This window comes from Chanos chanos, chromosome 6, assembly GCF_902362185.1.
Source record: "Chanos chanos chromosome 6, fChaCha1.1, whole genome shotgun sequence".
NCBI classification, from domain to species: Eukaryota; Metazoa; Chordata; class Actinopteri; order Gonorynchiformes; family Chanidae; genus Chanos; species Chanos chanos.
The window spans coordinates 32,584,310-32,655,688 of record NC_044500.1 but is presented as its reverse complement, the minus strand read 5'-3'; the positions used below and the strand labels follow the sequence as shown (position 1 = coordinate 32,655,688).

General features: G+C 40.1%; 4 protein-coding genes across 4 annotated transcripts; all 4 read left to right on the top strand.

The window, feature by feature from the left end:
• The first annotated feature begins 541 nt into the window (after window positions 1-541).
• Window positions 542-3,653, top strand: asb14a (ankyrin repeat and SOCS box containing 14a). The gene is made up of 9 exons (XM_030777833.1): window positions 542-669; window positions 774-823; window positions 916-1,047; window positions 1,440-1,598; window positions 1,759-2,004; window positions 2,198-2,369; window positions 2,531-3,074; window positions 3,177-3,330; window positions 3,475-3,653. The coding sequence occupies exons 1-9, from the start codon at window positions 542-544 to the stop codon at window positions 3,651-3,653; spliced, it is 1,764 nt and encodes a 587-aa protein (XP_030633693.1).
• Window positions 3,654-4,444: 791 nt separating this feature from the next.
• appl1 (adaptor protein, phosphotyrosine interaction, PH domain and leucine zipper containing 1) lies at window positions 4,445-15,551 on the top strand. Its single transcript, XM_030776982.1, has 22 exons — window positions 4,445-4,594; window positions 6,333-6,431; window positions 6,704-6,763; window positions 6,972-7,043; window positions 7,169-7,256; window positions 7,374-7,415; window positions 7,574-7,632; window positions 8,256-8,402; window positions 8,564-8,646; window positions 9,090-9,248; window positions 9,630-9,818; window positions 10,247-10,289; window positions 10,589-10,645; window positions 11,278-11,369; window positions 11,628-11,807; window positions 12,205-12,251; window positions 12,393-12,567; window positions 12,783-12,819; window positions 13,098-13,244; window positions 13,884-13,934; window positions 14,093-14,182; window positions 14,517-15,551. Exons 1-22 carry the CDS (start codon window positions 4,541-4,543, stop codon window positions 14,664-14,666), a joined length of 2,121 nt encoding a protein of 706 aa, XP_030632842.1. The 5' UTR covers window positions 4,445-4,540; the 3' UTR covers window positions 14,667-15,551.
• Window positions 15,552-17,518: 1,967 nt separating this feature from the next.
• On the top strand, window positions 17,519-18,715 carry hesx1 (HESX homeobox 1). Its single transcript, XM_030778681.1, has 4 exons — window positions 17,519-17,654; window positions 17,794-17,969; window positions 18,106-18,207; window positions 18,608-18,715. Exons 1-4 carry the CDS (start codon window positions 17,519-17,521, stop codon window positions 18,713-18,715), a joined length of 522 nt encoding a protein of 173 aa, XP_030634541.1.
• Window positions 18,716-28,980: 10,265 nt separating this feature from the next.
• il17rd (interleukin 17 receptor D) lies at window positions 28,981-42,596 on the top strand. The gene is given in 14 exon segments (XM_030778277.1): window positions 28,981-28,993; window positions 30,574-30,629; window positions 34,557-34,617; window positions 35,262-35,387; window positions 37,181-37,299; window positions 37,493-37,613; window positions 37,805-37,849; window positions 37,996-38,147; window positions 39,396-39,461; window positions 39,572-39,626; window positions 39,838-39,948; window positions 40,548-40,732; window positions 41,348-42,323; window positions 42,478-42,596. Coding segments are annotated over 14 exon segments (2,205 nt in total).
• Window positions 42,597-71,379: the final 28,783 nt, after the last annotated feature.

The following is a 71,379-nucleotide window of genomic DNA, read 5'->3' as shown; positions in this document are numbered from 1 at the left end:
GAGGGGGGAGGGGTGTTGTTTACAATCTAAAATTGAGATGGCTTGGGGGGGGGGGGGGGGGGACTACTGGTTGCATTAATTTTTTAAATTTTCCTTGTCTTTAAGAAGAACTTTAACCTATTTTAACATAAGATATTTGACATATTCTCTTTATGCATTTAATATTCATTCTTACACTATCTTTTGAATTAAATGCATTGGGAAATGCAGTAATCATCCAATGATATCCAGAGATGCTGGTTTACTACTTTTCATTTAAAGAGAAGGGAATTCAATTTGTTCATTTCAAGAAATCATTTCTACATCTTTAATAAATAAAAACATTCCCCTTTAATTTGGTTCTCAAGAATATCTGGTCTTACCATTATCTGAGGAATCCTTGTCAGGAGTGACGTTAATGTAGCTTAGTTGGCATGAGTGTTACACTCGGTCTTGTGGGGGTCTTTGTGTTACAGTGTTGACAGGAGTAGAGAGGTGGTTTGACTCAGGCTTTGGAGCACACAGACTGATAAGTATTTGGGTGACATCCAAACCATTGGATATGGATTTTGAAACACCAGGAGCTCTTATTGATGAGGATATTGCCAATCAGTTCATGATTGAACAGAGTCTTCTGCAATGTAACAAGCAAATAGAATTCAAGGACTCCTTTTCTGGAGATGGCTGCAGGTACAAAATGAGTTTTTTTTCTTCAAGTCACTGTGTTTGCGCAGCTTCCATTTTTGGATGACAAAATTGTATTCATTTTGTAAATGCTTTTTTTTTTTTAACAGAAACCTTCAAAACACTGAGAGAGAGAAAATATCCAAGGCTATAAAACTGGGTGAGAACTTCTGAGTGGTTTTTGACAATAGTGATGCATATGGTAAGGTGAGTGTCTTACTGACTGGTATCATTTTGCCGACGGGGTGTCAGGTGACGAAGCGGCCCTTCGTAAGCTGGCAGTCCACCGTCATGCTTTCTCTGAGGAGGACAATGCAGGTTACATTCCTTTGCATGAAGCAGCCATTCAGAGCAACCAGAATATCCTGGAGATCACTTTCACAGGTTTGTGGAGATAAAAGAGTACTTCTAACTTTTGGTATTAATTTACCTCAAGACTCATTTATATCATAACTACTCTTATGCACACAACTGTGATGAAAAATCATTTCTGAATAATTTGTATTGATGTATTGCCCACAGTATGTTACTGCTTAATCTTTCTACACAGCTTCAATCCACTGCCCAACGCAGTCATGTTGACTGCACAACGGCACAACTGCATGAATGCTTCATACTAAACAACACCTGTTTGCTGTGAACAGACTCCGATGCAGAGTGCAACTTAATATTCCATAGATGATATATTCAATATATGTGCTTCATGATTTGCTTTCTAGCAGTGGGAGAGTTATGGTAAGAGCTGAGCTGCAGCTTAACCTTGTCTATTGTTGCAGCTTCGCCATCAGATGCTCAGCAAAAGAGGACTCTGCGGGGTAAAACAGCCCTCTCCTCGGCAGTAGAGAGGGGTCTTCTGGACAATGCCATGTTTCTTTTGAATAAAGGCAGCAGTCCAGACAGCCGTGATGAGGAGGATTATGCACCTCTGGTCACAGGTTTCACAGTAGATTCTTTATCTCCAATCACCAGTTACATGCATGTAAATTTTGTCCTTAAAAAGTGACCTGTTTTTACTCAAGTATTTAAATATCAGTGTTAAAGTATTAAATATTAAATGTCAGTGGTATTCTTGACTTTCTCATTTTCTCACCATAGCCATAAGGAATAGCCACTACGACATGGCAAAACTTCTCATCTGCTTCAAAGCGAATGTGAATCAGGAGGGGGCGCATCGAAGAACAGCCCTGCATGAGGCTGCCCGATTGGGTCTGAACGACTTTGTGGATCTGCTGCTGAAAAGTGGGGCTCACCCTGACCCTAGGAGTGCTTATGGCCTCAGCCCACTGGCCCTGGCCGCACAAGCTGGCCACCTAGAGATAGTCAAAGCACTTCTGCGCAGAGGTTATACAATTTATGTTACCAATAACGTAATACAAACGTAATATAAATAAATGCTAATTAATGACAGTCCCAATGCAATGAGTGGCATTGAAATAGTCATTCACTTCTATTAGAATATAAATTGTATAACTTATAACTTACTTGTCAACATACAGGCCAAAATCCACTATATGGGTGTGCTTGTGTCCTACAGGAGCTGATGTGGAATCTCAGGCCCAGGACAGCGCCACCATCCTCTATGAGGCCTCTGCCTCTGGGAACCCTGACATTATCTCCCTATTGCTGGAATATGGTGCAGATGCTAATGTGCCCAAACACACTGGCCATTTGCCCATCCACAGAGTGGCACACCGTGGCCATGTCCAGTACGTGTACTAATCTATATCTATTTATTTCTTAAGATGTGCAATCTTATTAGTAGGGAAAGTGTGCAACAATGTGGGAATCATGTACTCATGAAGAAAATCAGTTGAATTGCATGTTCATATGTTCGTATTAAGAATTTGTATTGTGTGTGTTTTCTCAGGGCTCTGGCCCTTCTCATTCCCGTGACAACCTGGGAGGCTGTGGATGAAAGTGGTATGAGTCCTGTACACTCTGCAGCAGCTGGTGGACAAACAGAGTGTTTAGAAATGCTGCTCAATGCTGGCTATGATCCCAATTTCATGCTTTATTCCTGGGTGAGGCGTAACTACGACGACCAACGCAGATCCGCCCTGTACTTTGCGGTATCTAATGAGGACATCAAATCTACCAAGATTCTTCTGGAAGCTGGGGCTATGCCCAATCAGGACCCTGTTAAATGTCTGCAGGTGGCGCTACGGCTGGGCAACTATGAGCTTATAAACACCTTGCTGAGATATGGTGCCAATGTCAACTACTTCTGCAAAGTGAACACCACCCACTTTCCTTCAGCCTTACAGTATGCTTTAAAAGACGAGGTTGTCTTACGGATGCTGTGCAGCTATGGCTATGACGTTGAGCGTTGCTTTGATTGCCCATATGGAGAAGACTCTCATGTCCCTGATAATTATGAGGGATGGAGTGATACCGTCATCAAAGACACCAGGGTAATTATCGAGTGGACTGCTCAGTCCTCGTATGTTCTTTTCTCCAGACATTGACGATGCACTTTATGTTGGTTTGTCTGTAATGGCCTCTCCTTTCTGCAGTTCTGTGAGGTCATATCAGTTTTCTGGCTGAAGAGTCTCTCAGGAAAAGTGGTGCGGATCATGTTGGATTACGTAGATCACATAAAATTTTGCTCCAAGCTGAAAGCAGTCCTGATGGAACAGAAACAGTGGCCAGATATTTGCCATATTCAAGGTGAGTGGGATAGCAAATAACACACATAAACACAAATAATAGATTATCTTCATATTGCCACAATATGTTTTAAGCTATAAGCTTTTATCAAAGTATCAACACCTGAGTCACAGCTGGGTTCTGCCGTTGGCTCTGATTCTACAGAGAATACACGTTGCTTGCAGCACCTCTGCCGATTAAAGATTAGGAGCTGCCTCGGACGACTACGCCTTAGAGCTCCAGTCTTCATGAGCTTCCTGCCTTTACCGGACCGCCTCAAGGACTACATTTTATATCGCGAATATGACCTATGCAGTAAGACGAACCATACTGGAGAAAAGTGACATAGACATCAAACTCATGGCAAAGTCTCTGTATTTTGTAGATGGGGAGCAGAGGAGCTTTTTGCAGTGTGGTTTAAACTGAGATGTGTTGAGACATGTAAAACCATGTACAGGTGTCTACATGTGTTATGCTTTAGTGTTCTGGAGGAGGACAGTGGTTTCCATTTTTTTATATTATGATATAGAATTTATTTTATATATTCTATATTTTGAATGAAAAAACATTCTCAAAGACTTAATAATTAGTAGATGAACCAAGAACTTCAAGTGTTTGACACGGTATGGGAAATTACTCTTCCCAAATAGATCCTTGTAGGTCTACATCTAACAGGTGATGTGGGTGATATAGATTTCTTTTTTCTCTCCTTGCTGCTATATTTTTGCATTTTGCATATTGTCATTAATAAAATTATTATTTTCACCAGTGATCTGTCTGTGTTCTGATCTGTATTCAACGTGTCTGCTTACCATTTCTACAGCATTAACATTTTATAGAAATTCAGTTTTGCTTTTTAATCAAGTTCTCTGGTAGAGTAAAATGGTTTGACACTATGAGACAGAACACTATTTGCTGTAATATAAGAATTCTTCAAAGGAGCTGCCATGTTGGCTCGAAAGGGTTATTTGAGTTCGATGCGTTTCTGCTCCCTCGTGAGCCAAAATGGATTCTATTTCATTGACTCACTGGCTTCATCGTCAGTATAACGAGACAGGTTTTCCTCCAATCAGTGACATGCTGAAGGCGGAATATCCGCACTTGTGGGAGGATTCAAGCTGGGTGTAGATTTGTCCTGAATATAGCAGTCTTTGAGCATTTACCAAGAAGATTGTCGGTTATTTGCAAACAAATTCTCACACCTAGTTTCGAGTTAAATCCCAATACAACCATGCCAGGGATTGATAAACTTCCCATAGAGGAAGCACTGGAGGACAGTCCGCAGGTAATTGGTCATCTTGTTCTGAATTGTTCCCGACTGGTCAGCAACCTAGCTTACTAGATAGCTTTTCTATACATTATCTTTGTGCTCTCTGGTTGCTTGTAACATGCAGGAGGTGTTAGCTGTTTATAAAGCTCTCATGAACGTGGAGGTTGGGATTTCAATAAATAGAAAACGTCGAACGTCAGTGTCCATAGAGCGGTGACATTGGTGCCACAAATCATGTTACACACCCTCATTGTTTACTAACAAATACGTAGCCATCCAGCAAGTTTGCTCTCCCAAGTAGTAGTTAGCGCTTGCTGTATCTTAGCACCCACCTGACAGTAGAATTAATGGTTAGGATTCTGTAAACGTTTTCGGACGAATTCATTGCTCGATAGACGGAACAATTGATAGTATCTTCGAAAAACATTAGACTACCGTAGGCTGTAAAGTGCTGCTTGTGTATTCCTGGGTTTCACAGCTATAATATGCAACGACATCAGTGTATGGTTCATTCTACCGTACCTGCCGTAAAAGTAACGACCAAACAAGAAACAGCTGAAATGGAAATGTTCTATTCAGTTGTCTTGTCAAATAATTTTGCTAATGCCCGGGAGATTCCAGAAGCCTCACTAGGCCTCTTCTCAGTGACAGAGAGCATACATGCTGTTCAGAATGACACTAGTTTGGGTTGTCTTCTTGGGTCTTCAATCTTTGTTGGCTGTTGAAGAGCCAAGAAAAATAAAATATATATTTTCCTCAGAAAGGCATAGGCAGACCTACTGTAACTGAAGCCACCTCCTAAGTATGGAAGAAACACTGTTTTTTTGTTATGTTTGAAACCTGAATCCCTCTCTAATATGTTTTGTACTAAATACATATTTTTACTATTTGTAAATGTTTGCACAAAGTAAAATAAGTGCTAGGGTTGCTTGCTTTTCTTTTTTGCTGCATACAAACGTGTCAAAACAGACTTCTTAAATCCCGAGTGAAGGTTGTCATCATTTTGAGATCATGCGCCCACACATAAAATAAGGAATAAGCTGTTTTTGCCTGTCAGTTTGTGTGAGTCAGGGCGTTTGCTCTCCACACAAAACTGAATTGAGCACCACTTAAGTGTGAAACTAATTTTAGCTTGTTACATATCAGTCTTGCACTCTCACAGCTCTGGTCTGACCGAAAGGGTGTAAAGACTGGAAAACAAATTTCATGCTCCTGAGTTCCCTCCTCACTTTTTTCACGGCCTTTCCATGAATCAAGAGCCCCCGTTTCATCAACCTTTTGGAGTTTTCTTGGCTTTTTTTTCTAGACGAGTAGTAATCTCAAACTGACTGGACAGCTGACTGCCACCTGGCTTTCGGTGATCTTTCTGTTTTGCCACATTGCAGTAAAACGGGTAAAGGAGAAATAATAGCACTTGACATTGTTTCTTTGTGCTGGTTTATAGTGCTATATTGAGTTTCCTTGTCTGTGTTGTCACTTTGGCACACTTCCTCTCTGCTTTTTCGACGTTGGCAAATCACTCAGGAAGCTGTGTGAAAGCATTGTGGTAAAGCTGTGGAAGATATGGTCCTATTTATACCTGCATAGGTTTCGGTTTAAAATGTTTTCAGTGACACTATCAGCATTGCATTTTAATGAAGTGGGGTTTTAATGCTGTAAAGATAGGGGAGTTTGATTTGCTTATATGCCATTTTTTTTTAGTGAATATCTCTTCTCTCTTTCACATGTTAATTCTCTCATCCTGCTGTCTCAGACCCGCTCCCTGCTTGGTGTGTTTGAGGAGGATGCAGCTGCCATTTCCAGCTATTCCCATCAGCTCTTTCAGGCCATGCAGAGAATCTATGACGCTCAGGTAAGAACTCACCTAGCTCTAGTACTTCTGTGAAAACATTATACGCCATCAAATGTATAATTTGATAAATGCTAATCTTTTACAAATATCATACAAATCCTACAATTATGTTTGTTGGATTTTTTTAATGGCATATTTTCCTGATTTGCCCACCCATATTACTATTCTGATCCATATTATTATTATGATAATATATCAGAACTTACTCTGGCTCAATATGATGTCCAGAAATGTGGTATTGATTACTAAAAATGTGCTTTTTATTTCCCCAGAATGAACTTAGCGCTGCAACTCACCTAACCTCCAAACTATTAAAGGAATATGAGAAACAGGTATGATATTTTAGGCTAAAGGTATCCCATTTTCTCTGCTCATTTGAAATATGAATTCATTTTTGAAGACTTCTTGTACATTAGGCTTTTAAGGTGTCTCAGCCACAGCATTTGTATTGACATGAGATCATGTGTAATACTGCTGTTAAGGATTTCCTGTAATGGCTCCAGCTGTAGAGGTGTGTCTGACTCTTTACCCTTTCTGTAGCGTTTCCCTCTCGGGGGTGATGATGAGGTCATGAGTTCTACTCTGCTCCAGTTTGCCAAAGTCATCGATGAGGTCAGAGCAAAGTTTATCTGCAGACGTTATCACTTCCTGTGGCTCTGCCATTTGTATGGTCACATGCTTGACTGAGCTTTCTCTGGCTCAGGACTCACTTGGCATCTGTCTGTCTTTTCCCTCAGCTTAGTTCCTGCCACGCTGTCTTGTCTACTCAGCTAGCAGATGCAATGATGTTTCCCATAACGCAGTTTAAAGAGCGAGATTTGAAGGGTAGGAGACCTCAGTGTCTGGCGTGCACGATGTCTGATCTGACAAAAATGACATATTTTGTGTCTCTTTTCTGCAAACATGTGATCATGCCTTTTTTTTTCTCTTTGTCTTCTGTAGAGATCCTTACACTGAAGGAAGTATTTCAGATTGCCAGTGATGGTGAGTGATAGAATGTATTTGTAATCTACACATGTGTATTGTAATCTACATTTAAAAACAGTTTCCCCTTGAGTTTGGTTTTGCAATGGTATTCTGTCATTGTCTCCTTTTGTTTTATTGTTGTTGTTGACTGTTTTCATTTGTTAATGTGACTCCAGATCACGACGTGGCCATCAACAGATACAGCCGGCTGTCAAAAAAGAGGGAAAATGAAAAGGTGAGGCATTCCAAAGCCTCTCACAGCAATAGGTTGAGCGTCTAGTTGGAGACATGAGATTTAAGTCTACAAGCATACCAAATTCTTGGTCTCTGTCAGGGAAATTTTATCGGACCTAATTTTATAAGTCTTTAAGTGCTTAGACCAGGACTTGGTCATGATTCTTTTCATTTAATGAAGGTCATGCTGAGACATGAATTAAGCACTGAGGGAGACCATCTGTCATTCAGGGCGTCTTTGCTGTCCATGAGAGAGGCAGGAAATTAGACTTCGTAAATGTGTAAAGCAGAAGAGTCAACAATATAAACAGACACTCTTTTACTACTAAGGTGTAACTGATAGGTTACTCCTTACTGAAATGTTTGTGAAATTTAAGATGTAAATTAGAGCTGAAAGTTGTGATGTAATTTGTTTGAAGCTCTTTGCCTAGTGGTTTCCTGTTGTCAATGCATTCGTGCTTTCTTTCATGTTACTTTCGCTGGTATAAACATGACACGGTGACATTGTGTTTGCAGTTTTTTTTCCCCCTAAGAAACCAGCAAAAGGCTTTTAAACATCCTCATGAAATTAATGGATGTTTAAAAACCATACCAAAGTAACTGAGACAAATGTATCCATTAAAGGTGAAACATGAGGTGATGGAGGATGTCTACACCTCCAGGAAGAAGCAGCACCAGACCATGATGCACTATTTCTCTGCCCTCAACACACTGCAGTACAAGAAGAAGATTGCTCTGTTGGAGCCGTTATTAGGGTACATGCAGGCTCAGGTACCCATCACTCCATCAGTGTACTCCTCTGTCTTAGCTTTTCTGATCTCCTTATTGCACTTCTCCTTTTCGGTTTGATGCTCTTGTGATTCACATTTGATTTTGACCGCACCCAAGCTTAGGCCTGAATCACTGCTTGTGTTCCTCTTTTCTTTTGACAGATTAGTTTCTTTAAACTTGGCTCAGAGAACCTCACTCAGCAATGGGAGGACTTCCTTACGACCATTGCAACTAGTGTACAGAAGTGAGTGTGTTGATTTTCCTGTATTTGTTTATGTACAATGACACAGTATTGTATTATCACCGCATCACTGATATAAGCATCAGTGGATGTGCAGACTGTAAAGTTCTGTTCAATCATTTGCTTTGTAATTACCAGTGACTCAGTACTGTTTGAGCTTTCTGCAGCTAAATGGTCCTTAATGGTCAGTCTGACCTTAGTGAGGTCACCAAGTCTCAGGTTTAATATGTAACTAATACCTTCGTAACTATGTTGCATGTTGATAAGTGGTGCTGCATGCATGTGTTTTGGTGTGTGTGTGTGTGTGCATGTGTGTGTGTGTGGGTACAGTTTATTTGTATTTGTATATGTGTCTTTAAAGGGAGTAATATTGCTAGTGTGTGTCGGTATCTCACTGTGTGTGTGTGTGTGTGTGTGTGTGTGTGTGTGTGTGTGTGTGTGTGCAGTGTTCGCAGGGAGATGGACAGTGAGGTGGATGGGATGCAGCAGACCATTCAGGATCTGGAAGAGGCCAGTGATCTGGTCTACATGCCAGACCCAGACCCCAGCAAAATCCCCATCAACCGCAACCTGACCCGCAAGGCTGGCTACCTCAACACACGCAAGTAAGAACTCTGTGGAAATGCAGTCTTCTTCGGCTAGTCATGCATATTAACATATATGCATAGGCGTAAAATATTGTCAGTTGTTCACCTATGTACAAATATTAATAATGTCTCCCTATTGCATAGCAATGCACAAGCACAACTGTGTAATAACAATTTTACTTCACTTTGCCTTCAATATCATGCAATAAATCGTTGTTTATACTATGATAATTTTCCATTTGCATGTCCTATTGTCCTAGTGGCAGGTTTATCAAAGGTCGTTCGTGTTCTGGTAATGCCTTTGAGCTGTGTGCTCTTGCTGTGGAACGATTTGCTTGCTTAAACAGTAGAACTGGCTGTCATCCAGATGGCTCAGCCTTTTATATATCTGTTCTCCAGTAAAACAGGCTTAGTGTCGTCCTCCTGGGACCGGCAGTACTTCTTCACCCAGGGAGGGAACCTCATGAGCCAATCACGTGGTGACGTGGCCGGAGGTCTGGTCATGGATATCGATAACTGCTCTGTCATGGCAGTGGACTGTGAGGATCGGCGCTTCTGCTTTCAGATCACAGCCTTCGATGGCAAAAAGTACGATTACTAACATCAACATACATCCTAGCAATTTGGATTAAACGAGTTTTCGCACTTAAGAATGTTTTTTTTTTTTTTAAGAACGTAAGAGTTTTATTTCACTCATATATGATTTCAAACATATATCACACGCACATATGTGACACACACATAAGCGGTCATGTGAGAATGAAAGCAAAGGAGGAAAGGGTGAATTGGCTGATGGCAAACTGTAAACTCGCAGCAAATATATCGTTATATTTAGAGTTTACAGTAGTGGGCTACTGAAATGTCACTGAAGATTTCTTTCCAACACTGGGCTTTGTTTGTGAGACAGAGAAACAATAGATATATCCTCTTACAACAAGTGCCAAACTTTGAATCATTTTTTGAGTCATCACTAACTCTTACAAGAGCTTCATTGAATGTGCTGTTCTGTATTACAGGGTGGTCATTTTGCAGGCAGACAGTCGAAAGGACTGTGAGGAGGTAAGAGAATCTTTGTTCCAGATTCATTTGTGGACTTTCTGTCAAAACCAGTGGGTTCTAAAGTGACTTGGGCCTCCATTTTTAGTCTGGGAACAAAATGCTAAGGTTTACTGCCAATAACAAAAATATCATTTGGAATAACAGGTTATACAATCATACAATATGCTGTGGGTTATGTCATGCGTATCATGAAAATGTAGCACCAAAAGTCAAATAGAGTAGGTGTACTTTGATGGTGATAATCATGGTATCAGTAAAAAACATAATTGTCTACACCTATAATCCTTTGTTTTTTTCAGTGGATTGCAACGATAAACAACATTTCCAGGAGGATATACCTCAGTGAGAATGCAGAGGTGGGTGAGAGATTGAAGTGTTTTGGTTATACTACCGCAAACTGAAAACCTCTTGCACTGTCTGTGAAAACCTTATTTCACCTTTTGTACTCATGTAATCTATGAAGAGTTACTTTCCTTAACAGGGTTAACGCCTCCAGAATAGCTCAAAGTGATGAGGGTCCATATATAGAACCCTCCAAAAAGACATTAGAAATCCATTAAAACAACCATCAGTTATGAGATGCGTAGCATCTGGTTCAGCCCAGTATGGGTCTTATGTTGCCAGATGAAGTGAGTTCAGTGCAGTGAGTTCAAATAGTCTGTATCTGTATTTAGCATAATGGATATTTTCTGGTATTTTTGCAAGCTACAGTCTCACAAGTTCCCTCATCTCCTTCATTGATTCTCTTAACGGGCCAACATGACGATTCCAGGTAGTCTTTGTTATTAAGTTGATGAAATAAGGTTTTTTTCTTACAGACATGGGTGTGACTAAACAATGAACCTCGGTGTCATTCAGCATGTGTTTAAAAATGATACATCACTGTCAAGCCACAGCAGGAAGCGATAGCATAAAGATTCTAAATGAAAATGCTGATGTGTTGCCAAGCGGAATGTAGTTATGTTCAAAGTCTTCCCTCACTTGGCAGGAAATTGCTGCCAGAGTCAACCAGTCAGCTCTGGAGGCTGTGACGCCATCTCCCTCCTTCCAGCAGAGGCATGAGAGTTTGCGACCGAGCATGTGAGCGCCTGAATGCAAATTCACACTTACGCATACAGTCTGTCATCTAGTACTGACAAAGCTCTCTGTTCCCTCCTGAAAGTGCCAGAGTGTTCACGATTCAGAGATAACATATAACAAAAAATGCTTTCTAAAGAATATTATTCTACCATTTTACATGGCAGTGAGCATAGACACACAGAGATAGGGAGAGCTCTCTCTGCTTCTCCATAGATGAGTCTTTGTCTTCATAATCTTGATTTCCTTTATGCTTTATAGGCAAAATAGACCCAAATCAGCTCGCACCAGTAGTCAGAGTTCGGCTGGTTCGGAGTCACCAGCCCTCTCCACTCTGTCTCTGGATTCGCTAGTGGCCCCAGACACACCCATTCAGTTTGACATCATCTCACCTGTCAGTGAGGAATATACTGGCCAGGCCAAGAGTGCCAGCCAGGGCAGGTCTGTGACATCTCTTCCTCCATCTTACACTGAGTTTTCCATAGTCCAGTAAATCACTTTATCTGATCATTTACAACCTTACAGTCAATAGCCCTGCATATCATCTAGCATCAAGCCCTACAGTGTTCTCTAGACAGCTCTGTGTTTTCTGAAACTCACATCATTGTATATACTTAAAAAAACAGCTTTGTATTAATGTGATGGAGTTACAGGTTATTCTGGGTCACTTGTTTTACTCTCTTTTGAATCTTTGAAGGGATAAGCGGCTTAGAAAATGAATGAATGAAAATCTTTGGAATGAGTTATTATTTTGATGTTTAGTCTATTAAATCTACATGAGTCAGAATGGAATGATATTGTTGAATTATGGATTGTTTCTCTCTGCCTCTGTTGAAAGAAGGACCAACCCATTTGGAGAGTCTGGAGAATCAGAAGAAGGTCAAGGTACAGTGAAGACTACTGTTTTTATGTAAACACTGAACACACCCAAACATTTAGTCACAGTGTACTGTTCATTAACTCTAACAATAATTGTCAGAGAAACAGAAGAGTGATGTGTTGTCTTGCTTTGCCATCTGTCTTCAGATTCCATTCTTCACCAACTCTTCATTGTGCGGTTCCTGGGCTCCATGGAAGTGAAGGCCACGGAAAACGCTGATGTCATTTATGAAACCATGCGGCAGATCCTAGCTGCCCGTGCCATACACAACATCTTCAGAATGACAGAATCCCATCTGCTTGTCACCTGTGAATGCCTGAAGTAAGACAGTGCACATTTGTGTGTGTCAGTATGTGGGCACTATGTGATCAAGAGACAGCCCCAGTGTAAACGATTCTTTGTCTGTAGCTTTGGAGATCTGCTCCTTATGAGCATAGAACAGTTCTCTACAGAGTTTAAAAACATCCTGCTACTGACTTTGGCTTGTGTGTCTTACCATGTTCTGTGTCTTTATTTATTTATTTTTTTTCTTCCAGGCTGATCGACCCTCAGACGCAGGTTACGAGACTGAGGGTAGGTTCCCTCAGCAAACACTAAACTGGACATTTGTCTTCCACAAATGAATATAAATATCACTCAGTTTCACTCGTATATGTTTTTTTTTCAACTTCATTTTTTCAGTGATATCAGTTGTACTCTAATGGAATAGCTTTGTAGCACAGCTTACATCTATCTGTGATTGACAGCTAGTGAGACAGAGGAACTGTATGAATCGCTTTCTGCTGCCTCTTCATACTGTAAACCCTTGTTAGAGCCCCTGTCTGATTATCTTTCCTTTTTTCTCTCTCCAGTTCCCTCTGTCCAGCGTGGTGCTGTGTGCATCTCACCAGGAGAACAAGCGTCTGTTTGGCTTTGTACTGCAAACGGCAGGAGGCAGGGTGGATGGTCGACCTGTTACCGTCTGCTACATCTTTGAGTCAAACAATGATGGCGAGAAGGTACAATTTACACGGCTTTACAATCAGCGTTCCCTCGTTTTTTTTTCTTTGTATTTAAGTTGTATGTGGGTCAAAATAGACAGACTAATGTATCCTAATTAGAATAATATGGACTCCTTGTGATTTGGCAGTTTTTACATGATCGCACACTCTGTTGCAAAGCAATAGTGAAGTCATGAGGGCAGATGTGAAAATAAAATTTCTGTGGTCAGCACTAAACTCAGACTGCAACTAATTATTAATATACACTGAATGAACTGGATTGGAGTCTTGACACACTAACAAAATGGCCCAGTCAACTGCTCATGTCACTAATGAATTAAGGTGGAGAGGAGCGTGATACTGTTAGCACTGTGCTAAAGAAGATCCTTCCAAAGACATGTGCTCTTGAGCAAGGCACTTAACCTTAAGGATGCTTGAAAGATCTGCAATTTGTGACAGAAAAAAATGGAAAAAATTCTTTAAAGTTTATTTTACTCATAACTATATATGTCCCATGACATTTAGAAGTATGTTTTGTGTTTGGATGTTACCTGGGTTGCACCTGAAAACACATCCGTTATTGAGGCAGAATTATAAGCATGTGTGACAAACTCTTCAGTTTGGATACTACTGATGTGTCATATCCTCCTGTTTCAGATCTGTGACAGTGTGGGACTGGCCAAACAGATAGCCCTTCACTCAGAGATGGTAAGACACTTCTCAGCAGCAATAAAACTCACTTTTGTTTGTGTGTACAATAGGAGAGTACTTGGATAGAGCACAGAGAAGACTATTTCATTGCAGTGTGAAATGTCATAGACAATCAGTGAGACAGACTCTGGTGAGCCTGCTGTCTGTGTGTACAGGATCGCAGGGCTACGGAAAAGCAGAAGGAGTTGGACAAGGCTAAGGAGAAGCAACAGGAGGAGCTGACCAAACAAAAGCAGATTGAAAAGGTAGACAGTGATTTTTGTAACTGTGTCTCATGACTAAATCTCTAGATATTTTTTAATCTCTGTACAGAGCAACAAAAAGGGCTATTCCTAAAGCTTCTGAGCTTTCAGCTTCAGTGAAATTTACATCTTTCATCATGAATTTTTTTTTTTTGAAGAAACATCTACAGCTTTCCAGTCTCAATATTACAAATTAAACATAATAATATAAAAAGATCCCCATTCATCTGTTTTTTTTTTCAACATTTGTCACAGCCCTTCAGAAATCATATTTTTGACCCGTTATGTTACTGTTTCATAGTTGAATCATTTGCAATGGACTGTGATACTCTTGCAGGACCTTGAAGAACAAAGCCGTTTAATAGCTGCATCAAGCAGACCCAACCCGCCGGCCGGTGATGGACAGTTTTTAGTCCTCAGCAATAGCCAATCAGAGGACAGTGACGCTGGGGAGGAGGGACGGAAAAAGGGCGAATCAGAAGCTTGAAGCTTGGTGATAATGAGAAGAAAGAAGAGAGCTGGCATGTACCTGTGTTCATCTTTGCTCTATCTTACTACCTTTCTCTCAAGGTTTTCTTTATTTGCCTTTGGAATATTGATACTGAGGGAATAAAAACCTTGGACAATGTGTGGACGCTCAAGTAGACCTTCCAAGGATTTTTGTTTTGTTTTATTTGTATGAATTCTGTATTTTATACTATCTTGGTTATTGAAAAGATATATGAATATGCTTACAGATGTGGTTTTTTTTTTTTACTTGTGTAATCCACTGCACTACAACAGCATACTAAAATCTTAAGAGATGAACAATATTGTTCTTTTTGAAAGAAATTGCACGTGTGAATAACAGATTTATAACGGACTTGTATTAATACTTTATATTTGACTTGTTCATGTTCGCTCTAACACAGATGCATGTGCTTTTGATCATACCATTGTTATGAATCATGATTCCAAATTTGCATCAAAAGGTGACTGACTCATATTGTCAAATTCTGGCAAACGATGCCTTTCCAGTGATGAAACCATGATGCTTGGGTGTTCAAACATACTGTATAGTTTTCAACAAATTAGTCAACTGAACAGTTGTTGAACAATAACTTGGGCTACCAAGACTTGATACAACTGTGCTAGAACAATTATTTGAATTTGGCCTGTGGACATTTTTAGCCCATAGACTCACACTGCCCTTAGACTTTTGTTTTTACATTGAACCTTTACCTTATTCCGTTTTTGAGATATCTTATAATAATACCAGTTGAGTTTTGAGTGGTCATTTTCATTCTATTCAACAAAACTATTCCAGTATATCACCAATGTATCGGTTTATAATGTTGTCAATACATTTTATTTCCTGTCACAGAAAAGTTCTTGTTGTCTTTAATTACAAGCAGTCCATGTTTATGTGTGAAGCCTGTGTTCTTTGTTCAGTAGTCGTAACGAATAACCCCTTATGAAACCACATGAGGTACACTTAAAATTCATCTCCATGAATTTCAGATAACAAACTCAACAGTAAACTTCAGACGGGTATAAGTGAGATCCATGTAGAGTGACTGTTAATATATTATTGTGAGCCTTTGAGGGGAATGTGATGTTTCAGTATGGATTTATGTCATTTTTTTTTCCTTTGGCTTGTGTTCTCTTTTTCCGTTACTTCCTTTAATGAAAAATGTGATTTTGTGGATTGTGAAGCTGGCACATATGAATGAAAACCCTTATCGGGTGGATAAGCTTATTCTATGTCAATTAGAAACTTAAAACCAAACCACAGCTATGATTAAACACTGAATGAATAGTGTACTGACTTTCTTTGTGTTTGAAAAAGCACAATGTAAACATGTAGAATACAAATACTGACCTAGTCAAAAAAGTGACATCCATTAAAGATCATTTTCACATTGAGAAATTTTCATTTTTAACTCCACCATTTCCCACACTGAAGTGTTTTTTTCCCCTAATTTTTTTAAATGTTATTTTTTTTAACTCCAGAACCAAACAATTTCATGTTTCAAATTCCAGGTGAAGTTTATAAGATACTGCATACTAAAGCATAAATTTGAATGCTAAAATTCCAGTATAATTTATTACCATATGATGTGGTGCTTCTTTTGGTGTAGAGGAGCATGGGGGGATTTTGGCTCCGGTCAGATTTTTTTTTTTTTTTTTGGTAGTCAGTGTATGGGTATCGTTGACTGTATTGAAGTATCAGTTACTGTGCCAGGTATTTGGGGTCCTTAATGATGTTACGTCAATAAACGTCCACTAATATAAAAACTGGCCATATTTTTGTTTTATTTACTATGATGAACTTCTAATGAAAATGGTCTCTCAACCATTTTTTTTAAAATACGTGTTGCTATTTTAAGAGATGCAGATTTAGATGAGTGCACTGTGGCTTTAGGAGTACAAAGCTATTGTATTATTTCATGAGGTTAAAGCACACGCACACAATGACCTGGTGGTTTTGGAATTTCACACTGTGGAATCGAAATTTGTCATTTTTGTCGTAAAGTAGGCTAATTTGCATCTAACGAGTTACAATTAGTCAAACTTCATTACAAAACAAAGGGGCAAAGAACCAGCTCTCGTGCTCAGGAGAATGTCCTACTGGTGCCCAAATCCTGAGGTAAATAAACAAGTTCGTTATTTATTTAAAGCGTCAGTGGTTGAATGGGAAAGAGGCTGTGGCGATTAATCCGCCATTGAATTGCACAATTATTACACCTGAGAATTTGTCAACCTTCCACAGTGCTATCAATCAATATCTTTTGTTCTGGACTGAACCGCATCCACCACCCAATGCATGACAAGGGAAAAGGAGGGAATATTCATTAGGATTACCTTAATAGTATTAACGGTTCATTATTATTTTAAATGTCCACGGTGGAAAATCTCCTAAATGAGATTACGCAATAGCTGACTGATTTCTCATAATGCTGACGACTGAGCTGAAGGAAAAAGAGGGATTCTCGTTGGAGCCGTAAACGCGGTAATAGGAAGGGGGTTAATTTTCTACCTGATGGCTCAAAATAATAAGGTGTTTGTGCTGTTTTGTCTGTGGTAATACACGGTTTTAGAGATTCTGTGTCCCTAAAGATAACACCTTGCCGGATTTGGTTGTAACGCCCAATTTAGACGTTGAATTACCTGCAAATCGACGAACCACATGGTGAGAGTCAACTATTCAAATGTAAAACACTGAGACCCCTGATTTTACGGTGACGTAAAATCTCCTGGTTGGGTTTTAAAAGACGGTAAGACAGCCGACCAATGCACTGCGAAACACAGGCCTTCAGGGGTAGGAGTAAGGATTGTTGCCTACGCACCTTCAATGCGATGGCTTCCCTCTGTGTTGGTGGACATGAGAACAGACCAGTAGTTTTGAGGTCAGTGTTTACAATTGACAGAATATTAGGACTTGATGGGCCGGACCAGCGTACAGTATTTTCAAAACTCTTTCGTCCGTGGACAGGTAAATGTACCTTTTGGATACAGTGTGTCATGTTTATTTTATTTCTTGTTTTTTGTTTGTTCCAGTATCAACACTAACAACATTATGTGTGTACACATTTAATTTGATTTGCTTTTTAATGATTTCTTATTCATTCCAGACTCAGATTCAGCACAGAATCAAAATCGGTTTATGAGTGCCAGCAATGATAACACAGGAGAAAAGAAAGTCAGCCAAGAAAATCAAAAATACAGCAAACCCCCAAGTGAGACCTACAGGAGGGCCTTGAACTGGTACATAGGACGCAGGCCACGGACAGCTTTCTCCAGTGTACAGGTAAGAAACCTACTCTTCTCTCACACCTGCTGTACTTCCTACAGGGTGTCAGCAGACACAAATATTTTTCTCTAAACCTGACAGAGATTTTAAATCTTGATCATACTAAGGTCACTGCATCACCGTGTATTTCTAGATAGAAATACTTGAGAACGTCTTCCAGATTAACTGCTACCCAGGGATAGATGTCAGAGAACAGCTTGCTCAGCGACTACACATTGACGAGGACAGAATCCAGGTAGGCTAGGACATTACATTCATGTGGAGCAGCCAAAATGTTGTGGTTGAATTGCAGATGTGTTTTATGGACATGAACTGATGGTAGTGTCCACTGTGTGGTTGATGAAAATCTGTAGTGAATGGATATAGAACATTCAAACTTAAAAGTAACTTTTTACCAAAGGTGAAAGTTAAAAATACCGATTAAGCATTAATTATTGATATGCACTAAAAATACATTTTAGTAAATGGGAATGAAACAACAGGAGAAGCTCACCTAATGTTACAACATTACCACATAATAATCATCAGATTATCCAATCTTCAAATGGATTTTTTTTTCCCTTTGGGAACAACCTTTTTTTCCCAGCAAGGACTTGTAATGATGAATTCTGTAATGTCTGACATTCTTCTGTCAGATATGGTTCCAGAACCGAAGAGCAAAGCAGAAGAGGTCACATCGAGAGTCCCAGTTTCTCCTGGTGAAAAAAGTCTTCACTGACCTGCAGGAAAGAAAAGAACAATAAGTGTTAACACACCACTCTTCTCTCATAATACTGTAATATATTACACTCTGACTTTTATACTAATAGTAAAAGTTGTAAATACAGAATAGCAATTTTGTAATATAATTAAAATGCTAATGATAAAATGATGTCTGATTGTGTTTTAAGTTTTCAGTTGGAAACAATGATAAAATATGTAAACAGACTTTAAGCATAATATTCCATTCTTGTGATTATGACAACTGCATGAAGCGTGCCCTTTTGTCTTAGCCACTCTGTTTTGTGTTATATCAGGTTTCTAATTGACTTCCACTGTCCTACATCCTACTGGGTTAAGTCAAGCTAATCACTGTTGCTTATTGCTCGACAAACACCCCCACTGACACGCAATTTGTCTGCCTTAGTTGCCGCTGAATAAAGGTATTGAGTGAAGCTGAGGGAGTAGCAAGGAAGTGGAGGTTTTACCTATGTGGTACCTGCAGAAATAATATAAAAAAACAACTAAAGTCTAATAATGACGATTATTCATTGATTATCGTAAACTGCATTTATTTTTTGGTAAACCCAGACCCGCATCAGTAGGTCACTGTTCCCTGAAAGATCTCAATTCCATTTTTACCAAAGCAGGCATTAGGACACTTAGCATTGGGTTTTATACTACAATCAAACCATGTCCCAGCAGAGGGCACTCTTCATTCAAAGAGTAATCAATGTAGGGTGCTGAGGTAATTTTGTTGTTTCACTGGCTCACTTGTTAATGAGTCCAAGTATTGTTTATCATATTTAGCCTGGACAATTTAGATCTAAATACATAGACAACAGATTAACCAACAAGTCTTTTTGTTAAATTCATTTCAGCCAAATAAAGAATGGATATTTTCATCCTGTCAACATTTATTCTGCAACATACTTTATTGTGTTTTTTTTTGTGGTAATCAAGTCTTCTCTTTAATATTCATGTCAAAATTTCTCATACCTCCCAGGGGAACCTTCTGCATTTACACCATACAAGAACAATCCTTTCTAAAAATGTTTTTCGCTTGAGAAAAGCAAAAGGATCCTAACAGTAACAGTAAGATAACAGTAGGACTGCACCAGTAAACAAGTGTAAAGGGATTATGGTACAGAGCTCATATAAATTTCTACTCTGAATATCCTACCTGGTCTCAAAGATCAGTGTGTGTGTGTGTGTGTGTGTGGATGGGGGAGAGGGAATTGGATTGCCTTCACAAACACAGCGTTGTTTGAAACTCACTGAACTCAATGTCTAGACATACAGTGTCTGAGAAAGACCATAGCTCAACTCCAAGATTTTGACTGTGATTTTTCCATGATAAAAATCACTTAAAAGTACAGAGAAAGACTTTGCAGAAATGTCTTTTTATATATTCATCCTTAATAGCAAATTATGGTAGTACACATATGCATACACACCGATTATGATCAGAATGTAAAAACAAACTGTCATCTGCTTTTTTCAACTATTTATTATAAATCAGCTCAGACCATAATTGATGTTTATGCCTATATGGGAGAGACTGTTTGGGCTACCCTTTCTCTTACAAAGTATGATATGGTTAGCTTTCAAGTACGATACAAAAAAGAAGAAAAGAAACCTTTTCATGTTGACTTCAATGGTAACAAAAGATCACCTGAAAGAGGAGCTGGGTGTTACTGTACAGACAGTTGTCTCAGATGTGTGACTTCCCATAAATCTCTGAGTCAGTTTGCTCTTTGATCTTTTCATCAGGTTATTTAGGATGCAAACTCTGTGAGTGACTACACACCAACACAACGACTCGACCTGATCTGTGTTTTCAGACGCCTTGGTTATGTGATGGTGAAAGATATATCATTCAATAATGGCTTACTGAAGAAGCAATTTTTGAGAAAATATTTATTTGGCTTGTAGAGCTCATTTAAACAAGAAACAGCCTCTTAACTTACCAACTTCCATAAATATTTGCAAAGCACATTAATATTTGCAAACACTACTCCACGTAAACGTAGGGAATACACTGTGAACGCTTGTTTTGTAACCTGTTTGGCATAGGTCTGTCGTCAAATTGTTACAAGTTTGCCTCAGGGCTATGGGAAACAGGGCGTTTCCGAACTCAGCTACCTTTGAGGCTTTTAGATAGTAGACTTATCCTAAGTTAGGACTGTTGTAGAATCAGAGATATTTTCAAGCACGACGAGTTAAAAATAAGTTAGTAAAAGTGCACTGACCCGGACAACCACCTAGTCATTTTACAACTAGCGTACGCGGTCCTTAAAGAGGTATACACCCACAGCTCCATCTAGTGGGGACCAGTGAAGTCTCTCAGATAACCATAGACGTTGACAGACATCAGCGTTCACTTCGAATCAGTGGGACTTCATGGACAAGGCAAGCCAGGATGGCTGCGCGAGCGAGATTTGTACACTTAATCGCAACTTTTACCTTGTTGCTTTATCCGAGCACGGGCTCACCCGTGGCTGGCACGAGGAAGGGAAACGCGGACAAATGCACTTTTAAGGTAAATACAAAATGACTGCGATTTAAGGGCAAAATCTTGGCATCCAGAGCGCTGTTTGAAATGTAGCCGCTGTTCCATATCTGGATAGTTTTACCTGCATAAGTCTGAGCACTGTGCTTGGTTACAACTTGGCTGATGACAGTTTTGCGTTATCAGTGCTGATACGATAGGCTATATGATTTTAAAACATACGAGCTTGCTGACGAATGGGATGAAACTACATTTTCAAGTACTGCATAGTTCAGGTGTCGTGGGACACCTGTATAGTTTAAATGCTTCGATAATTTATCGACACTCGGTACATTCAAGTCATTTCCGATTTTCGTTTTATGAACTTTTAATAAAGACTGACACTTGTTTCTACGTTTGCGCAGTAGGCCTACTTTGTATCTACTAAAGCATGAAAGATTTGATGCGTAAAAAAGAATACCTTTTTTGGTCGTTTTGTTTAGCGAACATTTTTTCAAACTATTTGTTGGAGGGTTCAAGCAGATTAGGGATGTGGGATTTAAAGAGGTTAGACGTGTGAGGGAGTCAATCAGCAGGGTCCATTGTTCCCGACGATTTGCTTGACCTGACCCGTCTTGTTGAATTCCGCTGTGGATTCACATGTCTTTTGTGATTGTAATTGAATGATGGTAAACTGGGGATCAGTGGAGGAAGCGGAGGAAATAAAAGACTGGGTTGTACAGACGAAAAAAGAAAACACAACGCAATTTGAAACGTTTCGTATCGGTCTGAGTTTCATATGATCAATTAAACAAGTTATGTTCATAAGCCTATTGTATGAAGAAGTTGAGTGGATTGAATACAGTTGCATTTACAATATACTGTCTTTCCAAAATAATGATAATTTTGAGAAAAATCGTAGTAGTAATAATAATACTCTCTCTCCCATCCTGGTGCTGTAGGCTAGTTATGTGTGTGTGTATGTTGTTGGGTTTTTTTTTTCCTTTTCTTGACGCACGGTGGTCTTTGCCATTGAGCGACTGATTGCCCTTAATGCATTGTCCTCTCGGGGACAAGGCTGCCTTTGATGTGATTTCCCATAGGAAGTAAGGGGACTGTTTGCTCTGTAAAATCCTTGTGGCATTTCCTCACTTGAACCACAGGCCACCTCCTTCCACTGCCACTTCAAAAGCATTGATGATTTTACTCCTCAAGTGGGTAAACTGCTGAAGGAAACACTTCAACAAATCTACTTTACAGGTGTTAAATGGTATTGTGTGCCACACTGAAGCCTAAAAGAACATTTTTATCACATCTGTTCTAAGTAAATTTGACAATATAGATTGGACTTCTCGCATAACTTTCCATTGCTGTACCATTCGGTCAAATTTATAATGGCACTTTGAAGTGCAAAAAAAAAAAATGCAATAAACTCTGTGTAGCAAGTAATACTGCTGGAGGGTAATGCAGTTTGCAAGTCTGTTATGAGAAAAGCGAAGGTACTTATTTAAATTGGCTTATACTCCTGTGAAACCATATTTGGCTCCTGCTGAGGGGGCAGGAGACTTCATGGAGGACTCCAATTCAGACTCGCTGGCTCTGGATTAAAGAGCTTGTTTTCCCAGGCTTTTCACGTCAAAAGCATCCTGTCTTTGGTTCTCCGACAGACTCCCTGTGAAATACACCTGCCAAAGTATTGTCTAGGTTTTTAAAATGAGTTAGCCTTTCCATTCCTCTCAGAATATTCCGTATCTCTGCGAGCTAAAGAACTCATGCCAGTCGGAATTTGAATTCATTTTTTTGGACGGATATTACCGACTGTGTAATCTGTGTAGCAAAACCCCCACTTCTCTCCATCTGGTAAAGTTATGATTTCAGTGTGTGGAGGATGATGTCAGCCAAATCCCAAAACATCAGTCAGAGTTTCAGGCATTGTTTCCAAGTTGAACAACTGTTTAGGCCTGCGACATAGCAGATCTGTGGAATCAGAGGATATCTAGACTAATATGGTCATTTTTTTTGAAGACTCTGAAGGAATTCTACAGAGCAGATGAGGCCAACAGTGTTCATCGTCTTCAGCTCTTACAACCACATTAAAGTCCACGCCACCTGGGACACTGTTTCTTCCTCTCTTAAATTTTCAAATCCTTTCAAGTTCAGTGTGTGCTCAGATATATGCTAATGTCAGTTTTGTGAATGTTCTCAAAAAGTCTTAAGTGCTGGTGTTATGAGGATGTTTAATGTTCCTACTGTAATATGCTTTATAATATTAGAATACTGCTTTTTCCCAACTGAATATAAGAATTACTTTCTCTCATCCAGCACCAAAGTAAAGTACTGCTTTAGATTTCACTCTCTATATCACTCTCTCAATGCTATTTTCTTGAGAATTGAGGCTATGATATCTATAACGTTGTGAGCTTAACACATTTGATTCATAATGTGTGTGTATATGTATGTACAACCTATGAAGAGGCAGTCCTTGTCCTTCTGAACAAACAGATTCTTCAGTATTTAGTGAAAAGAAAATATGGTTAAAACTCGGAATGTGTTATTTGAATTCATAAGCCTTGCAGCATTTTTTGCCGTTAAAAATATAAGTAAATCAGTTTGTCCAAAACAAAGCTATAGCTCGTTTTCTCAACTGATCTTCCAAAAGGCCAAATAGAATCATAAGCTGGAACTAAAGTGTTAAGCGGAGGTTCGTTCTTTGTTCTTGTTTTGTATGAGTAGTTTGTGTTCTCTTGCGGGTCGTATCATTGAATCAGAGTAATATAAATCTCATTAGAGGAACCCAGTGGAAAGTAGACACTTCCGAGCCATAAAACCACAATGTTGGCTTGTTTTTATAAAGATCTGGGTACTAAGTAATTATGTTTTAAATGTGAGCATTATGAGTACAGGCAGCACATTCCCAGTTTTGACAGTGTTTACAGAGATCGATCTTATCTTTTGTCTAAAGAAAAAACACAAACTATTGGATGATGTTGTTAGATTTGAGGTCTTTCAAAAAAAAAAAAAAGTTAATAACTTTTATAACTTTCACCCGATTGTGTCCAAAAGCAGAAAATGGCCAGGATATTAGTTTTTTGTTTGAACTAAGAGTGAATGCATTTTTAGATTTAGATTCTTTTGGGTAATGAACTGGTTTTGTATTGGTTACTCTTGAGTCAGACTCCCAGTCAGACTTTGGCATCTCGTGTCTATATAATAAAAGTCTACAAAATGTTTTACAGTGTCCCCTGATGTACACAAACAGAATGCTGGCCAAATCCATTATTGAAGTGATTCCAAGGTCTTCTGCAAGCCATGACTTGACTGCACATATGGGACACCTTCCTCCATTTGTCTGCTTTTTTAATCACGCATTCAAAAGAACCCTCACATTTTTCGTTTCTTATTCTCGTAACATCTGGCTGGAGATGAATGATTGTGGGGAGGTGCATTTCATAGCGCTCATGGTGTGGAAAGAGGATGAGAAAAAAAAAGAACGAGTGTTCTGGGGGGCAGTGAGGGCTAAGTTATTTCTGCACCAACTTAAGGAAGCATTGAAAACCACCCAACCAGCTCGTAACCTTGGAAGCTTTGCCTTGTGTTGCGGTGGGAAAATCCCTGGTTGGCTACCTCTGAATCGGGCTAGTTAGCAGCACCTCTCTATTGAATGTGGGGACCACTGCTTTCAGTGGTACCACTTCCTTTGACAGGCTGAGATTCCCGCTGCTCTGGATGAATGGGGTGATGTCGCTGGTAAACGGAGGTATGTTAAAAGTGAATTAAAAGTCCAGCCACTCTGTTCACCTCTGCAGGGTGTCACTGGCTGTCTGCATATTCACTCTGATCCCCTTTTGTGAGATGGCGTTAGGTGGAGTGTTAGTGTTACACTCAAAGTAACCAGAGGTAAAATTCTTTGCTTTTTCTGAGCTTTCCCCTCAAATATTCAAAATGACCTGTATTAATATTGTAGTTCTAACAAGAGTAAAATTCCAGCCATTGTCCTTTCACAGAGTGCATGTGTTCTGATCCATTTTTTTTTTTTTGGGCACTCCTGAGCAGGGGCGTCAGACCGTGGGTAATGGTGGACCTGACTAACCAGGGCCCTGCCTGAAAGGGGGGGAGCCCTCCAAAAGCCTCGGGAATAAGGTGGGGGCACACTACTGTGTCCGGGGCCCAAAATGTGGTGCTACACCCCTGTTCCTGAGTGCTGTAACTTGAGTTGCCCTGATAGCACAAGAGCCCAGACACTGGTCCTGCCAGCCCTCAGGTTTTTCCCCGGCTGACAGATTGAAGTCATTACAATCAATTAGCCGCTCTTTCCTCTTGCTTAATCAAGGGTCTGGTGCAAGAGCATTTCCTGTCTGAAGGTTTCAAGCAGTGATTGAGATTACACAGTGTCCTCTTCAAAACCATGAAGTATGAGTTTACCTTGTAGGTCTTAAAGTGCTTCACTTTTAATCATTTCTAGACTGTTAAGTCCTAAAAACCTTAGTATTTCAGATATGGCTAGATCAGTTGCATTTGTCCTAATCAAAAGGTAGACGCTGCTACGAAGTTATGAGTACTTATTTTAAACAGAAATGATCTATTTCTGTTTTGCAATTCGTGCCTTAAATGTTCAGGCACTGTTGCTGCTTGCATGTGTTATCTGGAGTGGAGATAGTTTTATCAGCAGATTTTAGTGCAGTGGTCTCTTCCTCTCCATTCTGTCTCTTGTCTCATGAGGGCCCTGCCCACATGTGTATCACAGAGACCCACATACACAACTCTTCCCATAACGAGATAGCACGGATGTGAAGTTTTGGTGTTTTTTCTTTCCACTGTCTTTCAACTTTTGATGTCTTTGAACCATAAGTGTTTGTGAAGAATTAGGGACCCTTGTTTAAGTCATAAGGATCAGAGCGTCCGTTAACATGTGTATTGTGTAGCTGTGAGTGTGTGAGGTTGAGTCCCTTAGCCTTATTTGGTGTTACCGCTGTGCTCCCCATTAAAGGAGCAGACCTGTGCCTCCCCTCTCTCTCTTTCTTGGCTCTGTAGCTTCGGAGGCCCCTGGGCAGTAGAGCATTCTTACGGCATGAAACACAAGACTCCAAATCCCACAAGTCCTCATCCTTTCCATGAAGACATTTATTGTTCAGAAATGTCATCTGGCAGATCACTCTTCAACTGAACCTGGCAGGCAAAGACAGGATGTGTCTCTCCCAGTAGATCTATTCACTACCTTGAGTAGATGTGATGCTGTTTTTTTTCCTCTGCATTGTCTGTGAACATAAGTCCCCCCCAAATGTGTTTTTTATTTTGTTTTGTTTTGTTCTTTTCATAGCTGCTAAATCTAGGTATGCTAAAATATAAAAGAAAAATTTCAAACGCAGTCTGTGGTTCAGTCCCTTTCATTGCAACTATGATTCCAGGGCAAGATGAGGCTAGCAGCAACTACCCTCAGCATTGTTTACACCGTTATTTTAAGCTTAACTTTAGTCGGCACTGAAACACGTGTATAATAGACCTTTGACGGATGTTCTTCCAACTAAAAAGAAATCAGCCCTTTCATTCGTTATGCTAAATTGTCGAGAGTTTTTTCTCTTAACAAAGACTGGGATATTTTTTCAGGTTTTGCAGGATTTTCACAGAAGCCAAGCACGGCCACGTGTTGCATGACTTTGAAGGTCAAACGTGCAGAATGTCTGAAATCTGTTTAGGATGGTTCAGAGGGCAGGTCTATGTATGTAAGCTGCTGCTGAAGGTTGATGGTGGGGTGACAGTGGTAAGGCAGAGGTGACTCTTAAAGCTGGAAAACCCATCAAGACTCAGAGTGGTCCAGTGAGGAAGTCTGCTTCTCTTGGAGGAATAGTTTGCTGTCTGTAAAACGCATGAATGTTCTATGCATGTGTAGCTCACACTCACCAATGTCCCTCTGGAGGGTATTTAAGGCATTCTTCACTGCTTTGGTGATTGGTTCCCTGCTGGAACTAGCTAACTGCCCAAGGATTAAAGGTGTGTCTGTGTGTGTGTGTCTGCTCGTGTGTGTGTCTGTGTGTGTGTGTCTGTATATATGAGTGTCTGCGTGCGCGCGCCCACACAAGTGTGTGAGAACAAGCTGTGTTTACGAAAATGAGCCAGTAAGTTCTTGCATACTAATGTCATCGCATATGGTAGTGTTTCCAAAGGGCCTGTCTGCGACAAATGGTGATGGGAGTGAAACAGGAAAGGCACTGCGGAAAACAAAGTGCAGGAACATCATGCCAGACTGCCCTGCAGCATTTGATCAACCGCCACAGAGGTCTTTCATCAGTCTTTGCCTTCCTGACCCTCACATTCTTCTCATCCTCCCTCTCACCGAGCCTTTCAAGATTTGAGAACTCACACTTGTCCAATGCAAAAAATGTTTGCAGGGTGGATTCAGTCAGAAACACACAGTAACAAATGTTTGAATAATTGTTCTCTTAATGATGAATCAAAACCGCTTAGATCAAATATGTGTCATTTAAACACGTATAAGTTGAGAAATGTTCAGTGAGTGGACAATGACAAATGACCATTACAGTCCATCCTGTTTGATAGAATGAGTCATATCAGTGTAATCTCTTTTTTTCTTTCAGTCTCCTCAAGTACAATTTTTCTTTTCTTCTTGGGTTTCTTGGCCTTTTTTTTGACAAGATAGTACTTTGTTTCATTTCACTGTTATCGTGACGGCTGACGATGATGTAAGAAAAAGGATTATGTGACTAGAAAGTAAAATTTGGTTTATTTTGATTACAGACGCTCCTAATAAGCTAATCATGAATCGTGGTCATGAATCAGATAAACATGAATCGTGAACACTTTTCCTTTTCCTTTTTCTAGATATGTCTGAGACTTTGCAAAACTAGCAAAGTCTCTTTGACTCACACTATTGTTTAGATCCAAGAATCGGGACGTTTGTAAATGCCATCAGGTTAATGACTTGGTCTGAGTCAAGTGTAATTACAGAGATTTGGGAAACTGATACTTGCCTCATTGGTACCACATGATTACCCAGGGTTTTTCGGTATCGAGGCTAAATGTAACTGCACAAATACAGGGCCTTAGAATAAGTAATGACAAATGAGTGACAAGTTTGGCAACAATCGACTGGTTCTAACCTCGTCATGGCATGAAAAAGAGGGGGGGGGGGATGGTCATGTAATGTAGCTTTTATGGATGGTGATTTTTTTGGTTTTGTCCATTTCAGTTCCTTTTTCTATTTAAGTATCATGCATATATCTCATTTTAAAGATCTGAATTAAATTTACAATGGCAGCAATGTCTCACTATTTATAATGAAATTAAGTTCTGACAAACTTCTGAATAGTGGCTTCTTAAATCGATGCATCAAAGTAGGAAACAGACCACACCTAAAACGAAGTCTGACCAGCATGCTAATGTGAATCTTGTGGATCTGAACCAACCAGAAAATATGCAAAAAACTCTGCTGATTAATTACTATTAATAGGCCTGAAAAAAAGGAGACAAAGGCGATTGTCCTGGAAAATGACTCCTTTTGGGAACGTGAAATAGGAGACACATGTTGGGATAATGAGAACCATATGCGGGGGTTGCTGTCAAGCATGGTCGCGGTCAGATTAGTCAAGCCAAATGCAGAAAGGTCCTCATTTCCTCTTTCTGAGGACATGATGGACCCACGACCAGGGGCATCCATCTTCACATCCTAGTGAGCATTTTCGGAAGTCGGGCTCAGATGTTAAGATCCTAACCTGCCTTTCAGCTTGTTAGGAATGAGTGCTCACTGAGGTTGTGACCTTTGACACAGCTTTTTTAAACAGTGAGGATGAGCCTTGTAACGTGATGGCTAATACTGGTAAGGCGAATGGATAGATTTCTGAGTACAAACTGGGAAACTATATAGATTCTAAAAAACTCCCCCTAAAACTCTTGGTGTGCAATTCTATGATTGCTGCTTTGGGATGTACACATTGTCATGGCTGGTGCATTCTGGTCTAGATGTTTTATTTCTCCACTGTGAGTCAGTTGGCTGTAAGCGCTGGTCCCCCCCCCCCCCCCGCCTCTCTTTTCTAAATGATACCCATCTGCATATGGGAGTGGGAGTGCTTTTGAAGGTATGCTTGGAAATGGAAATTGGAAAAAGGAATTACTTGGACGGCTGTGCTCTGCGAACCAGGGCAGATGGCGAGATTACTCGGGACTTTTTCATAACGAGTAGCTGATGTTTTAGCGTGTGTGTGTGTAGCTTCTTATGAGTAATGACATTCTCCATTGTCATATCGTGGGGGGTGGCTAGGATCTCTCGTTCCATTGCCAAGTGATCCTCACATAGAAGGAGGGTCTGAGAGAGGATTCTGCCCCCCTCCCGAAAACAGATCCCGTGGGGAAGTTTTCCATTATTTGCACAATTTAGTGCACCGTGGTCTGATTATTCTAATTTTCTGATATTATTGCTGTAAAGGCATTTTAATGAAAGCCAACTTCATTTGGTTTTTCCGCTGATAGTTCAGGCAATTTGCTGAATAAACAGTGAAGAGTGGTCAGCAGGCTTTGTTTGTTTTCATAGGCCGCTTGAAGAGGCCCGTTGGGAGCAGCTTAGCGTAGTCATCAGATCCAAAAGATCTGAGGAACAACCTAATCATTCCCTATAACGTAAACATACTGACAGAGTGCAGTCACTGCCACCTATGACCCCTTTTAGCGAAGCTGGTGAAGTTAAGAACTGCTCTCTAAAGCTGAATTTATGGATTGGATACAGGGATTCCTAAACTGTACGACCATTCACTCTGTTCCCTCCCAGGTGAAATGTTTTTAGTCTCTTTCCGCTTTTAGTTTCCTCCTCTGATTTAGATACGATAATTTGTTTTGATAAATAGCAGTAGAATTCTTATGGTAGATAAGGATATGTGGTGGAGATGTGGATGGTGATGAAGATTTTTGAGTCTGTTCATAATAATTCAGAGAGGTTTTTTTCCCCTTGTTCTGTTTTGATATTTATTTATGCAGGATATTTGTGAGAGTCATCTGGGACCCATATGGAATAGGTCCCACAACTTATAAACAGGTACCAAACCTTAACTTCTGAAAGGCAGGGATTTGTAAAGCAGAGGGGGTGTGAGTTGAACTTTACACATAAGCCCAACAAATGTTGCTGGCTAATTAAGCATGGTCTTTTTTTCCCCTTTGGGCAGCAAGATTAGTAGTTGTCTGAACACCCCTCCCCTTCTTTTCTTGTGCTTTGCTCTTTCAACCCCCCCCCCCCCCCCCCCCCCACCTTTCCTAAGACAAGCGGGAATTGTGCCCTAATTAATCAATGCTGGCCACATATCTGAATGAGGTCTGTCTTCTATTCAGCAAATAAGAAATGATAGTGCACATGTTTCTTTTCTGGGGCAAAAATCTCAGAGGCAGATTTTTTCTCTCTTCCTCTCAGAGGTTCAAGGGGTAGTGCAGGGAGGGAGGCTTGAGGATCAAACAAAAAGTGCTGGTTTGTTTGGAGTTTTCTCCATATGGGTTACTGCTAATGGGGTATTTAAAGAGAACCATCTCCACTTGTAACATTGCTGGCGGTGCTCTCATTAAATCAACATCATGTGTGAGGTTAGATGTCAGACGTAAAGCAAGACTTTAATAATCCAGGCATTTTTTAATACAGGCAAACAGGACATTGTCTGACCAAACAAATAAGCCAGGGCGTAAGGTTATTCAAGTATTTGAACAGAGCTTGGTAACAGGAGTAAACTTGCTCCAATATAGACTCAAAACGGAAGACGTGTTTGAAGCCTTGAAGTGAAAATGAGCTTGGAGGCTTGCTAGGTCGCTGTTTGCCTCAGGGGTGGTAGAGAAAGGGAGAGAGGTCCTAGTTTCTCCTGTTCTTAGCCTTTTCCTCATTTCTGAGATGATATAATCACTGTTATTATTCTGAGGAGTGATGGAACACCTGGTAGGAGGAGATGCTGGTTTGGGCTACAGGAAGCTTGTCTACGGAGGTCCTCACCTGCTGCCGATGTCTGTTCAGACATGTCCACATCTCACGGCTTCAAACGATATAAGTATAGCTGTGGTAGTGTACCGCTCCATTTTCTCCATTTCATATTAAGTGCCAGCGGCTTCATTTCGGTTGAAAGACAAGAAGCTTCAGAGCTTTGATTTTAGGCAGTTCTTAGCTACAGCATAATGTTACAGGTTTAAACACAGATATTAAAGTGAATGTCTTTCAGAGAAGAACATAGTCCATATAAATGCAATGTGCAGTTATCACCACAATATCCTCTGTTTCAGGTTATAATTTTTGACTTAAAGCTTAACTCATTTTTTAAGTTATATGTATGTAGGACTTTTGCCAGTTGTCCATTGGCTTATTCTGTTGTTGACAGTGCCTGAAACTGCAAGTTTCCTGACAATGTTAATGAGCCCTGATCATAAAAAGCGGCCAAGTTTTTCCAAGACACAGTTCCTTTATTTAAATGCCTCTCTCCCAAATCCTAATAAGGCCTAATAAAGTGTTGGGAGTCTTGTTTGACCAAGAGCTGACCTCGCTCTTTTACCTCGTGGGCAACGTTTCAGCTTGTTTGCCACATGGGATGCAGCAAGTTTATGGACCCCAGTTATAGCCCCCTCTTTATACCCCGAAACTGTCCATTTGAAGTTTTAAAATGCCAAATGACTGCTGGGGCTATTAGGAGCACCGAAGGCAACGACATCAGAGGAGCTGTTGAGTGTCTTCAAGCCAGTCTTTCCCCCAGCAGGACCCACACCCCTGCAGGAACAAAGGGGAAGGAGGGGGGGGACTTGGTTGGTTGGGGGCGGGGGGGGGGGGGGTTGGGGCTATAAAAGGACATCATTGAAAGGGTGTCACAGAGAGTGTGACAGGCTTGTTAAGAGGTGTTTTGCCACCCCACTACCCTCATCCCCCACTCTCCCCAAAAACACACACCCAGGCTGTGAAACTGTGGTCAGCGACATGGTCGCTGTGATTATTCGCAGGTGTGCTTAGGCGGCTGCTGCAGCTGTTTGTCTGCTATGACCTGCAGGTCCCTGCTGTGCATACGGTGTTAAAAAACCCCAGGAAAGCAAAGCAGGGCCCATTAGAGAATCCAAATGGCGCACTCCAACACTTCATTTCTGACACTAAATGAGGAATTAGGTAGCTGCCCCCTCTTTCTTGCTGGCTGTAAACATTTTTTGCTCTTTAAAAGTTTTGGCTATAAAAAGCCCAAAGATGGTGGATGAAGTTCACTTTATCATTTTCTTTCCTGCTAATTATTTTGGGACGAACACTGTGTCGGGCTTTTGGATGCTGGTGCTGACAGTAATGGCATTTGATTTTTGCTTTAGAGGAGAGACAAATACACACATCTTGAATTATTATTACAAGTATATTAGCATAGTGCAAAAGTAGGCTAGTGCATGGAGCTTGAAGCCATAGTCAATATTTTCCTCTGTTCATCCATGGTGGTCTTGTTGTTCCCCCTCTCTGATGTTCTTGTCTTGTACATCTGGTCCAGGTCTGGGGCCATTAAGAGGTAAGGGTGTGTGGGTCAAAACTGTTTTTGGCCTCATCAGTACTCGTCCTCAGGGAATGGAAAAGAGGACACTGACTGCTTTGCTTGTGAGACTGAAACTTAATGGTTCTGGCCTTCAGCCCATCTGGAAATGGCCAAACCAAGCAAATGCTCCTTCCTTCTTAGTGACCATGCATCAGAAAGGGCAATGGGTCAGCTAGTTTCATCCTGAGAATAAAGGGATACTCAAATCTTTTATAAAAATGTTCTAAAACATTTACTTCCTGATCTGTCATAAATTAACAGTGTGTTTTATCCGCTAAATATCAAATATCCACCTATTTCCGCTATAGTTGCTGTTTCTATTACACACAACCTCTCGAGATATAGAATACAGCTTTTTAATATTAATTATGGAAGCCTTTTTTGTGACACACACTTCATAAAGCTCTCTGGTGTTCTGCACCAAAACTCAAGCCAGCCTTGGTCTTTTGTACCGCTGATCTTGTGCCTTTGATGTGTGGTTAAAGCAGTTCCCAGCAGAGAGCATGGGGAAAACCATCACTGATTAATATGTTCAGGGAGATGGGATGATAGTGGAGGAAATGGAAGTATTCCAGACAGGGGAAAACCAGGTTTTAAATGAGGATTTTTAAAACTTGCTGAAAACGGAATGGATTAATCATATGTTAGAATCCCTTCTGTAGTAGTTCTTTGGTAGAGACATAGAGTGTCATTAAACCTCATCCAAATATTTTCTTATTCAATAGTTCTCTTCTCTCTTTTTTTTAATCTGTTTGCTCCGATAGCAGATGGTTATTCATACTCAGCACATTCCATATTCTCAGTTTTGAATAAATATAGAAAAACTAAAAAGCAGAACTTTCTCACAGATTCCGATATTTTTTTTATCACCACTTAAAACTGTTGGCATTGGTGAACATGGTACACCAGCGCAGATTAGAAAATATAAAAAGGATTTGATACTGCACTTGTAATCCTGGCCTCAGTGTAAAATTTGTTACTTCATTATAATGCTTTACAAAGCTTTGCTAAGAAACCTCTGCTGTGTGAACCTGAAAAAGCATTGCTCTGGTTTTGTTTCCCAGGCTTTGTTAGACCTCATTTTCTTTGAGAGGGTTAATTGTATAGCGTCCTGTTATGTCGAATAACTTCCTCTGTTTGAGATAACCTGATGAGGAAGATAAGATGTGATATGGATTGTTGAACTACCTTTTTGCTGTCTCATCCTGCCCCTTGGAGTTTAGTGAAGTTGCCTGTCTTGTTTTTTTTTTTCTCAAAGATTTCTGTCATTGTTGCTCTGGGCTTGGCACACTCACGTTATGTTTATTTCTTTACACAGTCTTGATCTAACACGCAGCTTATAGATCTTTGGGATTTTTCTCTACCTCGTGCCGCCCATGTCTGTCTCTCTCACGCAAGCCTATCTTTATGTTGTGACTCTCCTGTTGTTGATACATAATACACTTAAGCTCTGATCCAGAGCCAGCTATGACTCCTCAATGGTCTTGTTTTGGAGTAGGGCGGGTGTCGAGGCAGCTGATCTAAAATCAGGGCCATGAGGTGACTATGTTGTGTTAGCGTGCTTCTCCGGTGGGGTCCTTCTCTGAGTTCGAGTGTAGTCTGGAGAATTGGCACAAGATGTGTGCCAGGAGCCTCCTAATTGTAGGATTCTCAAGCGTTGCTGTCACCGCATGAAATGCTGGAAGCATTGCTCACTCTCGCATAAATTCCCACTGTGTTTAAGTTGTTATTTGTCCCTGCAAGCTATCGGTGTTTCTGTTGTCAGATTGTTGTGTAGTTTATCTGTTATGTACAATTAAGTCAAATTGATTTAAAGTCATTCAAAGTCTGTCTCTCTCTCTCTCTCTCTCTCTTTCCTCCTTTCCCCAGGGGATCCAGTCAAATTCAGATGAGGGCGGACGAAAACTTGGAGTAACATTTCGAAATGACAGTGAGTCACTTTAAAATTATGCTTAACAGAGCTGCTATCATTCCAACATTAGTAAAACATGACTGGATTCCTTTTTCTGGCTTGAGATATTCATTCTCTCATGTTCCAAAAGATTTTTTTTTTTTTTTTCATTTTTCTTTTTTTTTTTTTTCTCCCAAGTCAGACATCCCAAACTTCAGCTCTCCTTCTATTCTGCCCAACGTGCCAAAAAGTCAAGTTTTTTGGCTGTAGCTAATCCTGATTTTCTCAGCAGCCAGTCTCCTTTGTTTGTGACTGAGAGGGAACGGTTATGGCTCAGTGGCCTTTACTTTTAGCATTACAATGGCCGTCGCTATAAAAGCGGTGGGGTGTGAGCGACACAACCGACTGCTCTTCTTCCTTTACCTGCTTATCTGCCGCTCAGCTAGCAGTCACCAAAGAAAACGGAAAAAAAAAAAAAAAGAAAGGGAGCGAAAAGAAGCATCTTCATGCATGGCTGCATATTTTCTCTCTCTCTCTCTCTCTCTCTCTCTCTCTCCCTCCTTGCCAGAGAATCTCACCAATCCTCTCACAGGGGAACACTGAGCTGACTGTCTCTCTTTCTCTTTCTTTTCTTTTTTTTTTTCTTTCTTTCTTTTTTTTGTTTTTTTGTTTTACATATCTAGACTGCTCTCTGAACTGGAATCCATTGGGGAAACATGCCATCCATGAAGTCAACAATGTCACTTTCAGTCACTTGGCCTGTGATAACCAGGCTGCCGTGGTAGTTCACTGGAATGCCAGTCCACTCGGTACGTTTTCTTGTCCTGAAAACACACACACACACACACACACCCCTGGACTTACACTGAAAGCATTTTGTTTAGAAAAACTGCTAAAAGATAAGAAGACGCCAGACAGACCAGTACCTTTAGGACATTCCATTTGGGTCAAGACAACCATAACAGTGTACATATAGGTAATGTGTATGTGTTTATGTTTTTACGCCTGATTGCTCACTGGGTGATTCATCTTGACTCGCCAGTAGAGGATTGGAGATGGGCAACGGAATAGGAGAAGAGCCTAGAAAAAGGCCTCATCTTCAAAGAGTGTGCTGGGCCTGTCCTGATCAAAGGCCCAGGTTGCCTCCCCCACAGGGCTTATTCTTCAGCTTTGACAGTCACACAAATCTGTCCAAGAGGCAAGGGATCCAGTCGTAGCAGCATTGTGATTTGTCCTTGAAAGAATGTGTGTGTGTGTGGGTGTGGGTGTGTGTGTGTGTGTGTGTGTGTGTGTGTGTGTATGTGTGTGTGTATGTGTGGGTGTGTGCGTGCGTACACGTGCGTGTCAGTGTGTATGTGTGTATGTGTGTGTGTGTGTGTGTGTGTATGTGCGTGTGTGTGAAAGGAGGGGGGAATGAGGTCGTCCTTTCCTTCCGCCTGCCGGGGCGCTATTGAACTTGGTAATGTGAGCCTCCCGTGAGAGTAACTGGACAATGTGCCCTGTTGTTTGCTTGGGGTTAATCCTTTTGACTGAGGCAGGTCTCAACACAGCTCAGGTATATATTAAAGAAGGGCCGAGAGGAGGGAAGTCGTGGTGGTGGGGGTAAAGCTAAAGAAAAGGGCAGGCATGGGGGCCTCTCTTTCTGAGTTTCTGGTGGCACTAAGAAAAGCTGCCAGAAAATCTAACCAGTTCAACAGCTTTTTCCTCTCGCACTCGCTTTTTTTTTTTTTTTTTTAAGCTTCTTGGATGGGGCGGCTTCGATAGTATCTGTGGGACGGCTGAGGTGTGGAGTTACACCCGCCACGGAGACAGGGTTCTTTCAGCTCCGCTCCCTACCGCGGTAATAGGAACCACACGGAATGTATGCTTTCCTTTTTTTTTTTTTTGTCCAGCCCTCTCTGCAACTGATAAGACTGAAATGTAATTAAAAGGGAGGAAGGTTGGCACACTTTGAAGGGCACGAGAATGCTCCCCCTGGCACGCATGCTCTCGTCTTCTGGCGAGGCAGAGGTCTCCTCCACAACCTGCTTCAGATGTTCTAACTAGAGAAAAAAAAAATGGGAAGGGAAAAATCCGCTCATTTCATGCTTTGTTCCGGAGTGTTGTTGTGTTTGCAGTTTGTTTGAAGTTAATAGTAGGTGCATAAAAAGCTATGAATAACATCCGGCACATCCGTTTATTTGGTATACACAGAAAAAAAAAAACACAAATGAAAAGCAGTAGGTCAGTATGCCATACTGATATATTTAACTGTTACGCTTCATAGTCAGAAAAAGGTAGAAAATTATGAATCGTGAAAAAAAATTGTCTGGCATGCTTTTTTATCATCCTTTTTCGTCAGTTCATTGCTGAATTGGATGGAACTGACAGTGTGCCAAAACCCTGTGTGTTATAGTTTGGACTTATCAACTTATAAACTATCGACCATGGACTTATCGAGATTATGGGCTTGTATAGTTTGGTTTACCCTTGACTGACATTGATTGACAGGATCTGGGCTTCAGGGCTGTTGACAATTTAATGTGCAGTTTGAATATTTCTACGTGAACTCCTGAAAAAAGTCTTGAACTTCTAAGAAGGATATGTTTTTTTTTTTGCACAGGTATTGAACATGTGAAAGGGTTTCGAGTTTATTTGGAAGAGAAGAACCCAGAGGGAAAACAATGTCAACACATGATCTTGAAAGATCCTCGTCAGCTTAATTTTTCCTACAGGAATGTTGTAAGTCATTTCGTAACGTCATCGTATGAAAACATGCAACATATTCATTTTTTTTTTTAAGAAAGGCTTTCTTATTTTTTCTCTCCCTCTTGTGTTTTTTTTAATGTTAACGTTAATGTTATACAGTGTACTTTTGAGATTAAACAGCTTGTGACATTTACCAAATACTTTGTCCTTTGTTGGTGTTTGACAGAAGCTGAGCTCCCAGCCCTTTGCTGGGTTGGCATTTGAGATGGATTACATGGTCAGGATTGTACCCTTCCCTACCTTCATGAATGACAGCTTCTTCCCCCCCTCCTTCCTGCGTACCAACAGTACGTTCCTCTATCCGGTCCCTGAATTTAAGAATGGCCTCTCAGGATGGCCAGCTGTAATTCGCTGATCGCTGTGGGTTCTTAAACTCGACAGCAGCGTGACAAATTTGTGGTTTTAAAATCACTAGCTAAAAATGGACAGCTGTAGTTAAGAATCTTAATCTTAAAATTTCTTTGTCTTGTTTCAACAGGCTGTGAAGTCCTTCTTGGCCCAGACAATCTTGTCTGCAAACCATGTGAGTTTCTTGGAAGGAAAATATAAGAAATTTAATTTATCTCTCTTTTTTTTATTCTTGTGCATCTATGTGCCACGTATTCATCTACATTTTTTTCAGGTCTCTCATTTAGGCTAAAGTTTTGTCTTCACGTTTTTGTTTTTCAGTCTGGAGGCCAAAGACGCTGAATGTTTCTCAGCTTGGCTCTAATTTGCATGTAGTGTTTGACCACGCCCCCTCTACGTTTGGCTTCAGCATCTACTACCTGTATTACAAGCTGAGACAGGAGGGCCCTTTCAGACTGAAACGCTGCAAACCAGTGAGTGCAGTCATGCAATCCCCACTACCAATCAATCACTGATTTTGTAGGGCAGAATGTATATCTTATTCAGTGAGAGAAAAGTAATGAGCGTAGAGTGCCAGCACATCTAGCCGCCAAAAAGCAGTGTGTAAGCTGCTATAGTCTTCGCACCTCTTTAATTATGAGTTTTTGCCAGGGACTTTTTTTTTTTTTAAATTTCCCTTACATGGGACTGGTGAACTGCCAAATAAATGTTGTACTCACTGTCAGTTAACGCAGAAGAACACTCTCCCACCCGTGAGGAGAGACTAAGCTAGGTAGAAATTAGATGTTCGTAGTTTCTCTTCTTTTTTTTTTTTTCCAGCAGTAATGTTCTTCCCAGACGTTAAAATAATATATTGGCATATTGGTCAGCAGACCTCTGCCTCGGTGGGCCATTCAGACAGCTCCTGCCACAGGGGACAAGGGCCATCTTGTTTTTCACTCTTTGGTCGGGATGGAAACGCAAAGCTATAGACCTGAGTACTTTCCCAGCAACACTTTGTCACTGAATGATTGCACTGGGAACTAGAAGTGTGGTTTCTCTGGGAAGGAGTGTTGGAGCCAAGTTTGCTTTGTATTTTTCAGGTCCCATTATACACTGTTTTAAGCTCAGGTTGCATTGCTTTGGGGTGCAAATTGGATTGTTGGAAACCACTGATTTTTTTTTTTTTTGGTTTTGTTTGTTTGAGGGTTTTTTGTTTTGGGTCCAGATTTCTGTATTTTCTATCCAGATTGTTTTATTTTGGACTTGGCTTGTGACTGTTTTCTGCCACAGAAGCAATATTTTGATCGTTCAGAGAATCTTCAGCATTTAATTTTGACGTAAATTATCTCTCTTGTTCCATCAGTGGCCCTATCCACTTATGTCCTTTGTCAGCGGAATTGTTGTTTCATTCACAACCCCTCTCTGAAATCACATCTGCTTTAGCATTTTATGCCTTACTCTAGCAATAACTGAATAAAGTATGAGATGAGAGAGAAGACAAAGTGGTGATTTCAGTACACTGATCATCTCGAAATCATAGTCCTCTTGAGATTCTTTCAGTAAGATGCTTAATTCAACATTAGATTTTTTCCCCCTTTCTTAAAAAGGTCTAGTTAGTACTGCAGGTTCTGAATATATGCTTATCGTCATATCATGTGATGGGTATGTAAAATGTCAAAATGGCTGTTTAAAAAAATTCTTATCTGGAGATCTGAAAATGTACTTGTCTTTTTTCTCAGGAGCCGAATTCCCCCCAGACGACCTGTGTTCTGCAGGACGTCACCCCAGGAACTTACGCAATAGAGGTAATCCCATTCGCCGCTGGTGTTAGCAGACAGTTATTCAGGTGTAAAGGAAGACAAAACAAAAGAACGCGACTGAATTACTCAGATATCCCATTCACTTTACCCCGCAGCTTCGTGACGACAACAATACCACCAGGAGACAGACACAGTACCATGTCAGCCAAGGTAATTTGACCCCTTTCAACACACAAGTTACCTGTGGGCACACAGGACACAAATATTAAAAAGTCTAAGTAGAAATTTTTCTGAGGGTGTTGTAATCAAATATGTTACCCTAAAACTAACGTAGCATTTTCCTCTAAACACAGAAGTAAGCCTGAAAAAGTAATAGCTTTGACTATTTTCTATCTTTTAAAGAGTTGTCTTCTTGTTTCAGTCCATTATCCATGGGCGGGGCCCATCCGTGCAATGGCTATCACCGTCCCTCTGGTCATCATGTCTGCCTTTGCCACACTCTTTACTGTCATGTGTCGCAAAAAACAACAAGGTACATTACCACTCTTCTTCTCATTCTTTAGAACAGCTTTTATAATGTCCCAAACTTTCTTTTGTTCGGTACCTGTAAAACGATCTCTGCAATCTTCTGCCATAGACAGGGATCAGCAGACAACAGAATCCAAGCATTTGTACTCATGCCAATGTGCTTTTACATTCAGTCGTGTCAAACAAAAGAAACCCCTGTTAACATAATATGGAATGAATCATAAGAAGATGAAATAACTAATACACGAACATCTATATTAAATTTCACAATGTAATTTGATTTATCGGTCAAGATAGTTGTATGCATATTGCTCCCAAAATCCATGAAGCTGAGCATGTACTAGCACAGACAATGTACACCAAATGCACCTTGTCTTTTTAGTTTCCTTTGGATTCTAACTTTAAGAGGTGCATTTATTCTGGTGTCAGACATCTTTATGAATAGGTTAGGCAAGAGGTTTGTTTGTACAGGCTGCCCCTCTACATTCTCATCTTCTGGTAGCAGTAAGTGGGCTGGAGCCTCTCTGGAATCTTTTTCACTTACACACAAATCTATGTTGAGCCTGGTTAACCTCACCGCTGTGATCTGGGATACTTCTGCAGAGAACATCTACTCCCACTTGGATGAGGAGAGCTCAGAGTCTTCTTCTCACACCACAGCTTTAAGCACAGCAAGACCCTGGCCCAGGCCCAAGGTTTTCATCTGCTACTCCAGTAAAGACTGCCCCAAACATCTTGCTGTCATTCAGAGCTTTGCCTTCTTCCTGCAGGACTTCTGTGGCTGCGAGGTATGTATCTGCAGATGTGGTTATTTACCTAATTTACAGCGATGTAACTTACATTTGACAAAATACATGTTGAGGAATATTAACTTTTAGAAGCCAGCACAATGTTCCAAGAATATCATATCTATTGCTATTTCAGATGTGTATCTGATAAAGAATTGTGTTGTGTGCAATACCTGAAATTGTTTTGTGTGAGAGGGTGGTTGAAATATGTATTGTCTTGACAGTTTTTTGAAAGGTCTCCATTACTTGACATATGTTTTACTGCACAAGGTTAGCATATATAATTAGTTCAGTCTTGAAAATATGAGACATGTTTAGTCATGAAAGCAGGTATTTGCACCAGTTTGAAAGAAGTTTTGAAAGGAGTTTGAAAGAAGTTTTGCAATAAGAGCGTGCATATGCTGCCCCCTGTTGGGCAATGCTGCATACTGCGCCTTTGCATAGCTGTCATGGATGTCATTTGATCTGTTTTAAAACAAATTATATCCTATGTTACCATAAAGGCTTAAAGAAAGTACTGTAATGTTGTGTATTTATATTATCTTATTAATGGTGTAGAGCGGTTGGCAGTGGCTTGATATAATGGAGTTTTCTGTTTTCTGGGCTGTTGTCCAGGTTACCCTGGATCTCTGGGAACATCTGGAGATCTGTAAAGAGGGTCAGATGGCTTGGTTGAGCCAGCGCCTTGATGAGGCTCATTTCATCATCACTGTATGCTCCAAGGGCCTCAAGTACTTTTTGGATAAAAGAAACCGCAAGGGCAAAGCAGCCAGCAAGGAGAAGTCTAGGGACTCGCCGGTGGCCGGACCCAGCACGGCGGAGCTTAGCAGCAGGGATCTGTTTGTCATTGCCGCGGCGATGATTGGTGAGAAGCTGCGTGAGGCGCGGCAGACGTCCGGCGACCTGTCTCGTTTCATGGCGGTCTATTTTGACTATTCCCATGAAAGCGACGTACCATCTGTGCTAAGCCTGGCACCCAAGTTTAAGCTGATGGACCAGCTGCCTCAGCTGTTTACCAGACTGCACTCACGTCACCTGAGCCTGTCCGAGAGCGAGCCTCAACCGCTCAACGTCAGCAAACGCAACTATTTCCGCAGCAAGTCTGGCCGTTCGCTCTACGTAGCCATCTGCAACATGCACCAGCACATTGCTCAGGAGCCAGACTGGTTTGAGAAGCAGCTCATGCCTCCACCCGCGCCACAGAAACGCGTCGTCTCACCCACAGAGAAGTTTGACTCTGGGCTCGTGCTCAACGAGGTGGTGCTCAAACATCCGTCAGACAGTGACTGCCCCCTCAGAAGCAATGTACTGGTCCTGCCCACCACAACCAGTTTACCTGGACCATCCACCAGCTCAGTGCACTCAGAAGGGGAAGGTCCATCATCTCAAACCCAGGACAGTGAGGCATCTCTCAGGCCTTTACTTCACACAGACGGCTCTGCCAGCCCTCCAGAGATGCCCAGAGACTCCGGCATCTACGACTCGTCAGTGCCATCGTCAGAGCTGTCTATACCTCTAATGGAAGGGCTCTCACCTGACCAAGCGGATTCATCCTCCCTGGCAGACAGCGTATCTTCGTCCTCTGGGCTTGGTGAGATAATGTAGCACGTATAATTGTTTTTGGCACAATCTGAGAGAGTTTATGGTTGTTCAACAGAGCATAACCACATTTAATTTTGTAGATCAGAATTTAACTAGAACCTCAGCACTAGTTTGTGACTATAGAGCTTTGTTTGTGTTTTCAGGAGATGAGGAGCCCCCTGGTGTCAGTTCAGTGCATTGCATTGTCCCTACCACCTGTAAAGCAGAGCTTCATCACAACCTAGAGCAGAGTGAAGGACTAATGGCTGCAACTCCTCCGTAGATATTGTTATCTGTACATGCATCGCCACTTTACTTCCTTAACTTCCAGATGATCCATGAGTCCTCCACAAAGTCAGACAATTGGATATCCCCTCAGAAGAGAGAAGATCCTCTAAGTTTGAACAATTTGATCGTTGGGGATTTTTCTAGGCTTTTTTTATGATTGGACCTAGAGGGACTGATGAACTTTTATGGTACTAGTGATGGATACAGACATCGGGAGGTTATTAAGACGAAGCGCTACGTAACCAAAGCAGCTGTGCACATTTGTGTACAGTGTTCTCTCCTGTAGTGTGAGCATTACAACAGTGTATATGTTAGCATAGCACAAACCACTGCTTGACAATAACCCATAGCTCTTTTTTTTTTTTTTTTTTTTACCATTTTATCAAAATGGACTAATTCTATTCAACCCTAGTGTCCCGTTAGAGGTTGAGAAATCCATGAGCCAGTGGTGAGGGCCTCACTGGACTGAATGTGGGAATGTTTGAACATTTTGACAGTGTAAATTTGGTTTTTATTTATTTTGTTTACATTTACACCTGTCGATTTTGTGAATCTGAAGTATGAAAACTTGCTGAAACTACATGCATGTGGTAAACCACTGTTCACCATTTATTTTGGCTAACTGTGACACTATGCCCCAAACAAATGTGCTGTTTACTACGTTTGAGAAACTTTCAGTGGAGCTGAGTTGTTCTGTGAACGAATAAGAGCATTCATTTTAAAGAAGTACCAGAGTATGTGGAAAGCTTATTCCACAATTATGTCAGAATTTTTTCCAAATGTTCTTAAAAATGTGTATTTTAAAACTGAGAACTCATTTTAAGAGAACTATAAGTTAATTTACATTTTTTAAATTTCATTCCTGAAATAAGACTTAAAATGACCAGCCTAAAGCATAGTCACGAATGAATGAACACCTGTGAAGGTTTTACCTTAGGGAATTTGAGACAACTAAATGGAGACACACATTGTTAATATAGTTTGATGAGAATAAATTCAGCATTTTTTTACATTGCTCACCTAGTTTTATCCAAGTTTTGTAACATTTTTAGACATTTAGAATTGACCTTTACATTTTATATATACGTTGTACTGTTTTATAGTACTCTAATGTAGGAAATAAATGTTAATAAAACTAAGATTTCTATTAAAAGACATCGAGTCTGAGTTGTTGCTAAAGGCATGCAAATGTTCAGATGGTAACCACTAATATAACCGAAGGAATGTAAGTTCTGAATCTTTACTGAAACATGACACCACACATAAAAAAGCTTAAGTGTTCATCTTATTAAATCTTTAAATTTACTCTATATTCAGATGCATGGTGAGATATCGTCTCATTATCTATGATTTTCAACAGCTAATAAAAATTCCCTTCCACAAAATTTGAAGACCTTATAGGTGATTATTCATCAAATTCTTCGTAACACTGGCCTGTGAAAATCTTTTCACCGACTTTTTGTGCATGAAATTAAAGACCTCCAGGCAATTAGCTTATTTGTACTTGGACTCCAGAATTGCTGTTTGCTGCCATATTTAATATTTACTTTGTGTCAGTCCACTATGCAACAGTCTTATTATCAATAGTCGCCAACAGATGGCAGCAAATCTTTGCAGAAGACTGTGGAGTCACACTGTGAAGTAAATTTATGAAAGTTTAATTACTCAGTGCTTAACGATATACATCATCAAATGTTCAGTGTCTATCATGAAGATGTAGATGTATATTTGATGATGTGAAGTATGACAGACCTTAGAGAACTAAAAGTGACGAAACATATGATTAGCACAGTACAACCTTCAAATCCATAACTCAGTACAATAATTTTTTTTAAAAAAATCACTGTCTTGTAATCATTCTACGAAACGAACACTTTAGCAAAAAATCACGTGGTCGTTAAATTCTCTATATAAATAACAGCGTAGATTCGTTGCCTAAACCATGTCAAAACTGATAAGAAATCAGCCCAACGCCATCGTTCATTGCACTATAAACCTGTTCAAGTTACACAGCGCTCATGGGCGGCGCTTTGGGCAGTGACACAACTCTTAGTGTAGACTGAGTGCACAAGAGCGTGAAAGCGTGTTAGAACGTTGCGGGATTAAAGAAAGACGCTCATTGACAAATAATTATCAACTAACAGCGCGCGGGGAAAAGAGATATTAAATATCTATATATGTGTACAGACTGCTCACAGATTTCTAAAATGACCACTTTACTTTCATGACTTAGTTGTCTTTGTGAATTTATCAAACCGTTTTATCGAGGCGTTAAATAGGATCTCAAGTTCCCATCGTGTACTTCTCGGTGAATTGCTTGTGAACGACTGAGGTAAATGTCATATCTTGCTTTTGCCGTGAAGTACAAGATTCCGGGTTCCATGCAAACAAGCGTTGGAAGTAATGAGGATGTTTCAAGGTGAGTGAGTAATTTCCTTCACAAATAAACAAGACACAGTTTGTCACGAATAATGAATACGTTTTCCACTTAAAATCAAATCACTCTTGAGTGCGTAAATACAAATCAGTAGATTTTGTACATGGAGTTTACACCTAACAGGTAACTCAATACGCATCACATTTCGTTTGGATTTAGATGTTTTAGGCTTTTTTTCTTTCTAAACTTGTGATATTGACGTCACCTAACTTTTTACTGAAACACATGCTACATTTAATTACTGAGAGTATCTCACTTTTAAACTGTGCTAATTAAGAAGCAATATCATGTACTGTACACTGCAAATATTTTTTTTATCTCCTCGGATTGATGAACTAAATTCTTAATTTTGTACAATTATTTTGAATTTATAAGCCAAGAAATGTTGATGCCAGGCCCACAAAAAATATATCACAGATGTGTTGAGCGTCCATTTATTCTCTAGATTGTCAAAGGCTCAAAGTCTTCTGTTGTACGAGTTTGCGTTCTAAGCCACTTTACAGATGAGTATTAGACAGTCAGGCAAAATCTTTGAGTGTCCAATACAATTTGATCCTGTGTATAACTGTTCTCTTATTGGCCTCACACCACATTTAAAGTTTCTACTCAGGCACACCTGCCCACAGTATGTTTGGTAAGTACAAGAAGTCTCCTCAGATGGTGACCTCAAGGCCAGACACAGGACTTTTGTTTGCTAGTCAGCTGTTTGAGCTTTCTCTCATGCCCTTAATTGAGGCAAACATAACATGAAGCTGTGGAACGCAGGTTCTCTGAAAGTTGGATTACCAGACTTCAAGAAAACTAACATGATGGTGGTTGTTTAAAGATCTAGGCCTCTTAACCAGCATCTTGCAAAGCTTTCATATTAACTGTATTATGGGAATATGTAATGAGAATGAATGGTCTCCTTTTCCCAGTATGGCTTAATATTGAAAGCTTTAGTTGTCTGAATAATTTTAATCAACTTGTAGCTAGTATATTTATGACCAGACCATGTGACGGCTGCAACATCAGCAATGAACAAACTGATACTCTTTATACCACACACTTCCCTTTTGAAATAATGGGAGACCATACCAGATGTCCTTGCTCCTATCCTGAGTTCAAATATTTGACATGAGTCTATAGATATGAACTTGTAAGCCATGAGGACAGATGGGCAGATGATCTTTGTTCACCTGCTGGCTTGTCAGCAAGTGGTATTCAGTCTGCGAGACACTATGGTATTCAGATGCTGTCTACATTATGTCTTGCACTTATCTGTGAGGACATGGGTTTATTGATGTACAAGTGCAGGCAGTACAAGGTTTTTTTGGTGCAAGTGCCAAATAGGGTTGTGACTCCAGTGTGTGGAGAAGAGCATCAGAGCGTGCTGAGCTGTAATCCTCGCTCTAATCCCTGTTGAATGTGTCAGAAACAATCTTTTGACAAGGCCTGACTGCATAGTTGGACACTGCTGCTGAATGTGGCCCCGTGCCCATGCCCTCCTCCTTGGTGGGATTAAATACGTTTTCTCTGGCCCTTTCATAACTTCAGGACAACCCAGCACCCTGGCTGCATTTTCTGCCAATGGCTATGTTTTCTGTGTAACCTCTGTCTGTCTCTTGCTTGTGTGTGTGTGTCTCTTTCTCTCTCTCTCTCTCTCTCTCTCTCTCTCTCTCTCTCTCTCTCTCTCTCTCTCTCTCTCTTTTAGACACCCCTCTCTGTTTTATTCTGTTCATCTTGTGCTTTTTGCTGATCCCCATCTCCCCCTCAATCTTTCTGTCTCTATTTGGGTTGATCTTTTACCTAACAGGCTTGACTCTGTTGAATGAGGTAATGGTAGATAGTGGTGAGTATTTGTAGTGGACAGTGGAGTATGTGAGGTGTGCAGAGTCAAAGACTGCTAGACCTGTCCGTGAACGAAGATAAAAAATGTCTCCTTGCGCTTTGCATTGTTCTTGTCGCATGGGACTCCTCCTAGTCTCTTGCTTTTTCTCTGGTCCCTGAGAGATTCTCGTATGTTGCTTTAGATTTGTGACAATGTTTTGTCTTCTTCTTCCCTGTTTACAGTGCAACATGTGGATATACATGTAAAATAATATTTATTCTACATCTTTTCTTTAGAGAGGAGGTTAGGAGATTCTTGTTCAGAAGGACGAGAACTTTCATAGACGGAACCGTAAATACAGTTGTACTTGAAAGTGAAAGCACCGCACAGAAACACCAGTGTGTAGAGTCCCAGATTTCCCAGTTTTGAGAAGAGAAACCCACCACACTGAGTGGAAGTTTGGGGATTCACATTTTGACCAAAGCAGAAACTCCCTGTTTTCCCCTAAAGACAAGGACCGATAAAATCAGATTGCTATTTGTGAAGTTTCATATCTTTAAAATCTGAAATTACTGAAACCAAAAATGCAAGTAGTGCAAAATCACTTGATTTACATGGGGATATGAAAATATGACGTGTCTGCTGTCTCAAATAGCAAGAGATGCTATAAATGCTAACATGAGAAAGTGCTGGGTAATGTGCATAGGGAACACTGAGGACTGTGTTGTAGACTGGTGTGTGATACAGGCCTGTGTGATTTGAACTTGGTGTAGTAGCACAGGTTTCAATCTCTCAATCCTAGACAATTGAAATGTTACCATTTAAATTACCCCAACATTTACGGCAAATTTATTTTTCAGATTTATTCTCCAAAAGTATGTTTCACTTAAATAGCACCGCACAGAAACACCAGTGTGTAGAGTCCCAGATTTCCCATTCTTGAGAAGAGAAACCCACCACACTTAACCATTCTGTACGTTTATTAAAACCATTATCACATGCCCAGAGAGTTTTTCATGAATTGTGGCAAATATTATGTGTTAAATCCCATTATACAGCGAACCGCTCTTTAATGTTTACCTGTATCTCGCTAGCAGACACAGTAGCTTTAAATGTCCACCCAGGCATTGACAGTCATACAGTCACTCAGGTCTGAACTGCTTCATTTGTTCATCTTGCTATTTTATCTGGAGGCTTGTCTTCATTTTTTATTTGTTGGTTTTACTTTGTCAGTTTGCATTCTTTTCAAAACTATTTTAGGCTAGTTTGGAGCTAATAGTAAACTGGCTGTGAGAATGGAGTTGAAACCTGAGCAGTGAGGTTTGCTGACTGATAAGTGTTTGAGGGAGTCATGTTTCTGTAACAGATTCTCTTACACAAGGTTGCCATGGTTCAGTTGGCCTGAAAACCAGTACAATATAAACAGTCTAGGAAGTTAATGCACTTGCATAACTTAAAACCACTTTTCATTTATTCAATGTCAAGGATTAGTTATCAACCTTATCCTGATGTGGTAAATGGTCTCACCAGATCAGTAAATTATCAATACCTTTTTACTGTTATCGTTCTGCTTAATGAACACTATGTACAATTCAGTATCTCGTGTGTAGTTGTTATCAGTTACTGTGAGCAAAGATGAAAAATTAACTGGACGTTTGGTTTTTCACAGATCAAAATGGACATGTATGTTATTGCTAAATTACACTTCTCTGTTAGCTATTAGCCATTCGCTGACAACGTTATTTGTCTGCCTTGAATGTGCTCGCTCTATACCATCTGTTTTTCTCCAGCCAAAGCTCGGGGTTTTACAGTGACTCAGCTGTGTTCATCATTCTGGTCATAAACAGTAGGGTTTTTTTTTTTTTGGCTGGACACTGCTTCTTTTCTATATCTGTGTTGCTCTGTAAGGTTTCTGTATGTGTGTAGCACTGATGATGTTAACTTTCTGTTCCACTACATTTCTACTCTTCCATTCAGGTAACCAAATCACGAGTTCTTCAGCTGAAATGAGTCAATGGAAATGACTGGCTCTGCCAAAGGCAATAGTTAGTAGTTTGTGTTAGTTATACATGTACAAGGTGAGTTACCTGCCTCTGATAAGCTGTACAGATCAACATTATTATTGAGATTTCTCCTGTCTTGAGTGATACACTTGGTGGCCTGCCACCTGTTGAATGGATCAGAAAGCATAGCCAAAGCTTTTTTCAATGCTAACAGCTGACAGTTTGCCAAAGCAGTATGCAGATGTACTGAAAATAGAATAGAAACCTTTTTTTGGTTTGTGGTCCATCTGTGTTTACGCAAGGGTGTGAAGTCCTTCCTTACTGATAAGAGACTGTAAGTGCCCCAGTAAGCCGCTGCTGGCACCAGGTTGTAGAAAACTTTTTGTTGTTGTTGTTTGTCTTAGTGATAAGGAGAAATTAGAACATTTGAGCGTGACTAGTTCAGCACTGGTTATTGAAACCTTGTGAATGATAACATTTACAATGCCCAAGTAGTCAAGGTACGTTTGTACATAAATTTTCTCCCTTATCAAAAATACACAGCTTCGAATCTGTTTTTGCTGTTGATAAACTTGAAATTGCTCTTAAGACTTGATATGAGTGTGCCATGCTCAGTAATTTTGTGTGATAGTCTTATACATGCAAATTTACTTTTAATTTAGTTGAAATCTGTCCCTCTGGACTTCATGCACGTGTGTGAGAGTCATGATTGTGTTTGTGTGTGCGTACATTTCTTTACATAGCTGCTGCAGAGCGGAAGGGCTGAGTTATTGGAAAGAGTGAGCCAGTCCCTAGGGTTTGGGCAGGGGGGACACAGTCACAGACTCACACACACACACACAAAGCTATATTCAGATTCAGACAAATGCTCTGAGCAACACTCATACAGTCCAAACAGAAGACTTCACAGACTCCTCAGCATTATTCAGCCCTCAAAAAACATCCTTTCAAAGCCATGTCATGTGTGTTCTGAGAAACTTGTTCATCTTTTTCTGTCGCTCTCTCTTTTCCCTCTTTTGTTCCCTGTCACCCACACACCCATGACAACATAGCCTACACACACACACACACACTCATACCCACATGGCTACAGTGAGAAACTCACTTCAAGGAAAATCAAAGTAAAGCACGTGATGTGTCCGTGAAACTGAAAAAAGACAGACAGAGTGAGAGAGAGAGAAAAAAAAACAGGAATAGATCAGTATCCCTCTGTCACTGCGTAAGCCTTTCATCCCATATCACTGTCAGGTCGGCTCATCCACTCTAAGCAGTCCCTTACTGTGGGACTGCTGATGCTCTGAGCAGGTGTAGACAACAGATTCGTCCTCAAGTGAAAGATTAGACGGATCGTCCCCTCATGCCACATGGATATCCAGTGTCGGGGGGGCTACTCAGACACTGGATATTCCAGTTTTCCTATGAAATTGCTTTGTGAACGCTGTGTGATGTCAGACTGACTCTCAGATGGTAACCTGAGACGGAGAGACTTTGAAACAAACTCATGCCTGTCATTTAGGGTAAGACTGGGTTGTATGGATGGTGTGAAATGGCAGTCTAGTGGCATAGCTCTGTTGAACCCTGGAAAACCCCACTGGCCCCAGTGATGTTGTGTCAGTGGTGCGGACTCCTATAGCGGCAGGTGTGCATGACACAGTTTACAGTCCTCTTAAATCATACCTTTCAATCCATTAGAATGGACAGAAATTCTGTATAAAATGTCAAAATGTGGTTTGATGTTATTTAGTTGAACTTATGTCCTCTAGATAATATAGGTGGTGTCATGTGCAGTTTTATCAGAGATGAGAAATCATTTAAGGGAGCTAAGGGTCACCAGGGGGAGACAGAACATATGGGAGACCTGAGAGCACACGGGATGTAATAGGACTAACCTCTCGTATTTGTAAACAGTAAAACATTTCAGATACAAACATTGTTTAATGCATTGTATCGTGTACAATGTGTTTTGCAGTCTGTTAATTGAGTGAATCACAGTGGAAGTGAAAATGTTTAGAGATAACAAATGAGAAAGGTTTGTTGAGAGAGAGAGAGCATGACCAACCTGATTGTTATTTTTGTTGCATTGGATGATGCTTCATATCAATGACACTGGTTTTTTTTTGTTTTTTTTTAAGAGGCCACAAAAGAATTCGGAGAAGCTTTGTTTCTTTCAGATGAAGTCATGAGGTGATAGCCAGTGCAGGTGTTGCCATGCCAACCAGTGTTTAGTTTGGTGAAGGCTTGGGTACAAAGGAATAGGGAAACATCTGTGTGTGTGTTTTTCCTGGATAGGTAAGGTGACAGAGGGCAGGAAACAGAACCCGGTATGTGTATGCCTGTGCACTTAACATCACGCTGAAACTGGTATGAATTGTTGTATCTTAACAACTGGAAACATTATGTTTTTTTTTTTTTTATTAATCAAACGTTTGTTAGGACATCTCTGGAGATTTGGAGTCTCCTTTTTGAACACCATGAATGAGGTATACAATAGGCTGTGCTTTTTGTAATGATATGAGACTTTTGACATTTTGACAGTGTTTTGGAAGCTGTAATGAAGGTTTCGATGTCCCTCGTGGAATCGGAAAACCTCTGTTGACATTTGCTCATAAATTGAGTTAACCCTCTGTCAGACCGTCAGGCTGTATGTCAGATGATCCAACAAAGCGTCAATTCAGATGGAGTTTCCCCTGGAAGAAATCAGTGGTGCATCCTCATGTGAACAAACACAGAACTTATACCAAGTCTCTGCTGTCCTAAAATATTTTTGAGGAAGTTTTAAAAAATATCTATGTTGCATACATCTTTTTTTTTTTTGGTCATCCACTCCTCTGTCATCAGTGTTCGAAGATGTTGTTGTGTTTATCTCCGCTGTGGGAGAATACTGACTGTGTGTCATTTTTTAATGACACATTCTTGTTTCTAGCTTTTTCTCTATTACCCTTTTCAGCTTTCCCAGGCTTTCTGGGCTCATCTGCTCTGTTTGGTCCTCGTTTGTGGTCATGTTTTAAACCTACTCTTTGAGGTCTGTAGTGTGTTCCAGATGGAAGCTGTGCGCTCGACCGGCGGTACGTGTTTGTGGGTTGCTTTCACATGTGGCAGTGTTTATCAACCACGTAATTAACGGATATGTTCCTTAATCTGTGCTGGCCTTTCATGCTGCAACTAAATATCAACAAAGCCCATTCACATACACGTACAGCTTTGTCCATGCTATTGTCCCACACTGTTCCTACAGGTCTGGGGTCTGCTTAGAGTTGTGACTGTTATGGGTGAATAGAGTTGAGTCTGTTTGGGCCATAGTGTGCATAAAGAAAACATAATTAATCTAACAGGAGTGCTCTCTCGTCTGGATCACTTTCGTTTGGTTGTACTTGGAGGGGATGATGTACGTTTACTGGGACCATACTGTGGATGGGCTAACTAGAGTGAAGTCAAAGACTGGCATTTTGACATTTTTTTTGTAGTTTAAACCGTGGATTGGCAACTGCAGAGTATGATGGATAGAGAAGATTTTCTTCAGCGATGTCAGAACTCGTAACTGAATTTTAAGTTCCCATTTACGAGAAAGTGATTATAGTACAAATATGGTTTATAATAATGTGGTCACAGCTTACCTGTGGAAGAATGAAATGGCAAGACAACGGTAAACTTTCCTTGTCTATTACTGTTGAAATTAAAAGAAAATCATCTCTTGGATGGCAGACAAATTTGTACAACGTTGGCTACATTGTTAGAGTGTCTTTTATTGTCCTTTTGTACATTATCTAACTCCATTCCCACATTTCATGTTCCAAGGTTCATAGAACAACACCTTTTCCATTTTTTCCATGACTGCTTTTTCTGCCAGCAGTTAAGTACCTTCAAACAGGTTGTTAGCTTGTTTCTGTTGACAGTATGATCATGGCGAGAACAAGCTTTAATGTTTGATGGGTGAGTGTTTATTGTTATCTTGGCATGAAGTCGGCACCTGAAAATAGAAGCCTTTTAAAGAATGGTATGTAACAACAACAAAATGTACCAAACCAGGGAGGTAGTTCCACTGTCCATTATCATACCATATAATTTGTGTCTGTGCTGAGATGCGTCTGTTCCAAGACATTTAATATTGTACCTACTTTAGTCTACCACCAGATGGCCTCAGCACTTAATGTGGACCACTTGGAGGCACTGTGGCTGATTTGAAAGGGGTGGTCCTACTTTGAAAGAGAAAAACCAAAGATTGTCCATTCATAAACAGTGTAAGCACAATCTGGCTGTTCGGTGTTGTCAACCCTGTTCAAACAGACATGAAATGTATTTCTTTTTTTCTCTCTCTTAGCTCTCAGTGTAATCCATTTTAGGACAATGTTTTCATTAATCTGAGAGTGCTTTTGAAACACACTCGTCTTCCTCTGAAGGGTTCTCTGGAGCTTATATTCAAATCAGATAGGCCTAAATATGATCAGTATAATTTTATTTTTCATAAACAGACGAAGCTGAGCACCGACTGACACTGCAGAGCTGATTACACAGGGCTTTGTGTAAATAACACTGTTACATGAAAGCCTCTATACAAACACACTGTTGAGTGGGTAGATTAGCAATAGCACACAAACTCCGGTGTGGATGAGACAATCCACTGCTCCCCTGAGGGTCTGAGTCATAGGGGCTGTTGAACTTGCTCATTAGTCCTTTTATGGTTTGCTTCCTGTCAAACAAACCTCGGGGGTATTGGTTGTGTTCATTAAGGAACAATAGCTTACCATCAGTTTGGACACAGGTCAAGCGTATTGTTTTCAGAGCGCGCCTTTTACGGAGATACAGCAAAGAAGATTCTAGTTTACAGTAAAGCCAGGTGATGCTGCTGGATATGTAACGTTTTGATCTCACTGGTGTATTAAGTCTAAAAAGTATTCTCAAGAGACAGACTGAATCATTAGGTGATCATCTTTATAAAGTTACTTATCAGGTCATATATGCGTACAATGGGTATAGTTAATGATCATTCATTTGGGTTTTTTTTTTCTTGGTGGCGAGTCATACATGGTTTGATACTCCAGGACTGATTTATGAGTCATACAATCATCAGACCCTGTATTGTATAGGATACTTTGTCATCGGTGTATGTGTGTCTTTTTTTTGCCTGGTTTTTAAAACTGCCCGGTCAGTCTGACATTTCTCTGTGTTTTATGCAGGAAATAATTAGATTGTGCCACACTGTTGCCTCAGATGGCTCATTCTGAAGAACAGCAGTGGTTCCAGTTTCGGAATGATATATGAATCTCTTGCCTAATCCAGGAGTGTTTCCAAGGGGGAATTATAAACTGTAAATGTCCTCCCAGTGGGTTTTGAACTATCAGTGCTGAATATTGATCAGTCTGGGAGGGATTACTATTCAGGTCCCACCAACGGAGATGGATGGAAAAGCTGATATGGATGACATTATGTGTGTGTGTGTGTGTGTGTGTGTGTGTGTGTGTGTGTGTGTGTGTGCATGCGTGTGCGCGCGTGTGTGTGATTGTGTGGTTTTCAGTCTTGTGTATGGGTGTGGATAAAGTGGCACAGACTAGCTATCATAGAGGATGTGACTTATCAATATCACAGTGGTAGCCGTGGCCTCTGGTCAGCGTAATGTTATCTTAACCGCAGACCAGATGCCGACCCCCAGGTCTGTGGGAAACAGTACTCAGGAGATAACAACCTTAGCAATGATGTTATCAGACTCTCAGGGAAGGCAAGGTGTCTGAGAACTACACAAAGATTGCAACTTTTACAAAGAGGGCACACCAAGAGAAAGTCACTGCTTAATTGGCTACATGTTTTTTTTTTTTTTTTTTTTAATTTGTTATGTCCAGTGGGATAAAATCTCGTAGTACAGCTAAACTCAATTCTTTATGTCTGAACTATATCTCTTTCAATCAAGTCAGATTATTCTGGTTTGTGGACTGTATGATTACAAGAAAGAAATGTCAGAGTCATAATTAGTTTAAGTGCTGTGGTACATTTAGGCCCAATTAATCGGTTATTATGTCAGGCTTATACTATTTGATAACCAGGGATATGAAACACAGTCGCCTACATGTAAACAAACATAACTTCTAGACATGTAGGCTGAGAGCTGTTGTATAGCTCAGTCTCAATCAAGGATGGACTCGCTGCATGGAAAGCCTTATGCTGGAATGTGTTTGCTGGAAATCTCTGAACTTCATATGATATGAATGCACACAGGTAATACAGAACATCAAGATGTGCCTCTGTGGTTGATGTAAGGGGAGAGAGAGCTGGTTCAAATGATTGTTTGTCCCCTGAATGACAGATCTGCTAAAGAGAGCAGATCTGAGTAGGAAGGAGTATTAACATGTCTTAACTCAGCAGGGCGCTTCCTGATAAGGAAGAGGACTGAAAGCCCAGAGAGAGTGCGAGTGATATTTTAGCCAAATCTCTGACAATCGGCTTAAGCTCACCTCCAGCCCAACCAAGCAGCGCAAGAGCCAGGATCATTCTATCCTCTGTCAGTATCAAAGCCACAATCTTTGAATTCCTAGATGCCTTCTACTGAAAGTAAACAAAAACACCAAATGTTGAAGCCAGTATGGTAGTAATCAGCATAAAAATGAGCAGAAAATTAGTTGTTTGGAAACATTTTGGGTCAAGCACCAGATGTTCCCTGTTAAGAGCGGTTTTAAATAAGTTAGTGTTATTGTCTGAGATGGTAAATGGTGGTGTCCATGCCTGAAGGTCACTGGGTGAGATCTGGCCTGTGATTAGATCTCTCCGTTTCTGACTGCTGCCTCGTGAAGCGGGTGAGGGGCAAACTGGAATGCCAGTGGAATGCATGTGGACGGTAGTTATGCTCAGACATCAAACATTCCTCCCTCTGTGTTCTGTGTTTATGAAAGCCTGCCTGGTTGAATAGATCTCCCAGATACCCAGGTTAATAGTCCACCCCCCCACCCCCCTCCCCGTTCATCGATAAGTTAATTAGTCACAACGCTCTTTGATATAAAATAATTGTTGTATTGCAATCTTGATTGTATTTTTTGTAAACACAGAGTAACAGTAATATGATTTACACATTAAAGATAAATATAGAAGAAACGTACAGCATTCTGTCATACTGGGTAATTCCGCTCTTTTATTTACTGCATACTTCTCCAAAATGTAAATAGCAGCGTAAATCCCTGAGATCCTTCCTCAGATCTCTGACTCATCAGTGGGTAATTTTAGCCACATTAACAGAGGGTATAGAGGTCAATAGAAGAGAAGTGGGTGTATTAATTGATGTGCCTTTGGCTATACTTCCTCTTTAGTGTGAAATGATAGCAGTCAGTGTATCAATCCCTTTACCCTCTTTCATCCAAACCACTGGCACTTGTGCTGACTTAAACCAAAGGCTATTGTAAACATACAAGACATTCCAGTGTGTTTTTGATGTGGCTTGAACCAAAGACTATCATCGCACGTGCTCAGTAAATGGACCTTTACCTTCTCCATTAGTGGCTTTTAAAAAAATATATGTGTTTATGTCTGAAGGATGTCGGCTGCTTACACTGGTTAAAATGTATTACAGGGAGATCATAGTTAAAATCAGTGTTGATTACGATCAGGTTACCATTTTGAATACAGAGGTAAAGGGAATCTAGAGTGTGTAACAGTCTTTTTTCTGGGTTTTTTCTCTGATGTTGTCTTTTTCTCCTCTTTGTCTGTTGTCTTCAGGCCGATGCTGCAGAGAAAGAGCTCCCTCTCTCTCTTCTCTTCCTCAGAGAGTTGGATGTTCCAAGGGGTGAGTTGTATTAATCAGCCACAACAGCCTTTAGCAATCATTCCTACTATAAATTAACAAAGCAGGTCAATATTTTGAGTGAGTGAGTGAGTGAGTGAGTGAGTGAGTGAGTGAGTGTGTGTGTGTGTGTGTGAGAGAGAGAGAGAGAGAGAGAACAGGGTTCTAACGGTCATTTTTTACATATTTGCTATGAATCCTCCATTTATTGCCACAACCAATATCCTATCTGTCTGTCTGTGTATCTATGTACATTCACAGTGTCCAGCATATGAAACTTTAAAGAAATATTTGAGGACAGCGATGTACAGTTTATTTACTTGTCTTGCTACGTCTGTAGCCTGAGTCATATTTGCTGTACATTTTAACAAACTGTTAAGATGATGCCATCATTGTTGTTAAGGTGATAGCCTCTCAAAGGACTGGCTCCCGCTGTGCCCTGTACTCCATCTCAATCACCTTAGCAACACTTGATTACCTAGGCAGTCAGGACAGTCTCAGAGCACCCAAATGGACTATTCCTGACATTTTTGCCCTGCCTCCAGCTCTAACACCAATCATGAGTCTTTGGTGGAGTTTCTGTGTCATTAGTCCCTGTCATTTTTAATGGGCCTGGACAGCACGTTTATAATATGGATCCACTGTGCTTAATTTAAATCTAAGCCTTGCTAAACCTTGGCTGTCCATTCCTGAAATATAACTCAATGTGTCTAAAATCCGAGTTCCTCAAACTGTGTAATACCTTGATTCCGAGGGCCTTTGAGAGAGTAAAAGCTTATAACAGCAACATAAAGAGTTAAAATTAATTTTGAGGTACTGACAAAGATCAACATGGCATATCAGTGGAAGGATTAATATTAGCACTCAATGTGTTTTTTTTGGGGGTGGGGTGTCTGTTACAGTTACTGAGGATAGTACCTATATCTAGCCAGATCTTGTGTTGTGGTGATTATGCTTACGTTAGGGGAGAATGTTTTGTGGAATTACGTGGTAACTGAAAATAGTTTTGAGGAATTGTAAGTGATAGAAAAGTTACTGTAGAACAATGCAAAGAACTTTTGAGACTCAGATGTCTCAAACTCTGTCTTGTCCTAGCTCCTAGCTCAGTGCTGATACCATCTAGTGACCTTTCTGAAATACCAGAGAGCCTGTGTTTCATTCTGTTTTGGAAAATTTTGACCTCTAAATACTTTGTGGAGTATGACTCTTTTTTGCTCTTAATAGACTAGTTATCGTTTTTTCTTTTTTATCTTTGCAAAACTAGCCTCTGGTGGATGGCATTAGAACATTCTAAGGCTGTTTACATAACGGTGCCATCGGAGATTAGTGTAAACAACCCTTAAGCATGTGAAAAATGTTAACATTGATGGATTATGTTTCGGCTGGTATTTGATGTCGAATATAACACGAATGAGAAACACTTCTCACCATCATTCAGGATTATTTATGGACCCTTAATCTGTGAGTCCTGCCTCAAGCTTCAACAAAATGCAGAGTGGCAGTTCAGAAGTGCTGAATAGTTTAATTTGTATAGGATTTAAACAAGTGGTGTCGCGGGTCTCACATAAAGCTGAGCAAGGCAATGTTCTACTGGTGTTTAAGAAAGTAGCTATGAGGAGATTTTGGAGATGTTTTATCGCAGGTAGTGGACTGTTGGTTCCCATAGAAGAACTTCACAGTGTAACTCATAAAATGTAGTGTAATACACTGTGGTAAGACATGTTAGGGAAGGATATGGTAGACGCACATTTGGAGTGCATGACCGAAATGTTTTTAACTTGTGAAACTGATTTGTTTTCTAAAGTTTCATTTCATTTATTTTCCAAATGGCACAAATAGAATTAGTATATTAAAAACTTTACAAATAGTAGTGTTTTTTGTATTAATACTGTTTTTTGTACTTTTGTGAAATTGTACTCGTGCTTGCTCTCACACTTGTTCACAGAATTGATGCCATTGATATTATTATTCGGTTAATCCTGTCTGTGAATTTATATATGAAATTGGGTCAAGGTTGTGAGTTGTGTAGTTTCTTAAGAGTTTCACATTAGAGAACACAATGTTCCACCCTGCAGGTGTTTACAAGCCCTGTCTGATTTGTTAGGGAGATTGTATGGGTGGGGGGTAGGATTTGTGTTAATGAAATGACTGAACTCTATTTGGTCAACCTGTTCAGTATCAGCAGTCAAGCTAGGCACTGACTTTCTCCTACAGTGCTCTCATAATTTATTTTGTAAGTACGTTAAGTCACAGAAGACGTACTGTTAGAAGTAATGCAGTTATCACAAACAAGAGAACACTGCATTGATCTCCAAATGCCCATAAACTGTTTCTTAAGAGGATGAGTATCTCTTTGTTCTTTGGACCTCATGTGTGTCACATTTGAAATTTACCTCTGAATGAAGCCCCAGAGTATGCGGTTACGTATCAAACTGACGACGCTTAGTAGTCTATCTGTGGAGCTCTTCTTGAGACAGGCTATGACTAACAAAGAGATGGTGGAGAAGCGCATTTAACACTGTTTAGATAATGCTTTGCTTGAACCACACTGTGATGTTCCTCCTTCTTTGAAGTCTGTGCTGTTTTTTTTTTTTTACTGATGTGGTGGAATATGTCATCCTGTTTGCTTTAGCTGTTGTCTTCCTTTGTGATCCATTTGCACTAGTCGCAGACACATTTTCTTTTTCTAACAAAGGTAGCAAATTCAAACCTAAAATCTATGTTCCTTTTAACCTCTCTTTGTTTTAGAAGAGGAAAGAGAACTGTATGAGAACTCATCAGAAAGGCAAAGCTTGGTTTACTTGTCCCTCAGCTTCTACTAACATCTCAGTCGGTCCTGAGTAAGGGCAGCCTTGGTTTAACAGGGGAAGTCGTCCTCAGCTCCAGAAAAGCACTGTATCCCATCTATAGCAATATAATGGACAGCAGCAATCTCTCCTGCACCAAGTTGATCTATCACATAAGTACTATCTGTGTTAATATAAAGTAACTCTAACCCCAAAACAGCTCTTAGCAATGTTTTATATCACCATGGAAAGAACCTCTGCTTACCATCCAACACAAGTTACAGTTTTACTCCGGCCTTGATTGAGTGCCACCTGACACTGGATTGGATTTGATCTGTGCCATGCCTGGTACCTTGAAGGAGACCTCAATTCACTCCTTTTTGCACATCACTCTGACATTCACTGGCATGCTCCAGTGCCTGCATAGACATAGAGTCTGCTGCCTAGAACAGCCAACACAAACATTCACGGAAGCTGGCACCACACACAGTCAGAGACGAGCGCTGGAATCCTGGATGAGAAAGTGAATCCCACCCTTGCGAACAGCATCGTCGACCCTCCTGTCTAGCTGCCTGCCAGGCGCATCAGAGGCAACACATTCTCGCGCCATGCGGGGACAATCTCTTTTTCCCCTCGATGGGATTTATTTATGAACTGCGCTGAATGTTATTTTAAACAGATCCTCTGTAAGAGTCACTATTATTAAATACTTGCTTTAAAATGGCCATTTACATCTTTTGACTTCCAACGGTGGCTTGTGCCAAAATGCGATGAAGTGATTATTTATACCTTAACATTTCCTTGTGTTATCTGTTGTTTCTTGTTTAATTGTCCAAGGCATGCAGGTTTTATACACATTAATCCCTATTTTATGGCAGGGATCTCGAAGCTATGTGTGACAGATCATAATTTGAGAGAAATTGGGTGGGTCTAAAATTGAAGAATTCCAGACTATTGGAGCTGTTCAGGCCGGTCGTTGATAAAGGAAAGAAGTAGGGTATTTAGGTTGCTTATTCACTGAAAGTTTTGTTGGGGGATGTTGTGGTTAGACTGTCTGCTCTGTTAGAGCGTGCAGTTACCCTTCAAGTTTTTTAAGTATCGTGACTGAAGCTCTCTGGCCCTGTCTGCAATGTCAGGCATTCTGGAAATGTCAGTTGGAGACATGGTGTTAGATGTTGTGCCCTTGCAGAGATATCGGTATATATCTTGTCTGCTGTAGCATGGCTAATTCCATTAAGTATCAAGCAAAGTAATCTTTTCTCTCATTACAGGCCTCTAGCATAAAACAGGATCTTTTACCATTTCTCCAGTGTATCTTGGAGCATAAAATTTTTCAGTGTTTTTTTTTTTCACTTCCCTTTAGTTTCCAACTCATTTTTAAGCTCTTATATCCAGTTCCCTGAACCAGCACTTTCGTTGAATTTTCAAGTGCTGAATTTATTTATTGAACCGGAAAACCATCGCAACTCATATGCTCTGTACACTCTGGTCATCTGTCTTAAAATGTGGATGTTTGTTGTCTAATCCAGCTTTTTACTCAGTAAAACTTTTCTGTGATGTCAGTCTGTAAAATAGAGTTTTGTCCAGATGATCGCGATAATTTTTAATGCAAGCAGCAAATTAGTGTACTTTATTCGTAAAGTGGAGCAGACCATTGTTTGTGTTATCTCTATTGGTTTTCACTTCTGTGAGTGCTCTTTTAGATGGCAGTGTTACTTCCTGCCACCTCAAAGCCTTTTTAACTGATGTCCTGCTGTAACCTGCACCCTGCCAAAACAGCTTCTAAATATTTCCGTTGGCCGACCCAATCAAGTGCATCCCATGCAATCTTTTCCATGCATTAGCCAGTACAGCTCAATTTTGAATTATGTTTGATTGCATGCCATTTTTTTTTTTTTTGCTCTGGATTTTCATGGCTCTGACCAGTACAACAGAACGGCCGGAAGAAAGTTTACTTTGGCCACAGATCCCTCATGATAACATATCCCTATTGAAAAAATAGACTGTACAAGAGCCTGAGAAGGCTTGTGCACAATGAAAATGACACATTGGCAAGTTTGCACCGAATGTGCTGAAAAGGCTATGAGCAAAACAAGAAAACGTAAACGATATCCTTAAGGTGTTGCTAGAGCATTCTTATAGCATTTCAAATGGTCCTGAAATTTGCTTTTATTGCAAGAAACCCATGGACCATTTTCAAAATGTGTTTTTCTGGAAAGCTTTTGTGCTAAGGAGTAGAGAGTTCTCTATCAGAGCGTATCTTGAAGACAAATCAAAGTTGGTCAGAGAAAGACGCGTACCAAAGGTTTCTGTCTAGCTTTACAAGGCACTGACCCAAGATTAAAATGACTGTGCATAAATCTTTGCAGACTTCCTTACCTTGAAATCACCAATCACTATTATGATTTGTATGATCTGGGTCAGACTGCAGTAAAGCTTTGTTCAAAGGGTTTGGTTTCCTTTTGCTGGTCAGTGCAACATTTGGCAAGTAACTCAGTCGCGTGATTGTTGGACCAGACCTTCTCTACACCAAGTCTTGCTGTTGTTCTGTTTCCATTTGCCCTTAATGGACAATGTAACTAGTCATCCCTTCTGGCTCCCCATCAAAGCCTGGTGTACTTTGTCATTTATTTTGTATATTAGCAGCCAACTTAACATAGACTGGAAAGACATTTGCACTATCTTCTGAACAGCCTGAGACAGAGATAAGGCAGATAGGCAAGCAACATCTGAAAGTTCATAACAAAACATCATTTTTTCTGCCAACATTTAACATGATTTAGTTAGATTCATAAAATAAAGGGGAAAAACAGATGTGGCCTTCTGTTAACCAAATATGGTCCTGAGTTAACTAAGAGGGTCGTTACTTCATTGTGTTCAATTTTTCTGTGTGTAACCATGGTCAGTCATTGAACTATCACCCAACTCTCAATACCTGCTACTTTGTGCTATTCCATGGAGGTTAACAATGGGTCACGTTCTTTGTTACCACCACATCTAGGACGCTAATAAGTTTTATTTCAGAGTTTAGGGTCCTTCCTTAGCACTCAGATCTGTTTCAGTTTTAAAATATGCAAACTGCTGTTTTGGAACAAATGGTGAAAGCAGGGCAATTGAATTTCAGTTGAGATGCAGTTAACCAGTTAACCAGGAACTGCTAAAAATATCTCAATCACACAGCTATGCCCCGGGAACAACTGCGCTGATCAATCACATTGTATCTGTTAGGAAAATGTAGAATTTTTTTTTTTTTTTTTTTGCTGAACAGTGGCTCTAAAGTTCCAATAAGATATATGTTTTTCATCTGCTAGGATGGAGTGCGATGGCTTTTGCAGTGTAAAATGCAATTAAAATTATTTGGTGTCAGTGTAACATTTTTATGAAAATGTAATCTGTTTCCTCCATATGTTACGCAGATCTCATCCTTGCTTGTACCCAAGTAAATGCTTTTTACAGTATCTTCCCACAGAACATGTACGTGATGCGTAAATCTACTGTTCACGCTTCAGGGTGTAGACTGATTCATTCAGAGGTGTAAATTGTTCAAATTTATGTGGTTGTGTTTTTACAAGTTGTTATGCTTTTTTTTTTCCATTCATGCTTTTGTATTACATGCATGTGTTCTGCAAATGATTGAAACAGCCCATAAAAGCCATGGTTGTTTTGTTTGGGCTGATATTCTAACGGCCTGTGGCATTAAATCCTTTCGTGAGGAGGCTGTGCTGTGCATGTGGAACCAAACCAACTATGCTCTGTAAGCCAAGGCCTAAAAAACCCCCTAATGTATAGGCTGAAATTATTCTGTTACATTCAGGATGCTTAAATGGTTTGATAGACTGCGTTTTTCTATTTTGCCTTCAATTCACAACAGTTGCATATTGATGCCTTAACACCTGGAACCCATTCGACTGTGGGCAGTGACTGAGATAATCAGCTCTTCAGAAAAATAGGATTTCATGTGGATCATAAAGAGAGCATTAGCTAAGATAGCTGCCATCTGTGACTCTGGTGAACTGACAAATGCATCCATAACAGTCCACCAACAAGTGCATCTATGCAACAGTTAGTGTGAAAAAGCAAAGCCATGCTGCTGGACATTGGTTTCTCCCTTCAGATTTAAAACCAATCTCACAAAAATTATGTGTCCCTCTTCGTGTCTGAAAACTAGAACCAGTCGTGGTGCACTGGTATTATATAATAACATTTTTGCTTTCTTTCACAAGACCTCAGACTCACCGCATGAGACAAACTTACCCCGGGGAATGGTTGTACAGTACAACAGCTGCTCGTGACAAGTGGATAATAGGCAGTGAACAGTATTAAATCACTGTAGTTTGTCTGTTTACTGTCATTGGTTATTCAGAGATTGTCATGCCTTTCACCTCCTTTCTGGTAAGAAAACATGGATGGAAACATGTTTTGACAGATGACTGTTCCATCTCCCTGATGGCTCATTTTGAACCTGTAAGTTCAGCCCTCTCTCACCTAGACAGATCCTCAGTGGTGTAACCTTATTGTGTCATAACCAACGTGGCGGTATGAAGTCCTAACCTGTTTGTGCCCTTAAGTAACACTCACTTACCTCAAGACATAGAAATAGATTGTGATTCATGTCATTTCCATTTAGAGTTCAAATATAGGTTATTAAACCATTGTTGTCATTATGATGGATTGGTTCTAGCTAGATAAACATGGTATGTTTCATGCATTCACTTTGGCCTCTCAGAGGTGTATAAAACTTCAGGTTTCAGTTTTAGGAAGTCCAATTGTGACTTCCCACTTTTCTGCCCTCATGTTCACAGCCTTGAAAGAGACAGTTTTTGTTTGTCTCAGCACTGACAGGTCGTCACCATCTCCATACGCTCCTCCGCATGTCACCTCATTTTACGAGGCCGTTTTTCTCATGTCTCATTTTTCATGCCATTTTTAATTTGAAAAACAAGTGTTCTTTCTTCCTAGTCTTCCTGTTTATCATGTTGATTTTGTTTGCTGGCTCCACTAGCTTGAAACAGAAGAACTCGCTTCGCAAATGAATTGTTTCCGTCAGGAGAATTCATCGAGTTTTTTTCAATAAAAGAGTGAAATGTTCTAACATTCGGATTGGAATCCATACCTTAAACCACCTAGCGGCCTGTAACTCTGTTAACTATTGACCTCACTAACAGCCCAGAATGGCTTTTCACAGTCATGCTATTGAATGAGAGCAGCGTGATAGTACTAGCGCATCAGACCCAACAGCGCAGGACAACTGTTCTCGTCGCGAAGGGGTCTTCGACGCCACCGCCACTTCTGTCGCCCGGTCGTGGACAACAAAAACAACGGGGTCGTCTGAGAGTGTAGCCCTGTTCCATCCCGATATAGCACGGTGCGGTTTCCTCTCTTGCACATCCTGTTTGCGGCACATGGTCCTGTCTCCTTTGTGCAGACACACATACACACACATGCGCTCTCTCACACACACACATGCACACCTCTCCTGGCCCCGCGCTGGTTGATTAGAGAAGACTATATTGGATTTGAGACTCAATGTTTCAGGGCTTGCCGCGGTCCTTGACAGGGGAATCCTGACGTGATTTTTGGGTCTTTGGATACATTAACATCAGAGTGGTGACTAATGATGGGGTGCTGCCTTTTCGTTCATCAGAGGGTGAGTGAGAACTCAAAGTAAATATAAAGAATTCTGTGGGTTATGTAACAGTCGCATCAGGTTATGTGCTATGTCTTTACTTGCTTGAGACAACTTCAGTTTTTACTGACTTTGAATCCAGAATGGTGTGTTTCATCCCAGTCTGTGGTTAGATGGAAATGCAGTTGAAGTGAGAGCGATGAGTGACACTGATGTGTTGTGGTTACATACCTTACACACATTACGGCTGTTGGCAGTGCATTTGTTTGAGTTACATTTCTCTTTTCTTTCCTTTGGTAGATAGCAGTTCACTTGAATGTCATTCCATCTTTTGTTGTAAAATATGTATTCCTGTTTATTTCGCTTTTGATTGGTTGCGTAATCTGGAAGAGCTCTTTGAAAGTGTAGACATTTTTGGTGAATGGTTCCTGTTTCAAACCAGCTCTTACCGCCTACAGTCGCTGGGTAAGGTCGTCAAAAGGTGAACTTGATTCAGGTTTTTTAACTGTCCTGTAATTAAAATATCACTCTGAAACCTTTTTATATGTTCAGATTGATAGCTCTCTGGACAACTCACATGACAAGAGTTTGTTTATTTAATATGACAAGTTGATTCATGCGTCATTTTTCATGTCCTGTTTGTCATTTGTTTACAAGCTATTATAGGTTGAATACTGCTCTGGCCAGATGCTTTGCTCTTCCTGCAAATACAGCTGTGTATCATACACACAGAAGAAAACATTTTTCCAAACATCTTTTTGATGATTTGAACAGTATTGCTATCATGTCTCATTGTACTGTTACCTGATAACTGCATGAATATATGTTAAAGAATGGTACTGCTATTTTCCATATGTTCAGTCATTCTGTGCGTGGAAAAACAAATTAAATATCAGTATGGATTTTTATAGCATAAAAGTAGGTGTCATGGAGATGTGGATTAATTTGTTGAGAATTTTTAAATCCTGTTGAAAATTTTCAGCTCTTTTGAAATGAGATCTGTTGATTGAGTGTTCACTGACAGCCCAGAATGGCTTTTCTTTCTCGTGACAGCTATTTATTAGTTTGAAATCTGTTAAATTTTTGTCTCTGCTTTAGTAAGAATTTTTATTTTCCGCTTACAGTTAGATGGAATCTTTCCATAATTAACATTTCTGAACATTTCTGATTCAAGATGAGCTGTTGAGAAAAGGGGGATTTTTCATTAGTTCTTCATGATGAAAGCATGATAATCTGTTAAGAGTTGGAGTTTGAGGACTGTGTGATATGATCTCACATCAGCTCTGTACACTGGAGGTTTTTGTAATTGATGTTGAACCTGGGCCACATCCTGGAAATCTTTTGGAGTAGTTTGGATTTGTTTAAGTGGAAGCAGTTCATTAAGGTTTAGATTTTCAAGCCACTCTTTATTCCAGTATTTCCTGCAACACTGGAATTTGGCTTCAGTCTATGTGTGCATGTGTGTGTGCTCATAGTGGGTGGCTGGGGAAGCTGTTTGGTATACTGTACGCAGATGTTTGAATGGGCAAGACTCAACACTGAATCAGCAGCCACAGGGACAGCACTAACATGACTGAACTATGCTGAGAGAACTCCGGTGTACTCTTACTGTTTGTCAGCTGTTCTTGTATTCACACCTGTGTGGTGGTTCGTGTGAGTTGAGAATGTTGGAATGTGTGTTTTATACCAATGGGAGAACAGGGAAGATATCAATAAATGAACCTATTTTTGAATTTTTGTCATGAATGTACTATAGAAAATGTCGAAATTTGCGTGGGTTTATGGGGGAAGTTTATTGCTTCATTCACTGTTTAAAAAAACAGAAAAGATAAAAAAAAAAAAAGGTTATCCTCCCACACAGATTAGTCAGTTCCAGAAGAGGTCATAATATCTTAGTTAGAAGTTGTCCCCTAACCCCCGGTTGGTTTCCATATTACTACGATGCTGCCTTTTCTGCTCATATGAAGGTGGTGAACTTTCCAGCGTTCAGACTGTGTCTGTACATCGTTGCTTGCTAGTATGTGTTTCCGCTAATTAAGGCAGCGCATACTGAGAAATGGAATTTGAGTCATATTTTTCATATTTAAAAACCAGGTGAAAAATGCCTGGTCAGATATCCTTCACAGGGTTTACACCTTTAAATATAGTCACCGCCTCATGATGAGTCATTACATCAGCTCATATTGATCAGAGTTTACACTGTATAAGACCCTGTCAGTGCATACAGTATTGTGATGTGTCGGTGTCAGTGTCTTGAGATTATTGTACAGATCAGATACAACCACAAGCTTATATTTCAGTCTTAACTAGTCAAGACATTGTGATAGATTGTGATTTTGGTTTCAAAGTCAAAATGACGGATTGCAACGAAGCCCCAGTGTCACCCTATGAGGTTTGACTGGAACCACCTAGAGCACCTCCCTTAGTTTCACGTGTGCTATTGTTCTGGTCCATGCTCTGACCTCTGCAAATGTGTTTAGTCTTTGTAGTTTCAGGAAACAGTAATTGGCTCCCCCCAGTACTGGGAAATGCTGGTTGTCATGGAGAGTAAACAGTTAAGGAGCAACACTAAATCTTATAAGGAATAAAATCCCAACTGAGGAAAAACAGTGGATGGTATCAATTTAAACTAATCTATTAAGCGTCCTGAAAAGCAACTGTTTTTGAATGTGAATAATGAGAGGGTTTTAAATGTTTGGATGAGTGGCCATTAATTTTTACAGCGGGTTATTACCCTGTCATACATAAAGTTTTGATAAGCACAATGATCTGGTATGTTTCCATAATGTCCACTATATATTTACATGGTCTTTCATAAGACTAATAGCAAGTCATTTTGTGCAGTTTCCCACAGGCTTTGTAAGAGTTTTCTGAGAAATGTATCTAATTCAAACAGAATGGATGTTTTAGTATACAAACATTTTGGGAACGGTATAAGGAGTCTTTTAATTATTCTAGAACTTTCTTCTTCTGTATGATCATCTTCCCTTTTCACAAAATTTTGTGATATAGAATGAGATAATGTTGGTCACATGGAGTGTAAAGCAGGTTTCAAAATCCTCAAAACAGAAGTTTTGACATCTCATTGCAACAGGGAATCATTTCTTTCGGCACACAAATTACTCCATGCTGGTAATTACGGCTAAAGGACATCTGTGAAATATATGAATGTCCTGAGTGTTCAAAACATTTGCAATTCCATCCAATCAACAAAGACAACTATAGCATATTTCACTGATTCATTCTCTCGGTTAGTGCTTGATTTTGTTTGAATTTCATTGCTCTTTGTTGTGGAGTTCTCCCGGCATGTTTGATTAAAACCACTCTGGTTTCTTTGTCTAAAACAATGTTAAGATAAAGATGTCTGCATTTTCTCTCAGCTCATGCCTAACATCTCTTTTTTTTTAATTCTTTGTAGAAAAAGAGGAAGCAGAGGAGAAGAGATGTAGACTCACTCAGTCTGTGCAGCCTGGACATCAATGTAAGTAAAAGATTTATGGATTTCTAAAACCCATGATCTCTATCTTATATTATAGCTGTTTAGAGTTTAAGCAGCGTAACCCGGTATACCCCTATTTCAAGGTTAGTCTTCTCCCATCAGTGTAGACAAACAAGCCCTGATGAACACTGTGATTCACTGCTGTTGTAGGAGCGCAAAGGGTCATGGGTAAAAAATGGGTTGCACAATAATCTGTCTAGAGAGTTATTTTGAAGATGGGTCTTCAATGCCATACCTCTATATGTACAGCTGTTTACATTTATTTCATTCCCATCTCAGGCTTCATGTTCTTTTTCCTTTAGGAAATAAATAGGCTTTGGCTATCACAGGCAAATTATCTAAATGTCCTGTTTCCCTTTTCTGTAACATCTAAACCTTTACCTCTGTCTCCTCAAATTGCTCTCCTATACTGTACAGTTAACAAAGCAAAAAAAAGATCAGGAAATCTTGAGGAAGGAAAAATACATTGATCATTATTTCTTTCTTTTGCCAGTGTATTTTATATGTCTGATACAAAACAGCTTTTAGCACTTTGGTTTGTGGGGGAGGGCTTCTGTTGACTCTCATTTTACAAAAGGTCATGTAATTTTCAAGCCTATTTCTCCCCTTTCGTCAGAGCTTCCAAGCCCTTTTGCTATAATTGCAAGGTATTAATAGAAGCATATGATTTTTTTTTTCTTCTTGTGTGGGTACTGTGTTTTGTCCTGTGCCTGATGTGCTTGACAGTGTTATTTTCTTGTATGGTTTGTTAATGTGCATCTGAGCAGCCATGAGATTTCAGGGAAGTGGAGAACAGAACTGTTAAATGTCACACTCTTTGTTCTTACAGCACAGTATCTCTGTCTGGGGTTTTTTTTTTTTTTTTTTTGACCTCTTAAATAAAAAGGGAAATATGTTTCTCTTTAAAAATCAGCAGGATCTCCACCATGGCTAAAGCAGAGCTATAGACATCATTGTCCAGTTGATGTTGTTTTGTGGAGTCTGTAGTGAGAATCTATTGATACCAAGTTCAAATTGCAAATGGTGAGCATTGAAAAACCCAGACTAAAGTTTATAGTTTGTCCTATGTGCAGTGTGGCTTTCTCTGTGTAGGGGCCCTTTCCAGATTTTAAGAATCATCGATGCATTTTTCAGGGTTTATTCATTTGATTCATTATCAGTGTAAGATTTATGACTTAGAATGTAATGCTATCAAGCCACGCGAAGGAGGGTAGATCTATTGCTTGCCTGTGCTGGATTCCTTCCAGTATGCATTCTTATCTCACCCACTTATGTCTCAAAGACCAATGGTCCCATTTTAATTAACCTATAAAACTGGGAGAGCTGACAGAAAACAGTGATTCTTTTTGCTGCTCTGTATCACATGACACCTCCGTCTTTCTGATTTGCCCATTATTAGTTGTTCTTTGGAACTGTATTGTGGCAGAGTGCTGCTTAGTCTTACCGGCATCTTTTCAGTTGCTTGAGGTATTTTTGAGACAACACAGCTTATTTCATGACTGAACTTTTTTTTAGTATGTTTAACAAACTCCTAAGACGGCATAATTTGGCTTGCATTTTTAGTTGAATCGGAAATTTGATCTGGAGGTCACAGTGAGGGCACAGGTCAAGGTTGGGTGTTAAACTCCATTTGAAATACATTCTGTCTTTCAGTGACATACCATATAAAGGCTGGTTTTGCCATACATCGAAACAATATAAGCGTGCAAAGAAATTTCTATATTATATGGCTGTTTTATAGCAAACTTAGAGAACAGGTGGCCTAATTTCCATGGTTATGGATATTGATAGGCTTTAGAATAGTCGTTATTTCAAACAAGAGGTGAAATTTCACGGGGAGTAACAGCTGACTCTCAGACACAGGAGCCTTGGGACATCGTACATTGATTCTTAGTTGTCAGTTTTCACTCAGTTATATCTGTTATATCTGCTTAGACAGTAGCTATTCTTTGTCCTTACTATATGTGCTGAATTAATGGTTAAGTAGTTTAGTTTTTGTCATGGACTTTTATGTTGCTCTAGATGAAAATTTCGAATGAAAGTTGCCAGACGATTTGTTTGATACAATGTAGACAACCAGCAATTGAAAATAATTGCAGTTCTTTTGATGAACATGCTCCATCCCAGTTTATTGTTTTGAAAGGAAACTTACGAGCTTAGAGACTCAAGCAGGACTTATAATTTTACGCATGCAGACATCAGAGAGGATCTTCTTTTTTCAGACGGCTGAGATAAAAATGGACAAGAAAGCAAAAACGGTTCCAACAATAATAAATTATATGCCTTGAACTTGGCTGCTTTCAGGCGTACATTGAGCATGTCCAAACACAAATGCTTTGGAATCTGCTTCAAGGCATTTTTTCCACTCTGGTCTTCTCTTTAAGTGAAGGAGCGTGAGATTAGAACCAAAAACAAAGGAACTGAGTTTTCTATAGTGTAACCCTGGAAGAAGACTGCCACTCCTGGGTGGGTCTCTAGTTTTAGGGTGGATTTGTTATGAGTGGGAATTTGTTTTAGATGGTGACGTGAATATTGAGCATTAGTGTGACTGACCATTGTTTTTGCGGTACAGTACTCCTCCTTTTACCGGCACATGTGACTCAAGTAGTGAAATTGTTCATGGCAGTATGAGCTGATTCCAGTGCAGTCATTTGTCATCACTGTTACTTTATACGCATCCATTGTTACCATGCACTTAGAAAGTGAAAAACATTAGTCAAAGAAAGGAGGGGATGCAGTATTTTATGACGAATGACTGTTAACATAATCAGCGACTACCTTACCTTACCATTTGCTTCAAAGAAGTATTTTCATGAAAAGATCAGAGTGGCATTTTTTTCTCTAAATATTTAGAACAC

Bases quoted from the DNA above. Each gene is read 5' to 3' on its own strand.
- asb14a (XM_030777833.1), top strand. From the start codon at position 542: ATGGATTTTGAAACACCAGGAGCTCTTATTGATGAGGATATTGCCAAT. The intron at 670-773 runs GTACAAAATGAG...TTTTTTTAACAG, and splicing joins TTTTCTGGAGATGGCTGCAG to AAACCTTCAAAACACTGAGA. The intron at 824-915 runs GTGAGAACTTCT...ACGGGGTGTCAG, and splicing joins ATCCAAGGCTATAAAACTGG to GTGACGAAGCGGCCCTTCGT.
- appl1 (XM_030776982.1), top strand. From the start codon at position 4,541: ATGCCAGGGATTGATAAACTTCCCATAGAGGAAGCACTGGAGGACAGT. The intron at 6,764-6,971 runs GTATGATATTTT...CCCTTTCTGTAG, and splicing joins TAAAGGAATATGAGAAACAG to CGTTTCCCTCTCGGGGGTGA. The intron at 12,820-13,097 runs GTAGGTTCCCTC...TTCTCTCTCCAG, and splicing joins CGCAGGTTACGAGACTGAGG to TTCCCTCTGTCCAGCGTGGT.
- hesx1 (XM_030778681.1), top strand. From the start codon at position 17,519: ATGGCTTCCCTCTGTGTTGGTGGACATGAGAACAGACCAGTAGTTTTG. The intron at 17,655-17,793 runs GTAAATGTACCT...TATTCATTCCAG, and splicing joins ACTCTTTCGTCCGTGGACAG to ACTCAGATTCAGCACAGAAT. The intron at 17,970-18,105 runs GTAAGAAACCTA...GTGTATTTCTAG, and splicing joins CAGCTTTCTCCAGTGTACAG to ATAGAAATACTTGAGAACGT.